Here is a 72,089-nt window from a genome sequence, read left to right as displayed (position 1 = left end):
CCTACAAACCGGACTCAGTTACACCAGCTCCGTCAGGAGGAATGGGGAAGCTTGTGAAAGGCTCCCCGAAACTTTTGATCCAAGTTAAACAATTTAAAGGCAACGCTACAAAATACTAATTGAGTGCATGTAGACTTCTGACCCACTGGGAATGTGATGAAAGAAATTAAAGCTGAAATAAATCATTCTCTCTACTATTATTCTGACATTTCACATTCTTAAAATAAAGTGGTGATCCTAACTGACTTAAGGCAGGGAATTCTTTACTAGGATTAAATGTCAGGAATTGTGAAAAACTGAGTTTAAATATATTTGGCAAAGGTGTATGTAAACTTCCAAGTTCAACTGTACATGATGAGATTATTCTGGATAAAATGGAGATAATTTTTACTTGTCAAATGGTAGTCAAGCACCGATAATCATGTCACCAGACAAAGACAGTTGATATTTATTAGAAAATAGCATCAAGCTCATCACCGTGCACTTTAACCACCCCGTGAAGTTAATCATAATTTATTTAATCTGTAGCCGAATAAACTGCATGGTTTCCCAAGTCGTAATGGGAGGACCACACAGCATATCATCGCATAACTCCAAGTTGACTTCGATTTGATGGTTATTAAATCAATATTTTAACATGAAGGATTTTCAACTGCCCTTTCTTGCATTATTAATTTTACAGACACAAAAAGAACCCACCATGTCAAATTTACAAATTATCTTAAGGAATTAAAAAAATTGTACCGAAATATCCTGTTTCCATCACAGCTGTCATGATTTGTTTTATAAGGTCTGACTTTACTCGCATAAAAACTCTGGATGGAAACACGGAACTTCTTAGGGCTGCAATCGCGTTAATGGGATGATATGACAACAGTCAGTGAAAGTGCAGGGCACCAAATTCAAAACAACAGAAATCTCATAATTAACATTCCTCAAACATACAAGTATTTTACACCATTTTAACCTCTCTAGGGTATGTGGGACGCTAGCGTCCCGTCTGGCCAACATCCAGTGAGGTTGCAGAGCACCAAATTCAATTACAGAAATGTTCGTTATAAAAATTCAGAAAACAAAACATATTTTACATAGGTTTAAAGATTAACTTCTTGTTAATCAGTGTCACATTTATAAAATGCTTTTCGGCGAAAGCATACCTAGCCCAGAACATACCTAGCCCAGAACATAGCCCAGTTGACAAATTATTACAAACAGTAACCAGCCAAGCAGAAGCGTTATAAAACTCAGAAATAGAGATAAAATTAATCCCTTACCTTTGATTATGTTGATATGGTGGCAATCAGAAGACATTCATTTACTCAATAAATGTTCCTTTTGTTCGATGAAGTCTCTTTATATCCAAAAACCACCGTTTTGTTAGCACGTTTTCTTCAGTAATCCACAGGCTCAAACTCTTTAAGTACAATCAGACAAAAAAATCCAAATTGTAGCCGTAAAGTTCATAGAAACATGTCAAGCGATGTTTATATTCAATCCTCAGGTTTTTCTTTTAGCCTAAATGATCTATAATATTTAAACCGGACAATAACGTCGTCAATATAAAGGTAAACAAAAAATGCACATGCGCCTGAAAAAACTCTGCGACACATTAGGGTCCACTCGTTCAGACTGGTCTTACTCCCTCATTTATAAGAATGCAAGCCTGAAACGATTTCTAAAGACTGTTGACATCTAGTGGAAGGCATAGGAACTGCAAATGGAGTCCTCTGTCAATGGATACTGTAATGGCATTGAATAGAAAACTACAAAACAAAAACAAAAACTACTTCCTGAATGGATTTGTCTCAGGTTTTCACCTGCTAAATCAGTTATGTTATACTCACAGACACTATTTTAACAGTTTTGGAAACCTTAGTGTTTTCTATCCAAATCTACCAGTTATATGCATATCATATCTTCTGGGCCTGAGTAGCAGGCCGTTTAATTTGGGCATGCTTTTCATCCAAAATTCTGAATCCTGTCCCCTACCCTAGAGAGGTTAAAGATTAACTTGTTGTTAATCCCACCACAGTGTCCGATTTCAAAAAGGCTTTACGACGAAAGCACACCATCTGATTCTGTTAGGTCAGTACCTAGTTACAGAAAAACACAGCCATTTTTCCAGCCAAAGAGAGGAGTCACAAAAGCAGAAATATAGATAAAATTAATCACTAACCTTTGATGACCGTCATCAGATGAAACTCATAGGACTTCATGTTACACAATACATGTATGTTTTGTTTGATAAAGTTCATATTTATATATAAGAATTTGAGTTTATATTAGCGCGTTATGTTCACTAGTTCCAGAAAAATCTGGTGATTTTGCAGAGAGCCACATAATTTTACAGAAATACTCATCATAAATGTAGATAATAATTCAAGTTATACACATGGAATTATAGGTATACCTCTCCTTAATGCAACCGCTTTCAAATTATTATTATTATTTTTTTACTTTATGGAAAAAGCAAACCATGCAATAATCTGAGACGGCGCTCAGAAAATAAATAAAATTATCCGCCATGTTGGAGTCAACAGAAACCAGAAATCACATTATAAATATTCCCTTACCTTTGACGATCTTCATCAGAATGCACTCCCAGGAATCGTAGTTCCACAATAAATGCTTGATTTATTCGATAATGTCCATTATTTATGTCCAAGTAGCTACTGTTGTTAGGGCTTAGGTATACAAATCCAAACGCTCGTGCAGGTCCATCCGAACGTCGGATGAAAACTTCAAAAAGTTATGTTACAGGTCGAAGAAACTTGTCAAAATAAGAAAAGAAACAATCTTTAGGGTGTTGTTATCATAAACCTTCAATAAAGTTCCAACTTGAGAATTCCTTTGTGTGTAGAAAAGCCATGGAACACAGGTCGCTATCATGTGAATTGTGCATGACCAGGACCTGGCTCTCTGCCAGTAACCTGACTTATTCAGCTCTTATTCAGCCACACAACACAGTATAAGCCTCATTCAAGTTTCTAAAGTCAGTTGACATCTAGTTGAAGCCCTAAGAAGTGCAACTTCATCCATATCCCACTGTGAATTCAATAGGGTCTGAGTTGAGAATCGACCAACCTCAGATTTCTCACTTCCTGATTGGATTTCTTCTCAGGTTTTTGCCTGCCATATGAGTTCTGTTCTACTCACAGACATCATTCAAACAGTTTTAGAAACTTCAGAGTGTTTTCTATCCAATACTAATAATATGGTATATATTAGCAACTGGGACTGAGGAGCAGGCCGTTTACTCTGGGCACCTTTCATCCAAGATACTCAATACTACCCCTGCAGCCATAAGAAGTTAATGACAATGTCCAAACATTTTGCATCGCTCTAACTTGTAGCCAAGATAGATTAACGTTCATGTTGCTTCTGCATCAAAAGCATACTGAATGTTTTTTTTTAATCCTTCAGAAGTCCAGCATATGGTGTATGTCTGGGAAACCAAATAGAGCGTAATCGTTACGTCCAGAAGACATACATCAAAACCACCAGACTCCATGCAAATGACTGGAGACAGGTATAATATACTGCAAACATTGTTGAGAGGCTACTTAGTACCGCTCTACACAGCTGGCTAAAAATATTACCAGTCTGTTGAATGGCGTTGATCAACTTGATGGGATCATTGTCACATTAGTTTTTGATTGATTGAAATGCAGTGTCATGCAGCGAGAAACAGAACAGTGCAACACAATGGTGCCCCTTAAGTTTTTCTGGTTTTGTTCTTGTACAGATGAACTCATAGATACTATTTGTATGCAGTTTGAAAGAGGTTGAAGGTTTTTGGGAGCGATTGTTCGCATGCTATCTGATCCCATAGACTTCCAGTCATTGCACCAACGCTAGTTAGCAATTGCGCTAATGCTAGTTAGCAACTTCCTTCATGTATCCATGAGTTCATCTGACTGTGTAAGTAGCAAAATAGTTACAAGTAGCAAAATAGTCACATTTGACATAAACTACAGAAATATTGTCATTGTTTATATAGTATATATTCTACTGGGGCATCGTAACCAAGTTCTTCAGACACCACTTAACCACAGATTTGTATTATAATTTTATTGCTCAGGGCCATTAATTAAAGGCAATGACTCATGCCCCAAAATATCTTCAACCGCAAATACAGTACCTACAGCGTATTTCCCCAATAACATCTTTAGGTATTTTATGAATGTGTGAAGTTACAGTAGGGAAGGCCTCCACCTCCACACAGTCAAGCATTATTCATCCTGATACAGGAGTGAGTGCTTAAGGTGAAAATGGAAGGGGAAGTTTGGCGCCGTGTCGCGGGGTGGTAAATGAGATTGCCGCAACAGCCAGGATATCACGGAGCCTGTTAAGTGAGTGAGCTGCAGCATAAATAAATGTAAATGTTGGCAGAGAGCCCAGTGAGGGAGTTAACCCCACACAGCCAGCTAGAGCTGCCTACCTACCCATGAGTCTGCGTCCCTGACGCTCCTCTTCCAATCATGGATCGGGAAATCATCAAACGAGTCATGCTGACTTGCAGATTTAGCAAGGGCACCTCTTCTGGCTTCATCACAAACACAGTGGTGGGTGGGTATGTCATACCATCCTGATCTCTCACTGTGCTCTTTCTTCCTCTCACTCAGCACCGTTGGGGGGAAGGTCTTTGTTTACATACAGATGGCTTCACTTAAAATTAGGTCCGTAATTGAATGGATTACAATGCTGCGGTGCTAAACAAGAGACATTCTCATAGATCAGGCCAACACATCAAGCAACACATTAAAAGGGGGAGCTCAATTGAGGTAGACAACCATATCGGCCTGGTGGGTAAACAGATCACACTGTGTTACACTACATGCCTCTCCCTGATTCCTGCCCTTTGCATTTACTGAGAAGCATTAACAGGAGTGTGTGGAAAATCAGAGGTTTCCCCCCCAGACAGATTATCCCAGCCAGGAACCAGTCCCACACCACACTCATCAGCACTTCTCATTCGTATCAGTCATTTGGAGCAGTCAAGGAGGCTACACCATTTCCTGTAGTCTGTCTATAGTCTGGAATGAGCAGGCCAGGACGAAAGTGGTTTGTACTTAATGCATTAATTTATAAAAGGGCATACTGCATTGGTGTTAACATCTGGACTCAAAGAGGATCAATGAATTGGGGCAATTGATGACATTGTGTTCCTGTAGTCTTAATAAGACAACACCTGTGGGAATTTACGTGAATGACTGATAAAAGTAGAAAAGAACAGTCAGATTCCAGAAACATTCCAGTCCTCCTTCAGAATTCAGACAGTCAGGAAAGGGGATTTATCTAGAAAGAGAAAGCCTGCCTGCCCTACCGCAGCATCATGACCTCCTGGAACCCTTCCGTCTGATTACTCTTTACAAAGGTTGGTTATTTACTTTGTGCCTGTCCCATGTGCAGTAAAGTGTGGAGACAAGGAGCTGTTAAGAGCTTAGCCCGCCTCTCCCCACTCCCCAGTCTCACAGCTCCGCTCAGAGGGTCGGCTGAGGGGGTGGTACAGACAACGTGTCCAGGACTCTCTGCCCGACAGGACCGGGGCAGAGGGGACCCAAAGTCCACACTTGTCAGACTGGAGCCTGGGCATCAATCGCTAGTAGGACATCTGCTATGAAAGGTGCTCTGCCCAATATTTGTCTGTTTTCTCATAGTGGCCGGTGTTAGGGGATGGTGCCCACTGTCCAGACAGTTACTAATGACCTCTGTCTGCCACCCCCTTTGTCCAGGGGAACTAAAGAATGGACGGAAGGGTCGGATGGGTTGGCTGGCCAGAGAAGGGAGAAAAACAGAAGAAGCTGCCATCCCAGCTAGCATCAATCATCAAGTAAATGTTAGAATTAGATTGATACAGTATGTTATGTCTGGTATGGTTATATAAGACAAGATTACTTAAGGCAAAAACTAAAGACATAGTGGAACAACCACTTTACAATAGTGCAGTTGGTTTTCAGGTGGATAGTAGATGTTCCACCATAAAGTAGATGTATAAAGATGTATAAAGCAAATGTCTAGCAACCCAAAGTCTGCGTGTTCGAATCTCATCAAGGATAACATTAGCATTATAGCTAATTAGCATCTTTGCAACTACTGACAACTGACTAACCCTAACCATAACTACTTTGCAACTACTTAGCATGTTACCTACCCCTAACCCACTGCCTAACCTTAACCCTTTAACCTGAATCCTAATCCTAACCTTAACCCCTAAACCTAAACCCTAGCCTAGCTAACTTTAGCCACCTAGCTAAACTTAGCTTTAGCCACCTAACTAAATTTACCCACAACAAATTGGAATCCGCTCATTTGTATCATAGTGTATTCGTCCTTGATTTACATGGACTATTTTACCTCTACCACTAATTCCAGGTTGAGCATCTTGTGTCTTTCACTGAAGAGAAATCTGGTAACTGACAACCTGTCTTGCTCTGTTTGTCTGCCTCTGAATTATTAATGGGCACACGATTTCCCCGGAGCCATGGCACAGACATGTTCGGCTATTTTAATGGTCCATCTCCTTCACTGAGCATTAGAGGCAGAGGAAAATCAGAAGAAACTCACATCACAGGACAAATCTGTGGAATGAATTGTTGATATCTGGGGCTTGGTTTCCTCTTGGCTCCCCAATGCTGGCCATGTGTTTGTGTCCAAAGCCCATTAGAGGGGACTTATAGGAGGAGAGAATTCCTATTACCCCCAAAAATGGGATCAGCATTTTCTGTTATGCCACTAATTCGCTGGGAATTCGCTGGCATCCGGTTGTCACACATTACTCTGACTGAAGCATCATCCACCAGAGTGTGGCTACCGCCAGAACATTTGACTGTCAATTATCTGCTGATCGAGAGAGAGAACAAGGGATAGAGAGAGAGAGAATGAGGGATAGAGTGAGATAACCATTGATAGAGGGAGAGGATCAGTGATAGAGGGAGAGAATCAGTGACAGAGGGAGAGAATCAGTGAGCCATCATGAACTCAACTACAGAGGACCAAGTCTGCTCAGACCTGATGGTACAGCATGTCTGCTGAAAATAAATATCTCTGTGTTCGGTGTTCTGATTTGTCAGCGATGAAGAGAGTCAGAAATCTTATGACATCATCTAATATAATAATTTATCAGATACTTTTATCCAGAGCGACTTACAGTCATGCTTGCATCAATGCTTACATATGGCTAGTCCCAGGAATCAAACCCACAACTCTAGCAGTACAAGCACCATGCTCTACCAACTGAGCCATAAAGGACCAGTCATCTCTTAGACGAGATCTACTCCTTTGTTCTGGAAGACGGAAGAATGGTCTGCAATACATAATGTCCTCTGTAACCCTCATCATCTAAAATCCACCCAGGGGAATGTAATCCACCCAGGCATTTACAATGTATAGTACTACTGTGCCCCTGTCACCTGGGCCTAATGAAAAGGGCATATGACATATTTGGAAAATAAATTACTCCCTGTTCAGTAGGTGGGGCTATGAGTTAAAAAAAAATATTTTAGTTATTTTACCGTTATTTTACCAGGTAAGTTGACTGAGAACACATTCTCATTTATAGCAACAACCTGGGGAATAGTCACAGGGGAGAGGAGTGGGATGAATGAACCAATTGTAAGCTGGGGATGATTAGGTGACCGTGATGGTATGAGGGACAGATTGGGAATTTAGCCAGGACCCTGGGGTTAACACCCCTACTCTTACGATAAGTGCCATGGTATCTTTAAATAATGACCACAGAGAGTGAGGACACCCGTTTAACGTTCCATCCTACACAGGGCAGTGTCCCCAATCACTGCACTGGGGCAATGGGATATTAATGACTTTGCTGTGGGTGGTGCTGTTTGTAAATTTATATCATATCTTTATCAAAGAGAGAATCAGTCCAGAAGAGACCTAGGACACATTTAGGGTTTCACTAAGCATACGTCTAAGGTTATTTCACTGTGGTTATTAGTAAAAAAAGCAAGAGTAACCAGCAGCCATCTTTTATGTAACTTTAATATTGTGATTCACAGCGTGAGTGAAGTAACTGATGATACATGAGATGGGATGTCACTCACTCTCTCATGCCATGTTGATAGAGCCTCAAAATAGACTCAACAGTACTCTCTTCATTGTAGTTCTGATGATCAGCAAAATGGTAATAGACCAAAACTGTTTTCTCCCACGCTCTCTTTGGTGTCTTTGCATGTAAAATCAGTTCCCCTTAATATGTCTCTTATCCAATGATATAAATCCTACATTTGAAAATGATTTGATTTATCTTTCTACTTGCACTGGCCCTCTTTGCAGCCTCACCATTTCCCCCCATTGCATCAATCATGCTTACGTCCCATAATCCAATCAAAACCCTAATGGTGGACACGGCCCAGAGGCACAATGCTGATGCCAGACATTTTTATTACTGGCATTAAAGTACATGTAAATAAGTGTCTTAGTTAGTGTATAATCAGAATGTAGGGACAGCGCTTTGGGAAAGATGTTGCCTATACCTCAGCTTCTAATTGATCACATTTGCAGTAGCAGGACACACAGGCCTGCTGGTTGGTTTGACAGCTGTCCTTGTCTACCTGTTTCTTTTCCCCCTTCGTTGTTGTTGCCCAGACGTGAAGGCCGGACCCCAGAGAGACGTGGCATTGTGGTAGGTGTGGAGAGTGGTTCTGTGCACCTTTGCCAACACACTGTTTTAGTTACCTGCAGACATACACACACATATGCATGCAGACACACACCTGCCCTCACACACACTCCAGTAACCGAAAGGTTGCTGGATCGAATCCCAGAACTGACAAGGTAAAAATCTGTCGTTCTACCCCTGAGAAAGGCAGTTACCCCACTGTTCCGAAGATGTGGATGTCAATTAAGGCAACCCGCCGCTCTGATTCAAAGGGGTTGGGTTAAATGCGGAAGACACCTTTCAGTTGAATGCATTCAGTTGTACTGTCACGCCCTGATCTGTTTCACCTGTCCTTGTGCTTGTCTCCACCCCCCTCCAGGTGTCGCTTATTATCCCCGGTGTATTTATCCCTGTGTTTCCTGTCTCTCTGTGCCAGTTCATCTTGTTTTTGAACCAAAGGTTCAAGGCTACAATGGAGCAAATCCGTGAATTAGCTCATAGGCAGCACACCACATCTGAGACCTCCCAACCACCCAGTAAACTTTCTACTACTAGTGGATTTGTTCAACCTACCCCGGCTTCCGGAGAACCCCGCTTACCTCCTCTGGAGCGTTATGCAGGCAATCCTGGTACCTGCTGGGCATTCCTTTCCCAGTGCTCCCTCATTTTTGAACTCGAGCCCTCTTCGTTCCCTTCGTAACGATCAAAGATAGCATATTTAATCACGCTAATGTCCGGAAGGGCGCTTTCCTGTGCAACGGCTGGGTGGGAGGAGGGAGGCGGCTCGAAAACTACTGCAGGTACATCAGAACTCCCGTAGTGTGGCAGACTATGCAGTAGATTTTTGCACATTGGCCGTCGAGAGTTCCTGGAACCCGGATTCTCTGTTTGACACCTTCCTCCATGGACTGTCGGAGGGGATGAAGGACGAGCTCGCAGCTCGGGAAATGGCTGATGGGCTGCTGAAAGTTTTATGGATGCTACAACGGTTTCTAAATTAGGTATTCCCATTCAACTTCTCTTTGTCCCTATGGATGCAAGGGCACTGGCCGGCCACTCTATTGGAAAAGTCACCCATAGCACAGTGCCCGGGTATCAGGAAACCAGTGCGACCATACAGTTCCTCCTCATCGATTTCCCCCCATGTTCCTGTGGGTTTGGGATTTTCTTGACTCTAGAAACACAATCGTGTAATTGACTGGACCACGAGCTCCATCCTGGGTTGGAGCCCGTTTTGTCATTCTCATTGCCTTAAAGCGGCACAGCCGTCCTTGAGACATCCCCTTCATCCTGTCTCAGCAATCTGCCCAGGACCAAAAGTTCCATCCCTGTGCCTTCCTTTCCCATCGCCTCAATCCTGCAGAGAGACAACCGAGAACTCCTGGCGGTCAAGATGGCGCTGGAAGAGTGGAGGCACTGCAAGGAAGGAGCAGAACAGTCATTCTTAGTTTGGATGGACCATAAAAATGTGGAATATCTCCGTACCGCCAAGCACCCTAACTCCAGGAAAGCCCGGTGGGCTTTATTGTTTACAGGATTCAACTTCACCATTTCCTACCACCAGGGTCCAAAAATGTGAAGCCTGATGACCTCTCCCGCCTATACAGTTCCTCTGCCACACCTTCGGTCTCTGAAACCATTGTAACGGCAGATTTCCTCCACCCCAAATCACGCCCTGACCATACTAAATAAAGACAAAACAAAGGAAATAAAGGTCAGAACGTAACAGTACCCCCCCCCAAAAGGTGCGGACTCCAGCCGCAAAACCTGAACCTATAGGGGAGGGTGTGGTTGGGCGTCTGTCCGCGGTGGCGGTTCTGCCGCGGGAAGTGGACCCCACTTCACCAAAGTTCTGGTGCGCCTCTTCGCCCGCCTCCGTGGCTTCTATAAAGCAGCGACCCTTGCCACCAACCTTGGACTGGGAACCCTAGACATGGGTCCCGAATGGACGGGGGATTCAGACAGGATGGGCGCCATACAGGCGGGAGACTCCGGCAGCGCTGGAGTGAAGGACGCCTCCGGCAGCGCAGAAAGGCGGGAGACTCCGGCAGCTCCGGAGTGAAGGGGGATTCTGGCATCACCTGGCTGACTGACGGCTCTGGCAGATCCTGGCTGACTGACGGCTCTGGCAGCTCCTGGCTGGCTGGCGGTTCTGGCAGCTCATGGCTTGCTGGCGGCTCTGGCAGCTCCTGGCTGGCTGGCGGCTCTGTCAGCTCCTGGCTGGCGGCTCTGGCAGGTCCTGGCTGACTGACGGCTCTGGCAGCTCCTGGCTGACTGACGGCTCTGGCAGCTCCTGGCAGACTGACGGCTCAGGACAGACTGGCGGCTCTAGCAGCTCAGGACAGACTGGCGGCTCTAGCAGCTCAGGTCAGACGGGAGACTCTAGCAGCTCTGGTCAGGCGGGAGACCCTGTAGGCAGAAGATGGAGAGACAGCCTAGTGCGGGGGGCTGCCACCAGAGGGCTGGTGCGTGGAGGTGGCACTGGATAGACCGGACCGTGCAGGCGCACTGGAGCTCTTGAGCACTGAGCCTGCCCAACCTTACCCGTGGCCCGACCAGTGCGGCGAGGCCGGCCCAAGGAGACGCACTGGAGACCAGATGCGTAGAGTCGGCTTCATGGCACCTGGCTCGATGCCCACTCTAGCCCGGCCGATACGAGGAGCTGGAATGTACCACACTGGGCTATGCACCCGCACCGGGGACACCGTGCGCCCCACAGCATAACACGGTGCCTGCGCGGTCTCTCTCGCTCTCTGCTAAGCACAGGAAGTTGGCGCAGGTCTCCTACCTTGCTTCACCACACTCCCTGTGTGCACCCCCCCAATACATTTTTGGGGCTGATTCTCGGGCTTCCAACCGCGCCGCCGTGATGCCTCCTCATACCAGCGCCTCTCTGCCTTCGCTGCCTCCAGCTCTGCTTTGGGGCGGCGATATTCCCTGGCTGTGCCCAGGGTCCTCTCCACCTAGGATTTCCTCCGAAGTCCATGAGTCCTGTGTCTTCGGCCGCTGTTGCTGCTGCCCATTACCACGCCGCTTGGTCCTCTGTTGGTGGGTGTTTCTGTAACGACAGATTTCCTCCTCTTCATCTGAAGAGGAGGTGTAGCAGGGATCGGACCAAAACGCAGTGTGGTAAGTGTCCATATCGTTTATTATAAGACATAAACTGAACACTAAGAACTACAAAACAATAAATGTGAACATGAACGAAAACCAAACCGAAACAGTCCCGTGTGGTGACAAACACAGACACGGAAACAAACACCCACAAACCAACAGTGAAACCCAGGCTACCTAAGTATGATTATCAATCAGAGACAACTAACGACACCTGCCTCTGATTGAGAACCATACTAGGCCGAAACAGAAACCAAACATAGAAACACAAAACATAGACTGTCCACCCCAACTCACGCCCTGACCATACTAAATAAAGACAAAACAAAGGAAATAAAGGTCAGAACGTGACAACCATTCTCCCTACCCCATGCCTCGCGGCTTCAGTGGGTTGGGGTATTGAAACCTTGGTCCGCAAGGCACAATGTCCCCAGCCTGAACCCGATGGGGGCCCAGCTAACCGGTTGTTTGCCCCTACCTCAAGCTTGCCTATCGCCTGGTACTGTTTGGACTCTGACCTCGTTATGAACTCTCGCCTGTCCCCGACCTGTCTTTTGCCTACCCCTTTTGTTATAATAAATAGCAGAGCTCAACCATCTGCTACCTGTGGCTGCATTTGGGTCTCGCCTTGTGCCCTTATACAGTGGGGCAAAAAAGTATTTAGTCAGCCACCAATTGTGCAAGTTCTCCCACTTAAAAATATGAGAGAGGCCTGTAATTTTCATCATAGGTACACTTCAACTATGACAGACAAAATGAGAAAAAAAATCCAGAAAATCACATTGTAGAATTTTTTTATTTTTAATTTGCAAATTATGGTGGAAAATAAGTATTTGGTCACCTACAAACAAGCAAGATGTCTGGCTCTCACAGACCTGTAACTTCTTCTTTAAGATGCTCCTCTGTCCTCCACTCGTTACCTGTATTAATGGCACCTGTTTGAACTTGTTATCAGTATAAAAGACACCTGTCCACAACCTCAAACAGTCACACTCCAAACTCCACTATGGCCAAGACCAAAGAGCTGTCAAAGGACACCAGAAACAAAATTGTAGACCTGCACCAGGCTGGGAAGACTGAATCTGCAATAGGTACGCAGCTTGGTTTGAAGTAATCAACTGTGGGAGCAATTATTAGGAAATGGAAGACATACAAGACCACTGATAATCTCCCTCGATCTGGGGCTCCACGCAAGATCTCACAGCGTGGGGTCAAAATGATTACAAAAACAGTGAGGAAAAATCCCAGAACTACACGGGGGGACCTAGTGAATGACCTGCAGAGAGCTGGGACCAAAGTAACAAAGCCTACCATCAGTAACACACTACGCCGCCAGGGACTCAAATCCTGCCGTGACAGACGTGTCCCCCTGCTTAAGCCAGTACATGTCCAGGCCCATCTGTAGTTTGCTAGAGAGCATTTGGATGATCCAGAAGAAGATTGGGAGAATGTCATATGGTCATATGAAACCAAAATATTACTTTTTGTGGTAAAAACTCAACTCGTCGTGTTTGGAGGACAAACATTTACATTACATTTAAGTCATTTAGCAGACGCTCTTATCCAGAGCGACTTACAAATTGGTGCATTCACCTTATGACATCCAGTGGAACAGCCACTTTACAATAGTGCATCTAAATATTTTAAGGGGGGGGGGGGGGTGAGAAGGATTACTTTATCCTATCCTAGGTATTCCTTAAAGAGGTGGGGTTTCAGGTGTCTCCGGAAGGTGGTGATTGACTCCGCTGTCCTGGCGTCGTGAGGGAGTTTGTTCCACCATTGGGGAGCCAGAGCAGCGAACAGTTTTGACTGGGCTGAGCGGGAACTGTACTTCCTCAGTGGTAGTGGTATTATTGATGAATATTGAATTGAATGACCTCTGAAGGTACATTTTAAAGGTATCCCAAACAATAAGGGGATTTGCTGAACCTAATATTATACAGGAAAAATTCAGTTATGAATTCTTTTAAGTTTATTTTTATTTTTACAGGGACAGTGCACAGTAATCAACGTTTCAGTAAAAGTGCCGGTTGTAGGCAACCGGCTAATTTTCAACCACAGTCCCTGGGCAGATTATTTTGTCTTAGTTTACTGGAGGACAACTTATTTTTAACTTTGACTCAATTTTCAATATCCCCGTCCACGTGGAAAATCTATAAGAGTTATGTGAATGCCAATTAGATGATGATCCGATCGCATTCTGTCTCCTATTAAATTTTTTTAACCTTTGATGCAAGAGACAAAGTAGTCAAGATGACTAGCTTAAGCCTCCATGTATATCTCACTATGTCAGGACTTTTTAGTCTCCAAATATCCCCTATTTCTAATGTGTCCGTAATATTTGTGATTTCCTTAAGGGCACGGGATGATAGTTTGTGGAGTGATTACCTTTACGGTCCATTGAGGTACTTAACACTGTTATAGTCTCCTACCATAATGATTAGACCATTTGTTCCCTGTAAATTCAATAAATTGGTATAGATTAATGAGCCAAATCTCATTTTTGTCAACTTTCATATTCTAAAGGAACCACGTTCCTTGAGAATCAATCCTGACTATTTGCACATTCAGATAACTTTTGGTGTTGTTGTTAAGAATGCTGAGTTGCATCCAAAGAACACCATACCTACTGTGAAGCATGGGGGTGGAAACATCATGCTTTGGGGCTGTTTTTCTGCAAAGGGACCAGGACGACTGATCCGTGTAAAGGAAAGAATGAATAGGGCCATGTATCGTAAGATTTTGAGTGAAAACCTCCTTCCATCAGCAAGGGCATTGAAGATGAAACGTGGCTGGGTCTTTCAGCATGACAATGATCCCAAACACACCACCCGGGCAACGAAGGAGTGGCTTCGTAAGAAGCATTTCAAGGTCCTGGAGTGGCCTAGCCAGTCTCCAGATCTGAACCCCATAGAAAATCTTTGGAGGGAGTTGAAAGTCCGTGTTGCCCAGCAACAGCCCCAAAACATCACTGCTCTAGAGGAGATCTGCATGGAGGAATGAGCCAAAACACCAGCAACAGTGTGTGAAAATCTTGTGAAGACTTACAGAAAATGCTTGATCTCTGTCATTGCCAACAAAGGGTATATAAAGTATTGAGATAAACTTTTGTTATTGACCAAATATTTATTTTCCACCATAATTGGCAAATAAATTCATAAAAAATCCTACAATGTGATTTTCTGGATTTATTTTCTCATTATGTCTGTCATAGTTGAAGTGTACCTATGATGAAAATTACAGGCCTCTCTCATCTTTTTAAGTGGGAGAACTTGCACAATTGGTGGCTGACTAAATACTTTTTTGCCCCACTGTATGTACAACTGACTTGGTATCTTCCCTTTCCTTTCTTGACAGCTCTGAAAAGAGCAGCAGGGCTGTTGTGAGTGAGTGAGACTCCTAGAGGAATAGGTGGGAAGCTGTGGCTCTGTGGTATGGGAGCTAGACTAGAGGAAGAGGTCATTACCATGCACACCACAAGGCTCTTTATTATGGGCAAACACTACAATGATGCAACTCTCTCTAGCTTGAAATTGAAGAACTGTCATAGTATGTTTTCATCAAAAATGTTTATTTGTCAGCTTTGCAGAGTTCAATAACAAGTTTGAGTCACTCAGGGAAGGGTTGTCTTGTTTCTGAAAAATTATTTGAAGACCTATTCACAATCTACTATATTATTTTATTAAGGAGGGTGTGCTGCCCTATGTTGGAAAGAAAGAGAGAGACCTTCCTCTGACAATAAACGATTTCTTGGAAACAGAGAGATGAAGAAGTTTGGGAAAAAGTGCCAGCAAAAATAAATATCAAGAAGAGACAAAACAGCCTGACAGCTTGAAAATTCTCCATAGGGACACTCCATGACAATCTTAAATAAATCACTCTTTATCATCAGAGCAATGGAGAGGTTCCAACCAACTCAATGCACCAAGTACACATGTCGATCAGGAGCTCCAATGGGGCAGTCCCGTTAGTTATCGTATATACCTACTGCTTACACAGAAAGTAATATTTGCATGATTTAGCTTATTCATTATTCATAATTAATTCATCATTAACGTTTGCGTCATTCATGTGACCAACCAATACTGGGTCATGCATGTGACAGACCAATACCTCACGAGACGTCTTCTGTCTATGCTGAGACCTTGAAACTGAGATATCGTTCTCAAAAAGGGTCTGGGCGTATTGCCAAATTGCATATACTGATAGTGAGATTTCGTTCAATCAGTCACTTGCATGAACACAGAAATTGGTCATTAGAAAAGCACAAACAGGAACATTTCCATCACAAGCTCACCACATTCCTGCAATTATTCCAGCCAACTTTCCAAACACCTTTCAACGTCACTTTATTGGTGGAATAATGCTTGCACATGAATCTACAGGGGAACAGATCAGATGCAAATATCAAGACAATGCTAACCATGTCCCATATGCTCAATGTTTTTATGTCTACCTTACAGAAGCTTACTCAATCCATCTTCCATCTGCCTGGTGGATTTACCTTTGAAAAGGCAAGGAAACTATCCATGCATTGAATGTTAAACAAACGTGTGTGTCAGAGCAATTGTAATGGTATGTAATTCACTTGAGTTTGGCATGAGCCTTTTGAGGTGGAATTCAAGTACTGAAGATAGACTATTTATAGAGTAATTACGGTGTTATTAAACAGGTATAAGAGCATCTTATGTGAAGTGTTACCTGGCGGTCATGACATTTTGTCCAACGGTTATTGTCATTCAAAAGACTGCCAGTCTCACGGTAATTTACTGTTAATTAACATAAACACGTTTCGCATCTCCAGGACTCCACTCATACAAGCTGCTGATGCGAGCCTTTGGAACATCTACATTTAAAAAATATAATAAATCAATTGAATATACATCATCACAATAAATCAATTATTTAGGTCTAAAGAAAGATTATGATATGAGGTAAATGTATTTCAGAAGAACAGAATGTGAGTTGGCCTACTGTAGGTTTTATAGCGGAGAATGGACTTAAATATGAGCAGCTGGAAATATAAGGAAATATAAGAAAACTTATTTCACTCCATGCATCAGCCACTGTTTGAGGGGCATGCTCTCGCTTCCCTACGGGTGATGTTCCACCCAAACTCTGTATGCCATGTAGTCTTCAACCTTGTTACTGCAGCTACCTGGAGTTTATTTATTTTGGGACACCAAGTGAAATCTGTTTGGGAACATCGACAGCAACATGTTTCACAATGAAATACATTTCACTAAACTGTTGACAGTCTGTCTGCGCGCTCAAGAAAGGAAAAGAACAGAGGGAAGAGGAAATGGAAACGCATGGTGTATAGCTAAATGTAATGTGTCACCCAATTAATTATAAAATATAAAAAAGTATTACTAAGCTATTCATTCAAAACCAAATACAAATTCACTAAATTCAGTACATTCAATGAACCAACAGCATCGCTTAGGGCTATACGTTCTCTCCCAGACTCACAGATAGAACTGTTGGAGTGTAGCATAAGGTAACCAGTCCATCCAGTGTGCATAATAATACAGTTCACACTCAAAGGCAATTACTAAAAAAAATGTTAGAGTATAGGCTAGACTAATTATGTACCAAAGACATCTTAAGTCAGTTTTGTTTTATGTTTTTCTGCCATGCGTAATATGCGGTTGGCTATGAATTGTATAAGGGCACAACCATAATTTTAATTCCGTTTTTTGGGGGGGGCTTGAGCTCATAAGCCTATGCATAAGCGCTAATATGCTTATGGGATGTTTTGAATTAATCATCACCTTAGAAAGTGCTTTCCATTTGGTTGTGTTAGGTTTTGAAACAACATCCACAACAACCATGTTTTACAGTGTTTCAACCTGTTGTTGAACATCTTTCGTCAAATTCATCATCACAGTGAGGTGAGTTTTAAAAGTATGATAGGCCTGCTGTGATGTGTTTTTCTATTTCATTTGCATTGATGTTAGAGTGGTTAGAGGGACAATAGAGCCCTGAGTACCAGGCCATTAGAGATCTGATTGTAGTTAGCAAGTTGGGTACTACCAAAGCATGTCCAGAGTGCATAAAAGGAGATTGCCATGTGGTCATGACTCATGACGGCCGGTGTGGTGTTAATATGGTCAACACAATAGCCCTAGCATTACCATACTTTCTTTTGGAGAGTTAGGGCTCATCTCTGCTGCGGGGAGATATTCACCAGAGAAACTTTAGCACAGATGCACAGTCAGGTGTTATTGATTGTTTAGCCTCCAGCAGTAAGGCACGTTGTTAGATGTCTCTCTCTGTCTGCTATTGTCCCACTGTGTTGTCTCGTAGTCAACGTTGCCAGTTGCTCAGTAGCACACTCTTAGGAGCTTTTAAGACTTTCCTCTCATCACTTTTTCCCCCTTCCCTTCCTTCACTTTGTCATCTCCCATTAGGCCGTCTTCCCTGAGTTTCACACAGAACAACAGGTTAGACCAGCTCTCTTTCCTCTTCCCAGTTGGTTCATTCTTATGTAGCTTGGCCTATGTTTCTACTTCCATTAAATACCATCCTCCAAGGTTGTTAGATGAGACTTGTTGTGATGCTCTTGTTGTTTCATATCCCATTTTCTTTCATGACTTACCTCTCTGTAACAAATAGAGGCAGTTGTATTTCAATATCAAATCTGGTGATCCCTTATGATTTGAGTGAAGGAACTGGTTCATAACTCACTTTACAATAGTTTGTGTTCGATGATATCCTTGGATGGCTTCTACTATACATCTTTGAATAGATGACAAGTTCCAAGGAAATGGTAACGTGTGTCTGCTCAACTTGATTATTTTCCTATCCAAAGATGGAATGGCTGAGGACGAGAGTGACACGCTGAATATCCATGGAGAGAGACACAGGGGTTGAGATGGAATCAGCCGTCCACAAAGCACAGAGGGAGGCTGACAATGAGAGGCAACGGGTAACAATGCATGTCCGTGGAGCTAGGTCTGGGTGAGCGTATGAAATATGAAAGGCCGTTGTTATCATTGACTGTCTGTGCACGAGATATGCGATGTGACAGTTGAGCAGAGCTAGGAGGGCAGAGATGAATTCGCAAATGGTAGCCCCAGGGACAGCGGGTTGGGGTGTGGGGGTGAGAATGTGTGGTTGGTAGGAAGGGAGAGCGCAAGAGAGGGCTCAGGAAGGCAAACTGTTCAGCCTGCTGGATGTTTTCTCTCTCTCTCAATTCAATTCAAGGGGCTTTATTGGCAATGGAAACATATGTTTACAAGCAAATGAAAATAGATAATAAACAAAAGTGAAATAAACACAAAAAAAGTTTCATGTACATGGATTGTATAATGTTGTATGCTCTCTCTCTCTCTCCACATTTTGTTGTATTAGGGTCTGAATTTAAAATAGATTAAATTGAGATGCTGTGTCACTGATCTACACACAATACCCCATAATATCACAGTGGAATTATGTTTTGAGAAATATTTACACATTCATTAAGTATTAAACACTTTTGTTATGGCAAGTCTAAATACACTGAGTATACAAAACATTAAGAACACCCGCTCTTTCCATGACATAGAGTAACCAGGTGAATCCAGGTGAAAGCTGTGATCTCTTATTGATGTCACTTGTTAAATCCACTTCAATCGGTGTAAATGAGGAAGAGGATTTTTAAGCCTCGAGACAATTCAGACATGGACTGTCTCCAACCCCCTTATTCATTCATTGTGTCTCATTCAGAGGGTGAATGGGTAAGACAAAAGATTTACGTGCCTTTGAATGAGGTACAGTACTAGGTTCCAGGCACGCTAGTTTGCGCCAAGAACTGCAACGCTGATAGGTTTTTCAACACTCAACAGATTCCCATGCATGACAAGAATGGTCCACCACTCAAAGGACATCCAGCCAACTTGACACAACTTTGAGCCATTATCCCTGTTTAATGCTTTTGACACCTTTTAAAGTCAATGCCCCAACAAATTGAGGCTGTTCTATGGGCAAAAGAGGGGGTTGCAACTCAATATTAGGAAGATATTCCTAATGTTTGATACACTCAGTGTAAGTTCAGGAGTAAAAATGTCCTTAGCAAATCACATAATAAGTTGCCTGGACTCACTCTGTGTGCAATAATAGTGTTTATCATGATTTTTGAGTGACTACTCTATCTCTGTACCCCACACATACAATTATCTCTAAGGTCCATTAGTCGAGTAGTGAATTTCAAACACAGATTCAACCACAAAGACCAGGGAGGTTTTCCAATGGTTCGTAAAGAAGACACCTATTGGTAGATAGGTAAACAAAATAAAAAAACAGACATTGAATATCCCTTTGAACATGGCACAGTTATTGTTTACTCTTTGGATTGTGTCACTATACCCAGTCACTACAAAGATAAAGGCACCCGTCCTAACTCTGTTGCCAGAGAGGAAGGAAGCCGCTCAGGGATTTCACCATTTACATTTACATTTAAGTCATTTAGCAGAGGCTCTTATCCAGAGCGAGGCCAATGGTGATTTTAGAACAGTTACAGAGTGTAATGGCTGTGACAGGATATAACAGAGGATTGTTCAACCACATTGTACTTACCCCACCCTACTAAAATAAAAGAGAGTGAAAAGAAGGAAGCTTGCGTAGAATAAAAATCCAACACAACGCATCACTGAGTACCACTCTCCACATTTTCAAGCATGGAGGTGGCTGCATCATGTAATGGGTATCCTTGTCATTGGCAAGGACTAGGGAGTAAAAATACATGGAATAAAGCTAAGCACAGGCAAAATCATAGAGGAAAATTTGGATGAGTTTGCTTTCCAGCAGAGACTGCGAAACAAATTCACCTTTCAGCCGGACAATTACCTAAAACAAAAGGCCATATACACTACCGTTCAAAAGTCTGTGGTCACGTAGAAATGTCCTTGTTTTTTAAAGAAAATACATTTTTTTGTCCATTAAAATAACATCAAATTGATCAGAAATACAGTGTAGACTTTTTAATGGAATATTTAAATAGGCGTACATAGGCCCATTATCAGCAACCATCACTCCTGTGTTCCAATGGCACGTTGGGTTAGCAAATCCAAGTTAATCATTTTAAAAGGCTAATTGTTCTTTAGAAAACCCTTTTGCCATTATGTTAACACAGCTGAAACTGTTGTGCTGATTAAAGAAGCAATAAATGTAACGGTGTTCGTCTGTTGAAGAAAGAGAGTCGGACCGAAATGCAGCATGTTGGTTACTCATGACTTTAATGAAAGAAAACGCGGTACATGAAATAACTGATACTAAATACAAAAACAACAGAACGGAACGTGAAACTAATTACAGCCTATCTGGTGACTACAACACAGAGACAGGAGCAATCACCCACGAAATACAAAGCGAAACTAAGGCTGCCTAAATACGGTTCCCAATCCAAGACAACGAGAATCACCTGACTCTGATTAGGAATCGCCTCAGGCAGCCAAGCCTATACAAAACCCCTAATCAGCCGCGATCCCAAATAATACAAACCCCAATACGAAAACAACATATAAACCCATGTCACACCCTGGCCTACCCAAACATATAACAAAAACACAAAATACAATGACCAAGGCGTGACAATAAAACTGTCCTTCTTTATACTAGTTGACAGCGTAAACTGTCTCTAACCAGAATAGAAAGAGGAGTGGGAGGCCCCCCTTCGGTCCACAACTGAGCAAGAGTACAAGTATATTAGAGTGTCTAATTTGAGAAACAGACGCCTCACAAGTCCTCAAATGGCAGCTTTATGAAATAGTACCTGCAAAACACCAGTCTCAATGTCAACAGTGAAGAGGTGACTCTGGGATGCTGGCCTTCTAGGCAGAGTTGTAAAGAAAAGCCATATCTCAGACTGGCCAATAAAAATACCATTTTAAGATAGGCAAAAGAACACAGACACTGGACAGAGGAACTTTGCCAAGAATGCCAGCATCCCGGAGTCGCCTCTTCACTGTTGTCATTGAGACTGGTGTTTTGCAGGTACTATTTCATAAAGCTGCCAGCACCACCAAAAAGTGTACTTTGAAAACTAGTAGGGCAAAGGGGCATATGCTCTGCACAGGTAGAGCCCTATTTGTGCATGTGCAGGCACTCCCTGGTGATGTGCCAGGGCCTCCACCCAGCTGGGGTTGTGCCAGGGCCTCTTATGCAGCCTGACAACAGCTTAAATCTGACTTTACATAGTAACAGTACTTGTCACTTTATTCTGAGAGGGGGTCAAATACTTATTTCCCTCATTAAAATGCAAATCAATTTATATGTAACGTTTGTTGGAAGGAGAGGACCAAGGTGCAGCGTGGTATGTGTCCATATTTATTTCATGAACACTGAAATCACAAAAATAACAACGCAAACGACGCAAACGACCGAAACAGTTCTGGCTGGTGCAGACACAAAACAGAAAAGAACTACCCACAACTCAAGGGTGAAACCAGGCTGCCTAAGTATGGTTCTCAATCAGAGACAACGATTGACAGCTGCCTCTGATTGGGAACCATACCAGGTCAAACACATAGAAATACAAACATAGAACAAAACATAGAATGCCCACCCCAACTCACGCCCTGACCAACCTAAAACAGAGACATACAAAAGGAACTAAGGTCAGGACGTGACATTATAACATTTTTGACATGCAATTTTCTGGATTTTTTTGTTCGCTGTGAGTATGAAGGTACTATTTTGAGCGTTTTAACGGATCTCCCCTCATGAAAATACTACTGAATCACTACTTATCACTTCTACATAAGATTTACACAAAGCCTACTGGTTTTACTACTTGATTGCTACTGAGATGTCTTGTAAACCAGTATGGATTTATGTTATAATTTAAGTGGTAATGGGTGATAAATTGGGAAGTTTCACTACTGCTAAACACTACATATTTCCTACACATACCTACACAATTCCTATATGTTCACTATTGAATTACAGTATGCGTAGACATTAGAGTTGTATGCCCACTCAATCCCGATTGAATTACTACTGCCATTTGTGTGTATTGTGGTGTCACTACTGATCACTACTGAATTGCTCCTGCTCCTTTTTCATTTCCTACGTAAACCCCCATTTTGAATTACTATTGAAAACTGACACATTTACTTGTTTCACTACTGTGTCACTACTAGACTAGTGCACATGTAATTTTTGCAAGTTTCTAACTGCAGTTATTTCATCAAACAATAAATAATATATGCAACAAGTATATTAGAGTGTCTAATTTGAGAAACAGACGCCTCACAAGTATACAAACTTAATTTCATTTTTTTAAGACATTAAATTACATATTTACAATTTTTTGTTCATCTCTTTGAGGCCTTGTCTTCATTCATCTTTGACTTAACTATCTTCAGATTCTCTTTTTTTGTTGCAGCCACATTCTCCGCCAAGTAACCTTTTAGAAAATAAAGACAAGCACAAGAGACAACCAATTATACAGTGAGCCATTATCAACCATCTGCTAACAGAGGACACTTAAGGTGTTTTCACCTTAAAATAAACTATATCAGAATGTTTAAAGTGAACTCTGTGTAAAAAAAAGCTAAATAACTCAGTTGTCTTTTGTATTCAAACTGCCCTCGCCTTTGAATGACGACTCAACTCCTTTGCCAGTTCACTTCATCTATGTTGTGGTCTGAGTCCTCTTTGCATTCACATTGCTATGTTTAGAAAGGAACCAAGATCTTTTCCCAACCTTCACTCAATGCACCATGGGTTTTTTCAATGTTCAGTACAAGCCATTCCATAAAAATGTGTTATCGGAACAGCTAGATCCAGTTGAAGTCAGAAGTTTACATACACCTTAGCCAAATACAAATACATTTTACTGTGACGTTTAATCACAGTAAAAATTCCCTGTCTTAGGTCAGTTAGGATTACCACTTTATTTTAAGAATGTGAAATGATATATTTCAGCTTTTATTTCTTTCATCACATGGGTCAGAAGTTTACATACACTCAATTAGTATTGGTAGCATTGACTTTAAATTGTTTAACTTGGGTCAAACATTTTGGGTAGCTTTCCACAAGCTTCCCACAATAAGTTGGGTGAATTTTGACCCATTCGTTCTGACAGAGCTGGTGTAACTGAGTCAGGTTTGTAAGGCCTACTTGCTCGCACATGCTTTTTCAGTTCTGCCCACAACTTTTTATAGGATTGACGTCAGGGCTTTGTGATGGCCACTCCAATACCTTGACTTGGAGTGCTGTCCTTAAGCCATTTTGCCACAACTTTGGAAGTATGCTTGGGATCATTGTTCATTTGGAAGACCCATTTGTGGCCAAGCTTTAACTTCCTGACTGATATCTTGAAATGGTGCTTCAATATATCCACGTAATTTTCCTCCCTCATGATGTCATCTATTTTGTGAAGTGCACCAGTCCCTCCTGCAGCAAAGCACCCCCACAACATGATGCTGCCATACCCGTGCTTCAAGGTTGGGATGGTGTTCTTCAGCTTGCAAGCATCCCCCCTTTTTCCTCCAAAAATAGCAATGTTAGGAAAAGTTATATTTTTGTTTCATCAGACCAGAAGACATTTCACCAAAAAGTAAGATCTTTGTCCCCATGTGCAGTTGCAAACCGTAGTCTGGGTTTTTCATGGCGGTTTTGGAGCAGTGGTTTCTTCCGTGCTGAGCGGCCTTTCAGGTTACATCGTTTTACTGTGGATATAGATACTTTTGTACCTGTTTCCTCCTTTGCTATTGTTCTGGAATTGATTTGCAGTTTTCGCACCAAAGTATATTCATCTCTAGGAGACAGAATGTGTCTCCTTCCTTAGCATTTTGATGGCTATGTGGTCCCATGGTGTTTATACCTCCGTATACGGCTCACCTCTCACAGTTCTGGGCGACTTTAACCTCCCCACGTCTACCTTTGACTCTTTCCTCTCTGCCTCCTTCTTTCCACTCCTCTCCTCTTTTGACCTCACCCTCTCACCTTCCCCCTACTCACAAGGCAGGCAATACGCTGACCTCATCTTTACTAGATGCTGTTCTTCCACTAACCTCACTGCAACTCCCCTCCAAGTCTCCGACCACTGCCTTGTATCCTTTTCCACTCTCGCTCTCATCCAACACCTCCCACACTGCCCCTACTGCGGATGGTATCGCGCCGTCCCAACCTTTTCGCTTAAATCTCTCCCCCGCTACTCTCTCCTCTTCCATCCTATCATCTCTTCCCTCCGCTCAAACCTTCTCCCACCTATCTCCTGATTCTGCCTCCTCAACCCTCCTCTCCTCCCTCTCTGCATCCCTTGACTCTCTATGTCCCCTATCCTCCAGGCCGGCTCGGTCCTCCCTCCCGCTCCGTGGCTCGATGACTCATTGCGAGCTCACAGAACAGGTTCCGGGCAGCCGAGCGGAAATGGAGGAAAACTTATCTCCCTGCGGACCTGGCATCCTTTCACTGTCCTCTCTACATTTTCCTCCTCTGTCTCTGCTGCTAAAGCCACTTTCTACCACGCTAAATTCCAAGCATCTGCCTCTAACCCTAGGAAGCTCTTTGCCACCTTCTCCTCCCTCCTGAATCCTCCGCCCCTCCCAGCCCTCCTCCCTCTCTGCAGATGACTTCGTCAACCATTTTGAAAAGAAGGTTGACGACATCCGATCCTCGTTTGCTAATGTCAAACGACACCGCTGGTTCTGCTCACACTGCCCTACCCTGTGCTCTGACCTCTTTCTCCCCTCTCTCTCCAGATGAAATCTCAGGAACGGTCTTGTGACGGCCGGCCGCCCAACAACCTGCCCGCTTGACCCTATCCCCTCCTGGAGTCTTCTCCAGACCATTTCCGGAGACCTTCTCCCTTACCTCACCTCGCTCATCAACTCATCCCTGACCGTTGGCTACGTCCCTTCCGTCTTCAAGAGGAGCGAGAGATTGCACCCCTTCTGAAAAAACCTGTGACACTGACAGATCCAGGACGATGTCAACAATTACAGACCAGTATCCCTTCTTTCTTTTCTCTCCAAAACTCTTGAACGCGCCGTCCTTGGCCAGCTCTCCCGCTAGATCCCAACTCTGAATGACCTTCTTGATCCAAATCAGTCAGGTTTCAAGACTAGTCATTCAACTGAGACTGCTCTCCTCTGTATCACGGAGGCGCTCCGCACTGCTAGTCTAACTCTCTCTCCTCTGCTCTCATCCTTCTAGATCTATCGGCTGCCTTCGATTTGTGAACCATCAGATCCTCCTCTCCACCCTCTCCGAGTTGGGCATCTCCGAAGACGCGGCCCACGCTTGGATTGTTGTCCTACCTGACAGGTCGCTCCTACCAGGTGGCGTGGCGAGAATCTGTCTCCTCACCACGTGCTCTCACCACTGGTGTCCCCCAGGGCTCTGTTCTTGGCCCTCTCCTTTCTCGCTAACACCAAGTCACTTGGCTCTGTCATAACCTCACATGGTCTCTCTTATCATTGCTATGCAGAAGTTTACGACACACAATTAATCTTTTTTCCTTTCCCCCTTCTGATGACCAGGTGGCGACCACTTTATTTTGCATGTCTGGCAGACATATCAGTGTGGATGACACATGATCACCACCTCAAGCTGAACCTCGGCAAGACGGAGCTGCTCAGTTCCTCCCTGGAAGGACTGCCCTGTCCATGATCTCCTGCCATCACGGTCGACAACTCCATTGTGTCCTCCTCCCAGAGCCCAAGAACCATGGCGTGATCCTGGACAACACCCTTCGTTCTCTACTAACATCAAGGCGGTGGCCCATTCCTGTAGGTTCATGCTCTACAACATCCTGCATTATTCAACCATGAGTTTGACATCCCTGCCTCACAGAAGAGGACTGGAAGCGGCGCAGGTCCTAATCCAGGCACTTGTCATCTCCCGTCTGGATTACTGCATTGTTTGCTGTTGGCTGGGCTCCCTTCCTGTGCCATTAAACCCTTCAACTCATCCAGAAATTTGATTTGAGCCCGTCTGGTGTTCAATACCTTCCCAAGTTTAACTCTCAAACATTTTGGGTAGCTTTCCCGCTCCTCCGTGAATCTCTCCACTGGCTTCCAGTTGAACTGCATCCGCTTGTAAGACCATGGTGCTTGCTGCCCACGGAGCTGTGAGGGGAACGGCACCTCAGTACCTCCAGGCTCTGATCAGGCCCTACACCCAAACAAGGGCACTGGGATCATTGTTCATCCACCCATTTGGCCTGCTCGCCTCCCTACCACTGAAAAGTTCACAGCTCCCATAATTTTCCCAGTCAAAACTGTTTGCTGCCCTGGCCCCCTGCAATGGTGGAACAAACTCCTCACGACCCGCCAGGTTGGGACAGTGTTCGGAGTCAATCACCACCTTTTTCCGGAGACACCTGAAACCCCACCTCTTTAAGGAATACCTAGGATAGGTTAAGTAATCCCTCTCACCCCACCCCCTAAGTTTTAGATGCACTATTGTTAAGTGACTGTCCCACTGGATGTTCATAAGGTTTGAATTTTCGCACCAATTTGTATATTCATCTATGGATAAGAATGCGTCTGCTAAATGACTTAAATGTAAATGTAAATGTACTATTGTTGGTACAGATGAACGTAGTACCTTCAGGTGTTTGGAAATTGCTCCCAAGGATGAACCATACATGTGGAGGTCTACAATTCTTTTTCTGAGGTCTTGGCTGATTTCTTTTGATTTTCCAATGATGTTAAGCAAAGAGGCACTGAGTTTGAAGGTAGGTTTTGAAATGTATCCACAGGCACACCTCCAATTGACTCAAATGATGTCAATTAGCTGATCAGAAGCTTCTAAAGCTATGACATCATTTTCTGGAATTTTCCAAGCTGTTTAACTTCTTTGAGATAGGGGGCGCTCTTTTAATTTTTGGATAAAAAACGTTCCCATTTTAAACAAGATATTTTGTCACGAAAAGATGCTCGACTATGCATGTAATTGACAGCTTTGGAATGAAAAAACTCTGACGTTTCCAAAACTGCAAATATATTATCTGTGAGTGCCCCAGAACTAATGCTACAGGCGAAACAAAGATGAAGTTTCATACAGGAAATGCCCCAGATTCTGAAGGCGCTGTGTTCCAATGTCTCCTTATATGGCTGTGAATGCGCCAGGAATGAGCCTGCCCTTTCTGTCGTTTTCCCAAGGTGTCTGCAGCATTGTGACGTATTTGTAGGCATATCATTGGAAGATTGACCATAAGAGACTACATTTACCAGGTGTCCGCCCGGTGTCCTGCGTCGAAATTATTGCATAATCTCTTGGTCCATGCGCGTTCCATTTCTTCAGAGGAGAAAGTCAACTGCCACGAAGGATTTATCATTGATAGATATGTGAAAAACACCTTGAGGATTGATTCTAAACAACGTTTGCCATGTTTCTGTCGATATTATGGAGTTAATTTGGAAAACAGTTAGCGTTTTAATGACTTAATTTTCGTTTTTTTTCTTACCCAAACGTGAAAGAAAACGGAGCGATTTGTCTACACAAATAATCTTTTTGTAAAAACTGAACATTTGCTATCTAACTGAGAGTCTCCTCATTGAAAACATCTGAGATGACAGTGTTGTTAACAAAAGGCTAAGCTTGAGAAAAAATTGATTTATTTAATTTAATTTGCGATTTTCATGAATAGTTAACGTTGCATTATGCTAATGAGCTTGCCTAGAGAATTTACACTCCTGGATACAGGTTTTTTCGTAGCCAAACAAAACGGAGCGATTTGTCCTACACAAATAATATTTTTGTAAAAACTGAACATTTGCTATCTAACTGAGAGTCTCCTCATTGAAAACATCTGAAGTTCTTCAAAGGTAAATGATTTTATTTGAATGCTTTTCTGGTTTTTGTGAAAATGTTGCATACTGAATGCTAGGCTAAATGCTATGCTAGGCTATCAATACTCTTACACAAATGCTTATTTAGATATGGTTCAAAAGCATATTTTGAAAATCTGAGATGACAGTGTTGTTAACAAAAGGCTAAGCTTGAGAGCCAATATATTTATTTAATTTAATTTGGGATTTTCATGAATAGTTAACATTGCGTTATGGTAATGAGCTTGAGGCTGTATTCACGATCCCGGATCCGGAATGGCTAGAATCAAGAGGTTAAAGGCACAGTCAACTTACTGTATGTAAACTTCTGACAAACTGGAATTGTGATACAGTGAACTATAAGTGAAATAATCCGTCTGTTGGAAAAATTACTTGTGTCATGCACAAAGTACATGTCCTAACGGACTTGCCAAAACTACAGATTGTTAACAGGAAATTTGTGGAGTGGTTGAAAAACGAGTTGTATTGACTCAAACCTAAGTGTATGTAAACTTCTGACTTCAACTGTATAACTACCTACATTTTGAAGCTAGTAGATTTAGTTAAAAGATGAGACATAATTGTAATCATTGTCACGCCCTGGTCGAAGTATTTTGTATTTATCTTCATGTATTGGTTCAGGCCAGGGTGTGGCATGGGGTTTTTGTATTGTGGTGTGTTTGTCTTGGGGTTTTGGTGGTGGTATTGGGATTGTAGCTTAGTGGGGTATCTAGCAAAGTCTATGGCTGTCTGGAGTGGTTCTCAATCAGAGGAAGGTGTTTATCGTTGTCTCTGATTGGGAACCATATTTAGGCAGCCATATTCGTTGAGTTTGGTGTGGGTGATTGTCTTTAGTGTCTTTGTTCCTGTCGCTGTGTTAGTTGACAAGTATAGGCTGTTTCGGTTTTTGTTACGTTTATTGTTTTGTAGTGTTTGTGTTTATTCGTGTTTACGTTTGTTTCATTAAACATGGATCGCAATCTACACGCTGCATTTTGGTCCGACTCTCCTTCACCACACCTAGAAAACCGTTACAATCATACTATTAACAGAATACATAGCAGAAGAATAACTGCAGATTAAATAATGATGCAATTGAAAATTCTACACCCAATGTAGGCTACTGCCCCTTTAAGAGCTATAATTGATTTTGTACCCTATGATGTGATACTCACCAAATATTTTGTCTGACACACTATTCAAACCCTACAATCAAATGGAAAGTGTCTGCAGCTCTCTTAGCCTTTAGATCACATATTGCAAACAAATAATCTGAACTAAAATCTCTGTGAATCCTTGACAATCGCTAATCAATAGGCATATCCAAAAACAGTACACCTTTATCCGGGAACCTGCTAATCATCAACTTCTTTCTTTTGTAACACCAATGTGAGAGGGTTTATGACAGGGGAATCGGTGTTGCAGTAGTCTAGAGTGTGGTCTGACAAGCAAACATGGGGAGTTGTGTGTTCACATTGCCCTAAAAAAGGGAACCGGACCCCGGAATAAAAGTGAACCAAACTCAGACCACCTCTCGAGGCTCTTTTGTTGTGTCTGAATTTCTTTTGGAGTGGTCACACTATTGTCCGAAAGGGACCAAGTGTGACAACACAACAGTCTTCTTATGTTGAGGGCCTCCTTGGCAACAGGTCAAAACAGGTATGTAGAATGGGTCATTATAGCAATGTGAACATACTGTACATCTGCATACAAACACACACAGTTATTAGCTAGCATGATGAAAACAGAGGGCACATAGCTACATTTCAATGTGTCCAGCGAACAGCTAGTCTAATCACAATACCACTTTGGCTAGCAATCCTTTTGATGTGGTAAAAAGTGATATAAATGGCTAAACAACGACATGAAAGTGTTCATAAAACATAAAGGAAAGTTAAACATACATATGGTGCCAGCATAAGGGCTATGAAAAACAAGATGGCAAAGGATGGAAGATGATTACATTTGTGATTGTCAGAAAGAGTAGCTTTCTTCTGCGGTTGCGAAAAGCCTGTGTAGTAAAGCTATAGTGTTTTGAACACTTATAAAATTAAGTATTAAAATCTCTACATGATTACTACTGGAAACACTACTATTTTCCCACTGAACACTACAAAACTCTACTTGTGCCTAAACTACACATTCACTACAAAATCCCTGGACGTCTCTACATAGTCACTACTGCACAAATAGGGTTTGTGTAGTAAATAAGTAGTATTTTGTCATGTGGGTCTGCTCATGACATTGGTCTATGAGTCAACTCAATTTGCTGTCATGTATGGGACCAGTTTGAAACGTTTGTAATTAGCCTTGTACATGTTTTGCTACAAAGATTAAGACATTGAGTTACCTGGGAAAAGTTGCAATATTCATCACTGTAAATGTGATTTTAACCTTCTGTACAGGTTGGGCAAAACTTTGAAGGCTCTAGTTGCAACATCATTGCTTTTCAAACATCGATGGCCACAACTTCTTTGGGAAAACTGAGGAACCTGTGATCTTTGGACATATTGTGCAATGGTCTGTAGAAAGCATTCAGAAGTCCCTGAAATGATTCAGTCCAAGTACAGCATCATATCAAAACAGAATGCAAATCATCTTTGGACATGCCATCCCCACCTCCCCTCCCTCCTTATAAGTGGAAAACAGTACAAATGGTTACATACAAAATAACTAAGAGCAATTGTTAGATGTGTATAGATGGCCAAGAGGGCAAAAAACAATAGAAAGCAATGTTATTCATCTGAAGAAATGAACTGCCATCATTAGGACAACGGTTGTTCAGAGTAAAAGTTAACCAAAATGTAAAATAATTAACATACAAATATGTGGATTAATAATACTTAATGTTCTTGGTGGAACTTGAATAAGCAGTTGATAATAGTATCAAATCAATAGGTAAATAAAAAGTTAGTGAGACAAATTAAACTGTCTATAGTTGTACATGCAGTTTATTCTGTGTGACCACAAAATATTCAAAATATTCAGAATGCTCTATTCAATATTTGGTCCAGTGTAGTCACATTTTCAATTTTCCTATGCTTTATGTATATTTCCACACTATGAGATTGGAATAATACTGTGAAGTTGTGAAAATGGTGATAATGCTCTTTTAGTGTAAGAGTTGTTTGAACATGCAAAGCTTCTTGTTCTTCTTGAACATGCAAAGCTTCAAGCTTCCCAGTGTATGTCCTCCTAAAGGTAGAATCTCCACCCCTACCACCACCTATTATGAAAATCATACTGCTGTCAAACATACCTCATAGTAGACCCAAAGTGTATGCGGGTCAGCTTCCTGGTATCAAATACGGCACAGTTGAATGTAGCAGTTGTGTTCTTGTCCTCAATTTCATCTGGATCATTAAACTGCTCTTCCTCAAAGGCTTCTTTGAAGTGATCTTCATGATCCTTCAAGACCTTGACGAAAATAGTATCCTGACCGTACACCAATGGCTCCATATTGTTGTACTCTTTGATTTTCTTCTCAACTTTGGCTTCCTGATTCAGATGGATTTTGTCAGTCTTAGTCTGAGGAATTGTGTTGTGTGACTGACAGTTAACTACATGAATAACTCAAATAACAATATATCATTGATTTTCCATTTTAACTTCACAACCATAATCTACGATGTAAAATATATAACTTCATATTTACTCAACAAAGTAAGGCATCTGAGCTGAGGATAGCTTTTAAACAAGGTTCCCACACATCTCGAACTCTGCTCACACTATACCTTTAAAAAATTCAAATAAAATGTCAACATACAGATTTGAAGACTGGTTGATACTGGTTGATATTTAACATTAGGACTATACTTTGCTCTTTTAATTTTAATTCAATTTTAAGGGGAGGCAGGCAGCTCATTAGAATATTTTGGGGCATGGTTTGCACACAGCTGTTTTTATGCAACTGTGTGGGAGAGTGTCATTCCAGTTTAGCTCATGTGTTATATCATTGCATATTTTATATTACTATGGCAATTGATTACGCTTGTAATCGCTTCAAATAGTCTGCTTAGACCCCAACCAAGGATCATCAAAAGCCATGCTATAAGTTCTCGGACAAACCAAAGATTCCTAGATGCCCTTCCAGACTCCACCTACTCAAGGACATCACAGTACAAAAATCGGTTAACCACCTAACTGAGGAACTCAATTTAACCTTGTGTAACACCCAAGATGCAGTCGAACCCCTAAAAACAAAAATACATTTGTCATAAGAAACTAGCTCCCTGGTATAAAGAAAATACCTGAGCCCTGAAGCAAGCTTCCAGAAAATTGGAATGGAAATGGCGCTACACAAAACAGTCTTCTGACTGGCTTAGAAAAACAGTACCATGCCGTATCGAAGAGCCCTCACTGCTGCTCGATCATCCTATTTTTCCAACTTATTTGAGGAGAATAAGAACAATCCAACATTTATTTTTGATACTGTCACAAAGCTAACTAAAAAGCAGCATTCCCCAAGAGAGGATGACTTTCACTTCAGCAGTGATAAATTCATGAACTTATTTTACAAAAAGATTATGATCATTAGAAAGCTAATTACAGACTCTGCACAACACTGTCAGTACCTAGGATCAAGGGAGACACTCAAGGTTTTTAATACTATATCCCTTGACACATTGACGAAAATAGTCTTGGCCTCTAAACCTTCAATCTGCATACTGGACCCTATTCCAACTAAACTACTGAAAGAGCTGCTTTCTGTGATTGGTCCTCCTATGTTGAACATAATAAATGGCTACCTATCCACCGGATGTGTACCAAACTCACTAAAAGTGGCAGTAATAAAGCCTCTCTTGAAAAAGCCAAACCTTGACCCAGAAAATAAATAAAAAACTGTTGACTTATATCGAATCTCCCATTACTCTCAAAAATGAAAAAGCTGTTGCGCAGCACCTCACTGCCTTCCTGAATACAAACAATGTATACAAAACACTTCAGTCTGGTTTTAGACCCCATGATAGCACTGAGACTGCACTCATGAAGGTGACCTTTTAATGGTGTCAGACCGAGGCTCTGCATCTGTCCTCGTGCTCCTAGACCTTAGTGCTTCTTTCGATACCATTGATCTCCACATTCTTTTGGAGGGATTGGAGACCCAAATTGATCTACACGGACAAATTCTGGCCTGGTTTAGATCTTATCTGTTTGGAAAGATATCAGTTTGTCTCTGTGGATGGTTTGTCCTGTGACAAATTTTGGTGATCCACAAGGTTCCGTTTTAGGACCATTATTGTTTTCACTAAATATAAATATTTTAATATTTTAATATTCTAATACACGGCACCTAGAATAATTACTAGAACCAACCAATTTGATCATATTACTCCAGTGCTAGCCTCTCTACACCGGCTTCCTGTTGAGGCTAGAGCTGATTTCAGGTTTTACTGCTAACCTATAAACCTACATGGGCTTGCTCCTACCTAGCTTTCCAATTTGGTCCTGCTGTACATACCTACACGTACGCTACGGTCACAAGACACAGGCCTCCTTACTGTCCCTAGAATTTCTAAGCAAACAGCTGGAGGCATGACTTTCTCCTATAAAGCTCAATTTTTATGGAATGGTCCGCCTATCCATGTGAGAGACGCAGACTCGGTCTCGACCTTTAAGTCTTTGTTGAAGATTCATCTCTTCAGTAGGTCCTAAGATTGAGTGTAGTCTGGCCCAGGGGTGTGAAGGTGAACGGAAAGACACTGGAGCGACGAAACGCCCTTGTCTCTGCCTGGCCATTTTCCCTCTCTCCACTGGGATTCACTGCCTCTAACCCTATTACGGGGGCTTAGTCACTGGCTTACTGGTGCTCTTCCATGCCGTAACTAGGAGGGGTGCATCATTTGCGTGGGTTGAGTCACTGGTGTGATCTTCTTGTCCGGGTTGGTGCCTCCATCGGATTCGTGCCGTGGGGGAGATCTTCGTGACCTATACTCGGCCTTGTCTCAGGATAGTAAGTTGGTGGTTGAAGATATTCCTCTAGTGGTGTGGGGCCTTTGCTTTGGCAAAGTGGGAGGGGTTATATCCTGCCTGTTTGGCCCTGTCCGGGGGTATCGTCGGAAGGTAGTGTGTGTGTGTGGCCCCATAGTGACACCATGCAATATCAATGCAAATTTCATCCTTCAGCATTGGAATTTCACAATCTATTGTCTAATAATAATTTCCAATGATTAAACCACAATTTAAATCAGAATAAGATACTATTTGCATTAGATAAGATTATCTCAGAAATATATGTCACAAATACTACACTCTGCTATTTAAAACCTTAAAGGGCTATTTGGCTGTTCCCATAGGAGAACCCTTTCAAGAACTCTTTTTGGTTGCAGGTAGAACCCTTTTGGCTTCCATGTAGATCCCTTTTGGGTTCCATTTAAAAACCCTTTCTAAATGTAACCCAAAAAGGTTCTACCAGGAACGAAAAAGGGTTCTCTTTTTTCTGAAAGTGTACATTCTAGATTAAGGTTGTGAGTCAAAGGTTAGTAGAAAACCTGGTATTTGGCTGAAATGAGCCCTTAAAGGGCAGCCCCCGAAGTGACTCTTCTAATCAACTGTATGCAAGAATTTCCTCTGCATTGATCTTACCAACCTCCATTGTTTCACCTCTGAGAAGCAGAGTATATCCTTCCTGTTTGGCCCTGTCCGGGTGTATCATCGGATGGGGCCACAGTGTCTCCTGACCCCTCCTGTCTCAGCCTCCAGTATTTATGCTACAGTAGTTTATGTGTCGGGGGCAAGGGTCAGTTTGTTATATCTGGAGTAGTTCTCCTGTCCTATCCGGTGTCCTGTGTGAATTTAAGTATGCTCTCTCTAATTCTCTCTTTCTCTCTCTCGGAGGACCTGAGCCCTAGGACCATGCCTCAGGACTACCTGGCATGATGACTCCTTGCTGTCCCCAGTCCACCTTGTCATGTTTGTCATTTATTATCATGTCTTGTCCCTGTGCTCCCCATTCTGTTCGTTTCCCTCTGCTGGTCTTATTGGGTTCTTTCCCTCTTTCTATCCCTCTCTCTCCCCCTCCCCCTCTCACTCTCTCGCTCTCTCTTCTCTCTATCGTTCCGTTCCTGCTCCCAGCTGTTCCTATTCCCCTAATCATCATTTAGTCTTCCCACACCTGTTCCCGATCCTTTCCCCTGATTAGAGTCCCTATTTATTCCTTTGTGTTCCGTTCCTGTCCCGTCGGTTCCTTGTTTAGTATTCACCGTGCTGTGATTGTGTTTCGCCCTGTCCTGTCGTGTTTTTTGCCTTCATCAGATGCTGCGTGTGAGCAGGTGTCTCTGTCAACTACGGCCTGCGCCTACCCGGCGACCTGCAGTCTGTGGCCGCTTCTCTTGTTATTCCCCTCTACAGACTAGAGGATTTCTGTTATTCCCTGTTTGGACTTGAATAAACTCTGTTTCTGTTAAGTCGCTTTTGGGTCCTCTATCACCTGCATGACAGAAGGAACCGACCAAGGAATGGACCCAGCGACTTCAGACGCTCGTTACACTGCCGTCAAGATCCAAGGAGCCATGCTCGGCAGACACGAGCAGGAATTGTCTGCTGCTCGCCATGCCGTGGAGAACCTGGCCGCTCAGGTTTCCGACCTCTCTGGACAGTTCCAGAGTCTACGTCTCGTGCCACCTGTTACTTCCTGGCCTGCCGAGCCTCCAGAACCTAGGGTTAATAACCCACCTTGCTACTCCGGGCAGCCCACTGAGTGCCGCTCCTTTCTCACGCAGTGTGAGATTGTGTTCTCTCTCCAACCCAACACATACTCTAGAGAGAGAGCTCGGGTTGCTTACGTCATTTCACTCCTTACTGGCCGGGCTCGAGAATGGGGCACAGCTATCTGGGAGGCAAGGGCTGATTGCTCTAACAAGTTCCAGAACTTTAAAGAGGAGATGATTCGGGTTTTTGACCGTTCAGTTTTTGGTAGGAGGCTTCTAGGGCCCTGGCTTCCTTATGCCAAGGTGAACGGTCCATAACGGATTATTCTATTGAGTTTCGCACTCTTGCTGCCTCTAGTGAGTGGAACGAGCCGGCGCTGCTCGCTCGTTTTCTGGAGGGGCTCCACGCAGTGGTTAAGGATGAGATTCTCTCCCGGGAGGTTCCTTCAGATGTGGACTCTTTGATTGCTCTCGCCATCCGCATAGAACGACGGGTAGATCTTCGTCACCGGGCTCGTGGAAGAGAGCTCGCATCAACGGTGTTTCCCTGCTCCGCATCGCAACCATCTCCCTCCTCTGGCTTTGAGACTGAGCCCATGCAGCTGGGAGGGATTCGCATCTCGACTAAGGAGAGGGAACGGAGGATCACCAACCGCCTGTGCCTCTATTGCGGAGTTGCTGGACATTTTGTTAATTCATGTCCAGTAAGAGGCCAGAGCCCATCAGTAAGCGGAGGGCTACTGGTGAGCGCTACTACTCAGGTCTCTTCATCTAGATCTTGTACTACTATGTCGGTCCATCTACGCTGGACCGGTTCGGGTGCTACATGCAGTGCCTTGATTGACTCTGGGGCTGAGGGTTGTTTCATGGACGAAGCATGGGTTCGGAAACATAACATTCCTTTCAGACCGTTAGACAAGCCTATGCCCATGTTTGCCTTAGATGGTAGTCATCTTCCCAGTATCAAATTTGAGACACTACCTTTAACTCTCACAGTATCTGGTAACCACAGTGAGACTATTTCTTTTTTGATTTTCCGTTCACCGTTTACACCTGTTGTTTTGGGTCATCCCTGGCTAGTATGTCATAATCCTTCTATTAATTGGTCTAGTAATTCTATCCTATCCTGGAACGTTTCTTGTCATGTGAAGTGTTTAATGTCTGCCATCCCTCCCGTCTCTTCTGTTCCTACTTCTCAGGAGGAACCTGGCGATTTGACAGGAGTGCCGGAGGAATATCATGATCTGCGCACGGTCTTCAGTCGGTCCCGAGCCAACTCCCTTCCTCCTCACCGGTCGTATGATTGTAGTATTGATCTCCTTCCGGGGACCACTCCTCCTCGAGGTAGACTATACTCTCTGTCGGCTCCCGAACGTAAGGCTCTCGAGGATTATTTGTCTGTGTCTCTTGACGCCGGTACCATAGTGCCTTCTTCTTCTCCGGCCGGGGCGGGGTTCTTTTTTGTTAAGAAGAAGGACGGTACTCTGCGCCCCTGCGTGGATTATCGAGGGCTGAATGACATAACGGTTAAGAATCGTTATCCGCTCCCCTTATGTCATCAGCCTTCGAGATTCTGCAGGGAGCCAGGTGCTTTACTAAGTTGGACCTTCGTAACGCTTACCATCTCGTGCGCATCAGAGAGGGGGACGAGTGGAAAACGGCGTTTAACACTCCGTTAGGGCATTTTGAGTACCGGGTTCTGCCGTTCGGTCTCGCCAATGCGCCAGCTGTTTTTCAGGCATTAGTTAATGATGTTCTGAGAGACATGCTGAACATCTTTGTTTTTGTCTATCTTGACGATATCCTGATTTTTTCTCCGTCACTCGAGATTCATGTTCAGCACGTTCGACGTGTTCTACAGCGCCTTTTAGAGAATTGTCTCTACGTAAAGGCTGAGAAGTGCTCTTTTCATGTCTCCTCCGTTACTTTTCTCGGTTCCGTTATTTCCGCTGAAGGCATTCAGATGGATTCCGCTAAGGTCCAAGCTGTCAGTGATTGGCCCGTTCCAAGGTCACGTGTCGAGTTGCAGCGCTTTTTAGGTTTCGCTAATTTCTATCGGCGTTTCATTCGTAATTTCGGTCAAGTTGCTGCCCCTCTCACAGCTCTTACTTCTGTCAAGACGTGTTTTAAGTGGTCCGGTTCCGCCCAGGAGCTTTTGATCTTCTAAAAGAACGTTTTACGTCCGCTCCTATCCTCGTTACTCCTGACGTCACTAGACAATTCATTGTCGAGGTTGACGCTTTCAGAGGTAGGCGTGGGAGCCATTCTATCCCAGCGCTTCCAGTCTGACGATAAGGTTCATCCTTGCGCTTATTTTTCTCATCGCCTGTCGCCATCTGAGCGCAACTATGATGTGGGTAACCGTGAACTGCTCGCCATCCGCTTAGCCCTAGGCGAATGGCGACAGTGGTTGGAGGGGGCGACCGTTCCTTTTGTCGTTTGGACAGACCATAAGAACCTTGAGTACATCCGTTCTGCCAAACGACTTAATGCCCGTCAAGCTCGTTGGGCGTTGTTTTTCGCTCGTTTCGAGTTTGTGATTTCTTACCGTCCGGGTAGCAGGAACACCAAGCCTGATGCCTTATCCCGTCTGTTTAGTTCTTCTGTGGCTTCTACTGATCCCGAGGGGATTCTTCCTTATGGGCGTGTTGTCGGGTTAACAGTCTGGGGAATTGAAGGACAGGTTAAGCAAGCACTCACGCACACTGCGTCGCCGCGCGCTTGTCCTAGTAACCTCCTTTTCGTTCCTGTTTCCACTCGTCTGGCTGTTCTTCAGTGGGCTCACTCTGCCAAGTTAGCTGGTCATCCCGGTGTTCGAGGCACTCTTGCGTCTATTCGCCAGCGCTTTGGTGGCCGACTCAGGAGCGTGACACGCGCCGTTTCGTGGCTGCTTGTTCGGACTGCGCGCAGACTAAGTCGGGTAACTCTCCTCCTGCCGGTCGTCTCAGACCGCTCCCCATTCCTTCTCAACCATGGTCTCACATCGCCTTAGACTTCATTACCGGTCTGCCTTTGTCTGCGGGGAAGACTGTGAGAGCCGCCAATAAACGCAGGATTAAGAGTCCAAGGTATTGTTGCGGCCAGAGAGTGTGGCTTTCCACTCGCAACCTTCCTCTTACGACAGCTTCTCGTAAGTTGACTCCGCGGTTCATTGGTCCGTTCCGTGTCTCCCAGGTCGTCAATCCTGTCGCTGTGCGACTGCTTCTTCCGCGACATCTTCGTCGCGTCCATCCTGTCTTCCATGTCTCCTGTGTTAAGCCCTTTCTTCGCACCCCGTTCGTCTTCCCTCCCCCTCCCGTCCTTGTCGAGAGCGCACCTATTTACAAGGTACATAAGATCATGGACATGCGTTCTCGGGGACAGGGTCACCAATACTTAGTGGATTGGGAGGGTTACGGTCCTGAGGAGAGGAGTTGGGTTCCGTCTCGGGACGTGCTGGACCGTTCACTCATCGATGATTTCCTCCGTTGCCGCCAGGATTCCTCCTCGAGTGCGCCAGGAGGCGCCGGTGAGTGGGGGTACTGTCATGTTTGTCATTTATTATCATGTCTTGTCCCTGTGCTCCCCATTCTGTTCGTTTCCCTCTGCTGGTCTTATTGGGTTCTTTCCCTCTTTCTATCCCTCTCTCTCCCCTCCCCTCTCACTCTCTCGCTCTCTCTTCTCTCTATCGTTCCGTTCCTGCTCCCAGCTGTTCCTATTCCCCTAATCATCATTTAGTCTTCCCACACCTGTTCCCGATCCTTTCCCCTGATTAGAGTCCCTATTTATTCCTTTGTGTTCCGTTCCTGTCCCGTCGGTTCCTTGTTTAGTATTCACCGTGCTGTGATTGTGTTTCGCCCTGTCCTGTCGTGTTTTTTGCCTTCATCAGATGCTGCGTGTGAGCAGGTGTCTCTGTCAACTACGGCCTGCGCCTACCCGAAGCGACCTGCAGTCTGTGGCCGCTTCTCTTGTTATTCCCCTCTACAGACTAGAGGATTTCTGTTATTCCCTGTTTGGACTTGAATAAACTCTGTTTCTGTTAAGTCGCTTTTGGGTCCTCTATCACCTGCATGACACACCTGGCCGTGTTGCTGCTCCAGTTTCAACTGTTCTGCCTGTGATTTTTATTATTTGACCATGCTGGTCATTTATGAACATTTGAACATCTTGGCCATGTTCTGTTATAATCTCCACCCGGCACAGCCAGAAGAGGACTGGCCACCCCACATAGCCTGGTTCCTCTCTAGCTTTCTTCCTAGGTTTTGGCCTTTCTAGGGAGGTTTTCCTAGCCACCGTGCTTCTACACCTGCATTGCTTGCTGTTTGGGGTTTTAAGCTGGGTTTCTGTACAGCACTTTGAGATATCAGCTGATGTACGAAGGGCTATATAAATACATTTGATTTGATTTGAGTTTAGGTCTGCTATCTGATTGGACGTTAACTTTACTGTAATACTATTGATCATCAACTCAGTTTTGGAATCTAGACAGATGCTTATAAAAGGGTATTGGATTCATTGTTCTTTATCTTATGTTCCTGACCTGCTGTGGTGAGATACTCTCTCATTTCAATTTCAATTTTAATTTATGGGCTTTATTGGCATGGGAAACATATCAAGTGAAGTTGATAACAAACAAAAGTGCAATAAACAATAAAAATGAACAGTAAACATTACACAGAAGTAAAGACATTTCAAATGTCAAATTATGTCTATATACAGTGTTGTAACAATGTGCAAATAGTACAAAATGGAAAATAAATCAACATAAATATGGGTTGTATATATAATGGTGTTTGTTCTTCACTGGTTGCCCTTTTCTTGTGGCAACAGGTCACACATCTTGCTGCTAAGATGGTGGTATTTCACCCAGTAGATATCGGAGTTTATCAAAATTGGGTTTGTTTTCTAATTCTTTGTCGATCTGTGTAATCTGAGGGAAATATATGTCTCTAATATGGTCATACATTTGGCAGACGTTTAGGAAGTGCAGCTTAGTTTCCACCTCATTTTGTGGGCAGTGTGCACATTGCCTGTCTGCGGCTGCCTTTCTCAATAGCAAGGCAACGCTCACTGTGTCTGTACAGTGTCAAAGCTTTCCTTAACCTGTCAGTGCTAGGGCTGTTTACTGCCCCTACTGGAGGAATTTGGTGCCCTTATTAAACAGGAATTTTTTTTTGTCAAAAGTTGCTAATATATGGAAATAAAAAATATTATTGAATAGAAAACACTCTAAAGCTTATAAAACCGTTTCAATTTTGTCTCTATGTAAAGCAAAACTGTCAGGGCATGCATTCTCCCAAACTATCTCTTGTCATGATAAAAGTTGGCCCAACTTTGACGTCATCGCAAACACCCTTCCCAAACAGTTACAGCTCTGGGAACAGTTCCTACGTGTTCAGCGCGATCCCTGCTTTCAATGGGGCTTCTCATTGTGAGAATCGCGCACTCACGGGAGTTTGAGCGTGCCGAAAGCTCTCGGTCACGCGAAAAAACAGGTCACTTTTATGCGCGCTCTGGTCAAGTCCTGTCTTTTTTCCAAGATCGATTGAACGATGCCTGTGTTTCTGTTCGTCCTCACAATTGCTGTACACCTTTATAACATGTTAAAGCTTGATTATGAAGTTAGTTTGACACGTTTACTCGACATATAATATGTAAGTTCGACGATTTGGTGCGCATCCACTTGACTTTTGGCTACATTTTGACCGAAATGTGTAGTTTTTGAGAACCGAAAGACGCAGACTTGAAAACTAAACGCTGTTTTGGTAAGTATAATCCCTTCCAGGTCTTTTGATGGAAGAACAGCAAAGGTAAGGGAATATTTATGTAGTAAATTTGGGTTTCTGTGGACTCCAAGATAGAGGAGCCAGAATGCTACTTTTGGAGCGCCGACTCCTAGTATAGCCTAGTGAACGCAACCTGTAACGTTAAAAATAAATGTAACACAGCGATTGCATTTAGAAGAAGTGTATCTTCCTATACATATGTAGAACATGCATATTTAGTCGAAGTTTATGATGTGTATTCCTTGTTAGCTGATGTTATCTGCCGGAGCTATCGTCATTTCTCCTGACATTTTAGTAGCATTTTTTGAACGATGCGTCATTGTAAACAGAGATTTATGGATATATATTGCAGATTATTGAAAAAAAATGAATGTACTGTGTAACATGTTATATTACTGTCATCTGATGAAGATTTCAAAAGGTTAGTGAAATGATTTTTCTTTTAATCCTGCGTTTGTTGATTGCATATTTTTTCCTACTTGGCTATGCAAATGAGCTATGTCTGCGGTGGTGGTTTGACATAAATATGTGCTATGTTTTCGCCGTAAAACATTTTAGAAATCTGACTTGCTGGGTAGATAAACAACTTGTTTATCTTTCATTTGAGCTATTGGACTTGTTAATGTGTGGAGGTTAAATATTTTTAGGAATATTTTTGCATTCCATGCGCCACATTCCAGCTGAGGGTGTGGGGGGGGAGGTCCCAGCTGGGAACGGGTGTCCCCAACAAGTATGGGTCAGTCACAGTGGTCAGATATTCTGCCACTGTGTACTCTGTTTAGGGCCAAATATCATTCTAGTTTTCTCAGTTTAAAAAAATATTTCCAATGTCTCAAGTAATTATCTTTTTGTTTTGTCATGATTTGATGGGGTCAAATTTTATTGCTGTCCTGGTGCTCTGTGGGGTATGTTTTTGTTTGTGAACAGAGCCTCTGGACCAGCTTGCTTTGGGGGTGCTTCTCCAGGTTAATTTCTCTGTAGGTGATGTCTTTATGGAAGGTTTGGGAATCACTTCCTTTTAGGTGGTTGTAGAATTTAACGGCTCTTTTCTGGATTTTGATAATTAGCGGGTATCGGCCTAATTCTGCTCTGCATGCATTATTTGGTGTTTTACATTGTACACAGAGGATATTTTTGCAGAATTCTGCATGCAGAGTCTTAATTTGGTGTTTGTCCTATTTTGTGAATTCTTGGTTTGTGTGCGGACCCCAGAATTCACAACCATAAAGGGCAATGGCTTCTATAACTGATTCAAGTATTTTTAGCCCCATCCTAATTGGTACGTAGAATTTTATGTTCCCTTTAATGGCATAGAAGGCCCTTCTCGCTCTTTCTTTCTTTCTTTCTCTTTCCCTCTCCCATGACCTATGGACCATGGCACAAGCCATGATTTATTTTGACCATGCTTGGAATAATGCCTTGTAACGTTTGTTAATGTTTGTAACTTAAGCTTCATGCCTTGTATGTCAATCGATTCATTTTACAAAGTAATTAAATACACTTGTACACATACTGAAACAGACACACACTTGCACAATATATGCTATGTATCTTATGGAGTCAGATAATTCATTTAACCTTTTGCGATGAGCAATCCCGTATCCGGGATCTTAAGTATAGCCTCAAGCTCATTAGCATAACGCAACGTTAACTATTCATGAAAATCGCAAATGAAATGAAATAAATATATTGGCTCTCAAGCTTAGCCTTTTTTTTAACAACACTGTCTTCTCAGATTTTCAAAATATGTTTTTCAACCATAGCAAAACAAGCATTTGTGTAAGAGTATTGATAGCTAGCATAGCATTAAGCCTAGCATTCAGCAGGCAACATTTTCACAAAAACAAGAAAAGCATTCAAATAAAATAATTTACCTTTGTAGAACTTTGGATGTTTTCAATGAGGAGACTCTCAGTTAGATAGCAAATGTTCAGTTTTTCCAAAAAGATTATTTGTGTAGGAGAAATTGATCTGTTTTTTTCATCACGTTTGGCTGAGAAAAGAAAACGAAAATTCAGTCATTAAAACGCAAACTCTTTTCCAAATTAACTCCATAATATCGACAGAAACATGGCAAACGTTGTTTAGAATCAATCCTCAAGGTGTTTTACACATATCTATTCGATGATAAGTCACTCGTGGCAGTTTAGTTTCTCCTCTCTTCAAAATGGAAACATGCACTCACCTGGAGATTACGCAATAGTTTCGACAGAGGACACCGAGCGGACACCTGGTAAATGTAGTCTCTTATGGTCAATCTTACAATGATATGCATACAAATACGTCACAATGCTGCAGACAGTGTAGGCCCATTCCTTGTGCATTCAGCCATATAAGGAGACATTGGAACAAAGCGCCTCCAAAATCTGGGGCATTTCCTGTTTGAAATTTCATCTTGGTTTCGCCTGTAGCATCAGTTCTGTGGCACTCACAGATAATATCTTTGCAGATTTGGAAACGTCAGAGTGTTTTCTTTCCAAAGCTGTCAATTATATGCATAGTCAAGCATCTTGTCATGACAAAATATCTTGTTTAAAACAGGAACGTTTTTCATCCAAAAAGTTTCATAGCGCCCCCTAATGCATAACTGGTTAATGGGCTAATTGCTTTGTCATATTATGAGTCGCATGTAAAGTATGTACAGTTGAATTCGTAAGTTTACATACACCTTTAGCAGCCAAATACATTTAAAAACTCAGTTTTTCACAACTCCTGATGTTTAATCCATGTAAATATTCCCTGTCTTAGATCAGTTAGGATCACCACTTTATTTTAAGAATGTGAAATGTCAGGATAACAGTAGAAAGAATTACTTATTTCAGCGTTTATTTCTTTCATCACATTCCTAGCGAGTCAGAAGTTAACATACACTCAATTAGTATATGGTAGCATTTAAATGGTTTAACTTGGGTGAAACATTTTGGGTAGCCTTTCACAAGCTTCCCACAATAAGTTGGGTGACTTTTGGCCCATTCCTCCTGACAGAGTTGGTGTAACTGAGTCAATATATTTGTGGAGTGGTTGAAAAACAAGATTTAATGACTCCAACGTAAGTGTATGTAAGCTTCTGACTTCAATTGTATATAATATACTGTATGTATACATAAAATATTACTGCCTACAGACTAAGCTTTGTACTTTTACTATACCATGTATCAAGGCACAAGGTGAGACCCAGATGCAGACACAGGAGGCAGATGGTTGGTGTCTTACAATGTTGATTAATCCAAAAATGGGTAGTCAAGAGAATGGTTGTGTACAGGCAAAAGTCCAAAACCAGTTCAGAGTTCAATAGGTACCGAAGGGCAGGAAAATTCAAGGTCAGAGCAGGCAGGATGATCAGGCAGGCGGGAAAGTAGTCCAGAGTCAAAACCGGGAAGACTATCAAAAGAGAATAGAAAATGAGTACGGGGAAAAACACGCTGGGTGACTTGACTAAACATACAAGATAAACTGGCACAGAGAGACAGGAAACACAGAGATAAATACACTGGGGAAAATAAGCGACACCTGGAGGGGGTGGAGACAATCACAGGGACAGGTGAAACAGATCAGTGCGTGACACCATGAGGAGTGGGACGAATTCCGACATACAAACACTGTGCCTTTTGTGATCATGTCATATCACAGAATGTCAGTTTAAATAATACCTGGAATGAGTTTCAGGACCTCCAAGGCCGGCTCTTGAAGTCCAAAGATGTGCTTTTGAACAGCATGTTCATATATACAACAGGCACTGAACGTTCCCCCCCACAATGTTCTTTATCGCAGTTCTTCATCATGGTCGCCACCTTGTTGTGGACTGAAATGATACCTAGAACCAAGACAGAACAAACAACTCTGAGTGGAATACAATTTTGTTATGATATAAAGTTGCAAGCAGCCTTAAATCCTGTTAACTGCAAAGCATGAACTATGGTTAGTACAGCAGCAACATTAAATCTAATGAATACAGGACTTAGGTCTTACGTGATCCTTTGGTTTTACTGAGAAAACTATACCACTGTTGGAATACAGGATGTATGAATGTATTTACACCCTTCCCAGTTCTGCATAGTTCAGGAATCTTGTCAATGAAATCCTTTAGTCTCTAGAAATGTAGACACAACCACGTTGTCAAGTATTGAATAAGAATTTCAAGTGTACAGATCTTTCTGATACTGTTGTATTATTTCATTCTATATTTACTAGTTTCTCGTTTCCTGGATCGAGAGTCACTCGCTAGTTTCTCTGTCTATACATCCGGTACCAGAACCAAAATCAAGTACCTGACATGGTTCTGGGAGCTGAGATTAGTTACAACATGAACCTAATTTCAACAGTGGAATATAGATTTGAACACCTATATGAAAAGATTATTGTTCACATTATTTCTATGTACTCATCTCCTTCAGTTAGGGCCCCACCTTTGTACGTTTCAGTGGAGGACCTGTGCTATACTTCTTCAGTACTGTTTTAACAGTCTCAAGATGCTCTCTGATTTCGTCTGTCAAGTATGGCAGTGGTATCTGCTGGGAAACAATTCATTGAAGTTAAGTAGTGTTCTTAGCATTGAATGTAATAGTCAATGACTAGTTTACATTACAGTCAACTTAACTTGATATGATATACCATATCTTCTGGAAAGGCATTGTATTGTCACCTTGTTTTGCTCAAGAAGTGGACTGTAATTGAGATGCACAGAAAAGTTTTGGTTGACACGTGTATAAACAAGCCATAAACAATGTGAGAATAAGTTACCACATGCCCTTAGCACTAGTCCCGCCATGGCTGTTGTTGATGCATTGTGAGTCCTAATAACTCTGCCATTGTGAAAGTTATTTCCAAAAACACTTGGGGGCCCATTTGAAATCCCCTGTAGGTCTTAGCCCTTAGATCACAATATCTACTCAGCTAACATATGGCATTGTTTTAAGATAGTCGTAAAATTGATAATTTAGCCATTTGATTAAGATCTTTTAGGGTTTTTACGTAAGGTTGTGAGTAAGCATTTCACAGTAAGGTATATTCGGCGCATGTGACATTTTTTTATTTGAAATATATACAATATATTTGATCAAACATTGAATTGGCCTTTACTGTTTTAGCCCATTAGAAACACATTGAATAACACATTTGTACATGGCAACACATAGTCCCAAAATAAATCATATGGAATAAGGTTTTGAAGTGTGTGCCTTATATCTGAGAGATTTAAGAAGACACCCCTGAAGCTTGTATGTGTCATGGAGCAGAACAACTGACACCTTTGTGTTCGTGAGAGTCTCCGCTTTCGATATTGGTGACATATTAGTTTGTAGCTCCAACAGGTCGGTCTGGACAGTTGGTTTTTTGAGAAGACCTCTTTGAAATGAGGAAGTCTGCGACAGAGTTCAGACGACTGCCATAAATCTTATGAATATCTTACAGCAAAACAGCTCACACTGTCATATGCGTGAGTCTAGTCTTTCAATGGTGGTGACTTCAGTTTGTAGCTCAAATGGTTTGAGATTTACAGACGATTTCGTAGTGATTTTCTTGTCCGGATCCTTATCTGTAGAAAAAGGCCGCTTTCACAAGCCCAATGTTACACAATAGCTGCAAACTTTATATCAGCAGAAAGAGGGGGTTGAACTGCAGCCACTACAAGCAATGGTAAGTCTCTAACCTAAACACACAGGGAGCTAGCTATTCAATATTCAAAATCAGGACCCCCGTAAAACCTGTTCTAGTTGCATCTACCAAATGTTTGGTTTGGTAAGACGAACCAGGCTTATCACTTTTGTTTGACCATGGAATTTAGAGATAACTTCTTGTAAATGTTCAATTATCAAAACTAATGACAGTTGATAAAGGCAAGTTAGCAGATCTCAAATGTCTGGTAGTTCTGCAATTATAGAAGACCTTTGAGACCAGCTGGTATTTTTGATTAGATTTTTTATTTCACCTTTATTTAACCAGGTTGGCTAGTAGAGAACAAGTTCTCAACTAGAGATAAAGCAAAGCAGTGCGACACAAACAGCAACACAGAGTTACACATGGAATAAACAAGCGTACAGTCAATAACACAATAGAAACAAAAGAAAGTCTATAAAAACTGTGTGCAAATGACGTGAGGTGCTAAGGCAATAAACAGGCCACAGTAGCAGAGTAATTACAATTTAGCAATTAACACTGGAGTGAAAGATGAGCATATGATGATGTGCAAGTAGAAATACTGGTGTGCAAAAGAGCAGAAAAGTAAATAAAAACAATATGGGGATGAGGTAGGTAGATTGGGTGGGCTATTTACAGATGGGCTATGTACAGCTGCAGCGATCGGTAAGCTGCCTAGATAGCTGATGTTTAAAGTTAGCGAGGGAAATATAAGTCTCCAGCTTCAGCGATTTTTGCAATTAGTTCCAGTCATTGACAGCAGAGAACTGGAAGCAAAGGAGGCCAAAGGAGGTGTTGGCTTTGGGGATGACCAGTGAGATATACCTGCTGGAGCACGTGCTATGGGTGGATGTTGTTATCGTGACTAGTGAGCTGAGATGGTGCTTTACCTAGCAAAGACTTATGGATGACCTAGAGCCAGTGGGTTTTGTGATGAATATATAGCAATGGCCAGCCGACTAGAGCATACAGGTCGCAGTGGTGGATGGTATAAGGGGCTTTGGTAACAAAATGGATGGCACTGTGATAGACTGCATCCAGTTTGCTGAGTAGAGTATTGGAAGCTATTTTGTAAATGATATCCCCGAAGTTGAGGATCAGTAGGATAGTCATTTTGACTGACACACAGTATGACTGACACACAGTAACAATTAAACTGTCCAGACATTTAGTGACTTTTATAGCTGACTGATATGTTAAGGGCAGTAAAAGCAGCTGATTCAATGGCCTATTGGGATCAACATTGACCCCCTGGTATGAAGTGGTGCTACAAAAATAGTCTAAAGTGGTGTTTTTTTAAAGAATTCCATTTCCAGTCGAGTGGCGTCCACCAAAGAGATCTTCTGGTTGATATCACTCTGGCCTGGGCATTTTACGATGATATAGCCTTTGTTCAGGTGAACAACTTGGCCATTAACACTTTTTAAGATGTCTGGCTCTGCTCCTTTGCCAACCAAGTCTGGCTTGATCAGAATGTATTGTAAACACAGTACAAACTGTATATCCATATTTAAAATAAAACAAATTCATGAGAGAAAAGCGTGAGGAGTTCAAATAAACAATTGTGATAATATCCAGAGTCCTTGCACCTTTGGGATCCACTGAATGCGCCATTCTCAATGCTTCAGTTGTTGCTATGTCAACATTGCATGGCACTACGACCGGGTTAATGGTCTCGTTTTTTAAAATAAACTTCAAAATAAGACGTCTGATCTAAAGCGACATGAAAGACCAAAATTGATAAGAGTGTTGAAACAGACTGCTAACATCTGTCAGTGATACATAGTGAATCTGAGACAATGAGAAAATAACCATTCAGTTACTATCGGGAAAGACATGAGTTGTGTCACAGGCTTGACGCATTGATGGACAAAATACTAACCGTTAGACTACGTTAATCTCTTCACTGTCTAAATAAATGTGGAGAGCACTGTATATGATTCAGTGAAGTTAACAAGGTTACAAAATGCACATTAATAATAGTTACATCATCTACATAAAGTATCTACTTCCTCCTAACCCCATTCATTTTGTGACACTAACCTGATCACCAATATCCTCTGGTTGGTCTTTGACAGGTACAGTGGCAATCCCAGGTAGATCAATAAGTGTGAGGTCACATACATCAGGAGACGTGATTTCCAGCGTGATCAGGTCATCACAGATCCCAACACCATCTCCGGCTAGAGTATTCTGAGCTTTAAAAACAGGTAATTGGGTAACATTACTCACCCCTGTAATCGTACCTTTGTGAATTTGACTATCTATTGAAAACTATAAGCCAACATAAAATTACACTGTCAGTATGTATCTACTGTATATTGTGGGGAATATAAAGTGAAATGTAATGCTTTTACATTCAGTTGAAACTTGCACACCTGTTCTGACATGAATCTCAACCAATGAGGGGTCCTCAAAAGTCTCCACTATCCTTTGATAACTGATCTTTACCTTCCATTTGCCTCCAAAACTCTTCCTTCGTTTCAATTCCAATAGACACCTGGTGACAATACCTAAGAGGAAATAGATTTGTTTTAAATAAAAGTTGCACCAAATTAGTATTTGTTATGCAATATAAGAAATGCAGCCTTTAAAGTGTAAAGAGAACATTTACTGATCTAATGATGCAGTAGCAGATGCATGACAACATGTTTCTTCATGCAGCACTGACTCAAGGAAGACCCAGTTGGGTAAAAACATATTTCTCCATGCGTCTGCTACTCTCTACTCAAGATCGTTTTCAACTGATCCATCTCACCACTTCCTCTGGGTAGTGCCACCTCAGATTATTTTTTTATTTTTATTTTTTATTAAACCTTTATTTAACTAGGCAAGTCAGTTAAGAAGAAATTGTGCACCAACTTATGGGACTCCCAATGACGGCCGGTTGTGATACAGCCTGGAATCAAATCAGGGTCAGTAGTGACGCCTCTAGCACTGAGATGCAGTGCCTTAGACCGCTGCGCCACTCGGGACCCCAAGATAATGCATCAAGCACTGGTCTCATACCACAGCAATGGCTGGCAATGTCAGGTCTTTCTCGATTCCAGTCGATCTCTGAAAGTCAATGAGTTCGATGAATGGTCGCACTTGTCTATCCAAATGGCTGTAGAATAGAATACCCCACTTTCCATATAGCATTGCAGTGCTATATCTGCAGACAAATAAATATACAAAGCAAATGTAGGAAAACCGAGATATGTGTGATACAATTCAAAGGCAATCAGTTATGAATTAAGCTGGAAAGGATGTCTTTCATTTGAAAATGGGAAACAAACCTGGATCAATTGTTTGGATTTCAACTTATGTTTACTCATCCTCAGAACCTGCATCGGTCTGTACATTGCTCGATGAAACACAAATGCACCAAGAATACATGTAAGGCTAGATGTAATTTGTTCTTGGGTTATAACTTTCATTTTTCATAAAAATAAAGAAGACTTACTCAGTATTGCTCAAATGTGTTTGTCAAAAGAAAGTAGAAAGAGTAGTAGAAGTAGAAAGAGCACACTGCAGAGACCTATCAATATACCTTTGTACTGCAACAATGTGCAAAAAGGTTACAACCCCAGAATGGACACAGTCTGTAGCATCAAAACAATGTCCACGTACTGTAAAGGACTGGCATTATATGATCATCTGCTGATTTCAAAGAAATATAAACAGGGTGCTCCAGTTTATAATAAAGGATAAGGGTCATTCTATGCACTCATCTAAGGCCTGACTACTATTCAAGAGTAAAACGGGTAGCGAGCATTCAAACTGAGAATAGACAGCGGAAAATGATTTTGGGAGTACCATTAATGTTGAATCAAAGCAAACTTTATTTGTCACATGCGCCGAATACAACAAGTGTAGACCTTACGCCCTTAAGGATTGGACACTTTCTTTCAATTATCGCCTAAAATGACATTCCCAAATCTAGCAGCCTTTATCTCAGTATTGAAGCAAGGATATACTTGATACCATTTGAAAGGAAACACTGAAGTTTGTGTAAATGTGAAAAAATGTAGGAGAATTTAACATATTAGATCAGGCAGAAGACAATACAAAGAAAAAAACAATAGTTTAAAAAAACAATTGTACCATCATCTTTGAAATGCAAGAGAAAGGCCATAATGTATTATTCCAGCCCAGGCGAAATTTAGATTATGGGCACTAGATGGCAGCAGTGTATGTGCAAAGTTTTAGACTGATCCAATGACCATTGCATTTCTGATTTAAATAAAAAAACATTTAAAAATTCAAAAATATAAAAAACTGAAATCTGATGCTTGCATATTGACCCCCTTTGCTATGACGCCCCTAAATAAGATCTGGTGCAACCAATTACCTTCAGAAGTCACTTAATTAGTTAAATAAAGTCCACCTGTGTACAATCTAAGTGTCACATATATACACACCTGTTCTGAAAGGCCCCAGAATCTGCAACACCAGTAAGCAAGCCACACCATGAAGACCAAGGAGCTCTCCAAACAGGTCAGGGGCAAAGTTGTGAAGAAGTACAGATCAGGGTTGACTTGTAAAAAATATCAGAAACTTTGAACATCCCACGGAGCACCATTACATCCATTATAAAAAAAATGAAAGAATAATGGCACCACAACAAACCTGCCAAGAAAGGGCCGCCCACCAAAACTCACGGACCAGGCAAGGGGGGCATTAATCAGATAGGCAACAAAGAGACCAGAGATAACCCTGATGGAGCTGCAAAGCTCCATAGCTGAGACTGGAGTATCTGTCTATAGGACCACTTTAATAAGGCTCGGCGTCCGGCTAGCGGGACAACTTCCAGTGAAACTGGAGGGCGCTCGATTCAAATAAATCATAAATATTATGGATATGAAACATTTTATTTCAACATCGCGCAACATTTCAAAGTCCTGCTACTCATGCCAGTAATATAGTATATGCATATGATAAGTATGTGTGTATAGAAAACACTCTGACGTCTCTAAAACTGATTAAATCGTGTCTGTGGCTATAACAGAACGTGTTTAGGAGTAAAAATCCCTGGGAAAACTGTTCACCAAAAACACACAAAAAATATTAATCCGCCAGTCAATGTATTGTTTAAGGCGAGAGAAAATAGATGAGGATCCGATTGGAATCCCTACAGCTTCCACACGATGTCGCCAGTACTGGCATTTCATGGCTGGTTTATCCTTGGTGAGATGACGTATAGGCACTTCCTGTCTTGGGGCGCACCAGAGGATGTTATGAAAGTGAAAACATGGACGATGATTTCAAGACTTGCTGCTATCGAATACAGATCACCACATGATCAATTTGATAGATTATTAACGTTTATTTATACCTAAAGTTGGTTTACAAAAGTAGTTTGAAGTGATTTGTAAAGGTTTATAGGCAACTTTTGTCATTTTAAGCATGCCATGCGATTGTTTGAGGACGGCGCCCACATCAAAATATTTTTCCACCAGCACAGGTTTCATAAATTCACAAATAACTTTTTGAAAATCTTCCTCTGATTTGTCATCCAAAGGGTCCCAGCTACAAAGTATAGTGTCATTAAAATAAAATCCTTATTTATATTCCAAAAAGTCTGTTTACTTGGCACCATCGATTTGAGTAATCCACTCTTTCAATATGCAGAGAAAGGAATCCAAAAAGTTACGGCTAAACTTTGTTAAAACAAGAAGTCAAGTTTCTATTCAATCCTCAGATACCCTCAAATGTAATTAAACCATAATGTTTAATATGTAATTAAACTATAATATTTAATATGGAAAGAAGTATGTTCAATAGGAAAACGATATTAGCAGGTGTGTGTCCTCTTTGTCGTGCGCGTGTGTGTCCCTGTACTAAAACTCATTATTTTTCCTCGTTTTGGGAGAAACAAGCCTAAAACGTTGAATAAAGACTACTGACACCCAGTGGAAGCCATACGCATTGCATACTGGGAGATAGATTTAATGATTTCCCTATTATGTTCCATTGGAAGAGCATGGGCTCTCAAAATAAGAAAAAATCTGATTGTTTTTCTTTGGATTTTCTCCTCCCATATCCATTGTGTTATAGTCTCCTACATTATTTAAACATTTCTACAAACGTAGCCCGAAGAAGACAGAGCTGGGCTTTACGGAAGAGTGGCCAGAAAAAAGCAATTACTTAATTACCGTGAAATGCTTACTTACAAACTCTTAACCAACAGTGCAGTTCAAGAGTTAAGAAAATATTTACCAAATAAACGAAAGAAAAGTATAATAAAAAGTAACACAATAAAATAACAGTAGAGGCTATATGCATAGATAATAAACAGCGAGTAGCAGCAGTGTACAAAACAAATGGGGGGGGTTCAATATAAATAGTCCGGCTTGGGGTTAGAAGCTGTTAAGGAGCCTTTTGGTCCTAGACTTGGCACTCCGGTACCGCTTGCCGTGCGGTAGCAGAGAGAACAGTCTATGACTTGGGTGACTGGAGTCTCTGACAATTTTATGGGCTTTCCTCTGACACCCCCTATTATATAGGTCCTGGATGGCAGGAAGCTTGGCCTCAGTGATGTACTGGGCCATACGCACTATCCTCTGTAGCGTCTTGTGGTAAGATGCCTAGCAGTTGCCATACCAGGTGGTGATACAACTGGTCAGGATGCTCTCAATGGTGCAGCTGTAAAACATTTTCAGGATCTGGGGACCCATGCCAAATCTTTTCATTCTCTTGAGGGGGAAAAGGTTGTGTCGTGTCCTCTTCATGACTGTCTTGGTGTTTGGACCATTGGTGATGTGGACACTAAGGAACTTGAAACTCTCGACCTGCTCCACTTCAGCCCGTCCATGTTAATGGGGGCCTGTTCGGCCCGCCTTATCCTGTAGTCCACGATCAGCTCCTTTGTCTTGCTCACCTTGAGGGAGAGGTTGTTGTCCTGGCACCACTGTTGTCGGTGACCAGGCCTACCACTGTTGTGTCGTCAGCAAACTTAATCATGGTGTTGGAGTTGTGTTTGGCCATGCAGTCGTGGGTGAACAGGGAGTACAGGAGGGGACTAAGTACACACCCCTGAGTGGCCCCAGTGTTGAGGATTAGTGTGGCAGAAGTGTTGTTGCCTACCATTACCACCTTGGGGCGGCCCGTCAGGAAGTCCAGGATCCAGTTGCAGAGGGAGGTGTTTAGTCCCATGGTCCTTAGCTTAGTAATGAGCCTCGTGGGCACTATGGTGTTGAACGCTGAGCTGTAGTCAATGAATAGCATTCTCACATAGGTTTTCCTTTTGTCCAGGTGGGAAAGGGCAGTGTGGAGTGTGACTGAGATTGCATCATCTGTGGATCTGTTGGGGCGGTATTGCGAATTGGTTTGGGTCTGGGGTATCCGGGAGGATGCTGTTGATGTGAGCCATATCCACCCTTTCAAAGCACGTCACGGCTACTGACGTTTAGGCAGGTTAGCTTCGCTCCCTTCAGACTAGGCAGTATTTTACGAGAGCCCCTACTCACTTACAGTGGGGCAAAAAAGTATTTAGTCAGCCACCAATTGTGCAAGTTCTCCCACTTAAAAAGATGAGAGGCCTGTAATTTTCATTATACGTACACTTCAACTATGACAGACAAAATGAGAATAAAAGAAATCGAGAAAATTACATTGTAGGATTTTTTATGAATTTATTTGCAAATTATGGTGGAAAATAAGTATTTGGTCAATAACAAAAGTTTATTTCAATACTTTGTTATATAACCGTTCTTGGCAATGACAGAGGTTAAACATTTTCTGTAAGTCAACAGGTACAAATAATATTTTTTCCTTGAAAATGGAAATAATACCACCAGACTGGAATGGAAAGGGACATGAGCTCCGCAAAGTTTGAGCCCTATCTGTGCACGTGCCTGGGTGACATACAACAGACTGTCTGAGGGAGCTACAGCCATAAAGCTCTTAAAATATTCTGTGTTTTCCATAGTGGAAGGCGAACAAATTCCATATTTTTCGTATTAATAATGTTCCCTATCATCCATGTTGTATGTTCCTCTTATTTTTTTATATTTCAGGAATCATGGCCCTTTGATTTTAAACACTCTTGACTGATATTGATTTATAAAGGTTTGGCACAATGCTATGGTCCAAACAGAGGGATTCCTTCTCTATCATGTGTGTTGTTGAGGGATATTATGTTGTAGCACTGAATTACAAAATCAAAATGTAAAAATTGTATTTTTCTTATTAATAATGTTCCATGTTGTCCTTGTCGAGAAGAAGGCGCAACCCACAAAGTAAAAAATATTTGCCCTGATCCACTGCGGGGAAAAAGTCACCAGATGCTTGCTGAGTGTGGATTCAGTTGATGCCTGCCGTGCTCCAGCTCTATTTCTGCCCCATGCAGCCTCCTTCCTTCTCTCTTCTTCCTCTGCACAGTATCCCTGGACCTCTTTTAATCACCACCCTGACAGCAGATTGCAAATTACATTAGTTATCAATCTATCAACCCATCACTGCTCTGCTCCCCTACCCCCATTCCGAGAGGAACCGCCAACCCATGTGCTCAGCACCGGCAAAGTTAATCACAAACGCCACAAAGAGAGAGGGGGGGAGGGGAGAGAAATGAGACAGAAAATCAGAAAAAACATTTCGCATTTTAAATAGCTGCACCACTCCGAGTCAGCCGAGCCCCATTAATTAAAGGACACGGCCCGTTGCAGCTGAACTGAAAACTCACTCCTATTCACTGTAAGACAGTGTCAGGGAGAATTATATTTTTCTCCCTCACAGTAAACCACGTAATCTGGGCTACAGACTATCATAATTGGATGAGGATGATTTATGCTAGGCAGAGGGAGAGCAATGATAGGGAAACCCTCTGCGCTCACTCACTCAGTCAGTGAGGTGCAGTAAGTGTAACAGGTCTGGCCAGTTATTCACTCACACCCATCTCCATCCCTCACCCAGAGTTAGGATTTATATTTGATTGACATTTTCATTTTACAGGATGAATTATCGATGACTTATTCTGGCATGTTTGCGTAATTGAGGAGAGTTTAATATGCACACCATTTATCTAGTGGAGCTGAAGTTGGAACCCGTTGTTAAGGGGAATAGGATAGTCATGTGCTCGAAGGCTGATACAACAGCCAACAGAATACACAGTATCCTGCTCTAAAGTGTGAGGTGTGCTAGCCTCAAGCCTATCCTATATGGCCAGAATTTACATTCAGAAGTGATAAGAAGAACAGCACCAGTATGTGTGTGCGACCTGTAGTAATATGGCTGTTGCATGCTGGGATTCTGCTCCTGGCAATCTATTCCCAACCGTTCCCCAGCTACCTGCCCTCCATCCTCCCCCCAGCGACTTCTCCCCAGAGACGCCTTATTGTTTGAACAAAAATGTCCATGGTGTCTATCTGACTGTTCAGTTGAAATGGAGGTTTGGCTTGTACTGAGTGTGAGCAACAGAGAGAGCAATATTTTTTTTTAAACCTCCACAAATGGATTTTAACAGATCAACTGCTACATCAGCATTGTACCAATGGCCTCATCCCTCCACCTTTCTCGTACAAATTGTGACAGCACCTGTTTTTGTAGACAGCAGGGCGTAGTATTATTCATTTACACAGTTTTCTATGTTGAACCTTGTTAAGAAGGAATCACAGGACTAGGCGGAAGAATTATCATATCACAGATCTTGTAGCCCACAGTTGAAGTCGGAAGTTGACATAAACTTAGGTTGGAGTCGTAAACTCGTTTTTCAACCACTCCACAAATGTATTCTTAACAAACTATAGTTTTGGCAAGTCGATTAGGACATCTACTTTGTGCATGGCACAAGTCATTTTTCTAACAATTGTTTACAGACAGATTATTTCACTTAACTCACTGTATCACAATTCCAGTGGGTCATAAGTTTACATACACTAAGTTGACTGTGCCTTTAAACAGCTTGGAAAATTCCAGAAAATGATGTCATGGCTTTAGAGGCTAATTTACATCATTTGAGTCAATTGGAGGTATACCTGTGGATGTATTTCAAGGCCTACCTTTAAACTCAGTGCCTCATTGCTTGACATCATAGCCATCATACTGCTCAGAAAGGAGATGCGTTCTGTCTCCTAGAGATGAACATACTTTGGTGTGAAAAGTGCAAATTAATCCCAGAACAAGAGCAGCAAAGGACCTTGTGAAAATGCTGGAGGAAACAGGTACAAAAGTATCTATATCCACAGTAAAACGAGTCCTATATCGACATAACCTGAAAGGCCGCTCAGCAAGGAAGAAGCCACTGCTCCAAAACCGCCATAAAAAAGTCAGACTACGGTTTCCAACTGCACATGGGGACAAAGATCGTACTTTTTGGAGAAATGTCCTCTGGTCTGATGAAACAAAAATATAACTGTTTGGCCATAATAACTATCGTTATGTTTGGAGGAAAAAGGGGGAGGCTTGCAAGCCTAGGAATACCATCCCAACCGTGAAGCACGGGGTGGCAGCATCATGTTGTGGGGATGCTTTGCTGCAGGAGGGACTGGTGCACTTCACAAAATAGATGGCATCATGACGTAGGAAAATTATGTGGATATATTGAAGCATCATCTCAAGACATCAGTCAGGTAGTTAAAGCTTGGTCACAAATGGGTCTTCCAAATGAACAATGACCCCATGCATTCTTCCAAAGTTGTGGCAAAATGGCTTAAGGACAACAAGGTATTGGAGTAGCCATCCCAAAGCCCTGACCTCAATCCTATAGAAAATGTGTGGGCAGAACTAGGAAAACGTGACTCAGTTACACCAGCTCTGTCAGGAGGAATGGGCCAAAAGTCACCCAATTGTGGGACGCTTGTGGAAGGCTACCCGAAACGTTTGACCCAAGTTAAACGCAATGCTACCAAATACTAATTGAATGTATGTAAACTTGTGACCCGCTGGGAATGTGATGAAAGAAATAAAAGCTGAAATAAATCATTCTCTCTACTATTATTTGGACATTTCACATTCTTAAAATAAAGTGGTGATCCTAAATGACCTAAGACAGGGCATTTTTGCCAGGATAAAATGTCAGCAATTGTGAAAAACAGAGTTTAAATGTATTTGATTCATGTGTATGTAGACTTCCGACTTCAACTGTATATTAAAGCCAATGTATGAGAATTGTGAATACAAATCTACTTTTATTTTCTTAACCAATGAGGGGAAAATGTCAATGTCCCATACCTCGAGTCAATTTCTCCCTCCTTTCATATGTTGAGGCCTGATAGTGATAACGATGCTAAAATATTTCATACGCAGCTTGTTAAACCATCAAATCCGGAGGAAATATATAATAAAAAAATTAGCAAAGAGGCATTTCAAACATACTGTTTGGGGAGGATGCGTGGCTAATGAAATGGGCCACACAGGGGACATGCTGCTGATACAGGGGTAATTACAGAGCTACTGCTGCTGCTCCTCACCGCCCCCAGGCAAGACTTAGGCATAAATAGGAGCAGCCTACGGATGGGCCTCTCCATATCCACCATCCAACCTTGTGTCTAAAACCCACTAATAACATCCAAACAGTGGGTTGCCTTGCCTTCTCAAGTGCATCAGCCCTCCAGAAGAGGCACATTGTACGTTCCACTTGGAACTGTTTTAATCAGGGGAGGGCGTGGCACCACACTGCAGAGCCATACATCCTGCAGATTGTTCATAAATCAGACCATCCGGCGAGGAGCCAGGCAGCCGCACAGGCCTATCGTTCCAGCAGCAATTAGCATACCGGTACGCTAATAGGACTGTGTGTGGAACTCTTCAGAGTAATTACAGTGTCGACTCACAGAAGGGTTCTGAGGGTTGGATACAACAGCTCATCGATTACAGCGAAGAGGGGAACAAAATCAATTTGCAGCCGGAGTATAGTTGTGAAGTAAATGAGGCTATCAAATAAAGTGTTGCTGTTGAGTGAATCACTTCCATGAAAATAAACATTTTGAGAAGAGAAACAAGAGAAATATGACTGTCAGTCAATCGCTCAATGTCTTGGCTGTTCCAAGCCCTGCAAATGGCCCAAGTGAACAAAGATGATTTAACAACAGTGATTCCAACAATATGACTGGAATTTAAACACCGTAGAGATCCTCAAAGCTTATTTGGGACAAATCCTTTGAGTGAGACATTAACTCAATGCAAATGATATGAAGAAACTCAATTAACATTTAACCAAGTGGTAAAACCAAACAACACAAACAGCTGCACCTCTGGGCACATGAAAATAAGGCCTCATTAGGCAGATGGAAATTATTCAAATTAGTTAATATGAAGTTGTCCCTCAGTGCAAGGCTTCATGGGTGAAAAAAAGCAGAGTTTAGTATATTTGCTCATAGCCAAAAAAACATTAAAAAACAAGATTAAAATGGAGAGAGAAAATATAACTCTTCATGCAGAAAAATTATGAAAACCTCTAAGAGCATAAAGGTAGAATGCTTTGCTTTGTTTAACATGGGAGAAGAAATGCCAAAAGCTATAAAAGTCTCAACAAGTTCTAAAGGGACCACCTTGACCTGCTTAAAATCAAAACCAAATCCTGTCCCTAAAATCTAATGCTCATGCAATCTTTAAATAACATAAGACTTATTACATTCCACCAAATTACTACTGTATCCTGACCCTCTCAACTCAACACCCAAGCCTTTGGGTAGGCTAGATAGCTTCATTGATTCAATCCATTTGACCTAGACAACAGTTTATCTAATCCCGGAATCATTATAGAATTAAAAATATGTCAGGGATAAGAGGCTTGGAATGGATGGGGGAAATGTTCCTCTCTGGGAATACCTAGTCCTAATTTATTCTGTCCTTTATGATCTTTTAATAAAGTCATATTTTTCATTTTAACAGCTTTGGGTGTCTGACCACATGGCTGTTCCTGGGAACTCTATAGCCATCCCCAATCTCCTACTACACCCTTTGCCCTGGCAGTACCTTGACCTCTCTAAGGAAAGTAAATTGATATGGCAAGAGCTACCCTTCATCATAATAATATCTGAGATCCATTTCCTGTCATTTCCAGGATAAATACAGTGACTCCATTCTTTGATTTGTTCCTGGTCCTGCTTGCATGCATGATATTGATTTAGAGTTTTTGCCATGCAGCTTATGGCTTTGTCCGCTCATCTTGTAAAACACAATAGCGAAAAGCAGTAAATCTCCAATGTACACTTCCTCCTGCACAATAATGTGATTTGTCGTGGAATTATCAGAATTTGTTGGTAACATTTGTAAGATGTTTAATATTCATCAAATGTGTGTAAGTTACTTCTCATAAGAATGTATTTTGTTTTACTATAGTGGTGGCCATTGGCAGTTATCTGTTCTATGTCAGGACTAAGTTGCATGGGCCGCTGAGAGGGGAGAGGTCAAAGTGTCATCATGTGTAAACATATCTTTTACTCCCTACCTTTCCCATTCTGGGGAAAGAAGGGTTGCCGTGTCTGGAATCATTCTATGCTCCCTCTTATGTTGTTTCTATCTTAACCTATAGACTCACCTCCTCTCCGTGAGTTTGTCCAGGAGTTTGTATTTAGAGTGGTTGTATCTAAATGACAATTTGATAATATGCCTGTTGATATGGAGGATTTCGTTTATGGTTCTGGGGTTTGGGAAAGGAGACAAAGCTGAACGATGAGTTATGTCTATTCTGTCTGACTATGTGTGTCTTTGCTATTAAAAGGAACTCAGTTGCATTGTAAGGGGGCTCTCGGAGGATTCACTGGGAGACACTGAATTTATCTGGTAGTCACAGGATTGTGATAAGAGCTCATATAATTAAATGTGTAATTAAAGATGGACTTTTATAACTAACTCTGACGTGTGTGTGTGGTTTGCTCCCATGATTTGGTAAATAGAGGAAATTTCCACGACAGCTTGCATCATCTCCATTGTACAGGTTGCAGGCCTTGAGTGTGCTGCCATAAAAGCACAGATAGCCCATGTGATACTATTAGATACACATGCTGGGCCGTGTAATAAACATGTGATTTATGGAACGCTCCCATCATCCCTCCATTCCAGATCCATATCCAGTGCTATAATTGTACGTACGGCATTTTTATTGCACTTGCTGTGCAGATTGATGTTCAGAATTTATTTACTTTCAGATTTAAAAAAAATTAGAAGCACCAAACCACGGCATATCCTTGGCACATCTTGCAAGTCCAGTTGAGTCGCTGTCACTTTGAAAAAAAAGAGTGGGGATATGCAAATCTGAGGCCTTTCTATAAACCATGGCAAAGGTTTATAGATGACTAGGCTGACTAGGTTGATGACAAACAAAAGAGGAAGTCACCATCATCGAGTAGGCTACTCCTATGAATATGACCATTATAAGCCTTTCCATTATGATGCTTTTTATATGCAAGTTTATGGGCCTTATATATAGAGGTGGACATGGAAAGGACACATAAACAGAGGAGAGAGCAATCAAACTGGAATTAAGGAAGAGCCCTAATGTCATCATCACTGCTGATGTATGATTTCAACACCCAGGAAAGGTAGTCAGGAGAGAGCAGCACTTTTACTCAGTTTACTATGGGACTTCCACATAACTGTTCCCAGTCCACTACATGTGGTGTTTACAGCATGGGTAGTAGGGACCAGCAGACCGCCCAACATTAATAGGCTTACATGTCCTACTGTTCTACTTCCCATAGCCATTATGGGTTAATGTATGAAATGGTTGCCAGAGGGAAGAGTTTTGTCCCCCACATCTAGGAATACAAGCCAGATAACATAAAATTAATATTTCATAGTGCTGCATCGCCTGTCAGACAAATTTGTGTGGACATCCCGTCAATAAATGGCTGAAAGATTGATGAAATTTGATGTCCCCAGGCCGACCATGAACCAGCTTGTGGGGGTGTTGATACAGAGGCTATTTTTGGAGGATTCCTAGTTCTCTCCTCAGAGCTTCTAGCGGCCTGGCCAACTGACTGATGCATCGGTGCTGGCATCACAGTGGTCTGGTAAATGAAAAGCAATGTCACAATAACTTCCCATCTTTGTGCCGGTCCAAATACAATCACTGGCTCCTCATTGCTATGTAATTGACATGGAGTACTCAGTGAATAAACCATAGTATCTCGCAATTCAATTTAGAACTCTTATTTGTGAAGGAAATCACCAATGCATGCATTGACTAGGAAACATTTTTCCTCATTGTGTTAACCTAACTTCCACTTAGGTTAACACAATGAAGTCAATGTTCTGTACATTCAATTTCCATAATGATAGATTTCACAAAGCAAGTCAATATATTTCACTCTTGAAAATACAATATTATAAATGTGGTGTAAGAAGAATTAGCTTTGATTATCAAGGAAATTGTGTGTGCCACTGTGCCTCAATTATGCCTGGCTGTTTTTTGTTTATCTATGACAGATTGAAGGATTAAAGAGATATTATTGCATCTGCCTCAAAGCAACAGTTCCTCTGTTGTACCTCAAAACAAATTCTGGACGAGTACTAAATGATTAAAAGCTAATTAATATCTCCCATCATGTTTCATTCCACCCTTCATTTGGCATGTATTCCCTTGTTTAAATTGTTTCCAATTCTTAGCATGAATGCATAAAACACCAATTATTGTGACTACATTAGGCACTGCAGTGAACAATGAAGGTGGAAAGAAAACAGACAAACCAAAAATAGCGGAAACAATCATCATGTTGGTTTTGACAATGATAGATCCAGCAGTATGTCACAGATTTGACATGGTCCCATCATGCCGAGTCTTTCAAAATGGCTCTTGAACTTTCTCTCTAGAGTTTAAAACACACAGCCCAAAGGAGCTCCTACTCCTGCATGGGTTTGAAGTAATGTGGTTTATCCCGACAGTGAAGATTAAGAGGTAGATCTTGGGGTGAGGAGAATAAAAACTAGAGAGGTCTCCTGAGAGCTCACTGAGTTTCTGAAGGTTAGCTCTGCAATTTTAGGCCGATAAGGCCGGTAGTCAATTCAATTATTCCATAAAGCCTCCACCAGCAATACATTCACCAACAAGATTGAGAGTTATTTGACCTTCTTTCGCACTCCATAAATGACCTGGCTATACAAATAGCTTCTCGATTAAATTACATGTCTAAATGCAGTCTTATTTCACTCCTGAAATTCCATCACTGACCTTTTGGAGGTGGCAATTTGGCAACCAAGGCTGAACCAGGGTTTTTAAGCATGCTGTAATGTATGTGCATCACATACGGTAGACATGGTCCATCGTTGTCTTTACCATGTATGTTATATATGCCATTTAGTTTTATCCAAAGTCAGTCATTATACATTCTACATATGGGTGGTCCCGGGGATGTTCACCGCCATGCTCTACCAACTGAGCTACAGAAGGACCCTTCACCCTTTGGATAGATATTTGATATTGTCAACCAGTCGAATCTATCAGGTTTGTAACATGGAAAAAATATTTTTTATTCACGGCACGTGCCAGTTGGCTGTACACTCCAAAGGTTACTCTAGTGGTTTGATGGGAATTCCTCAGTGGCGTTGTTTAAACATCTGACATTTGATTGTAATTTGTACCAACTAATTTAATCTCTAGGTGGTCATCAGAGAAATTACATTGTGGGCTTGGTTACCAATAAACAAATCAGCCGATTTCAGTCCAACAGATCCACTGGCAGAACAAATATCTGCATTACAAGTCAGTGTTAGCAAACCGTACCCCTGATCAACTCATTATCATATTGATAATGCCTTCAAAGGAAAACTGGTTGATGTTAATGGGGATTTATATATTTAAATGAATGATTAGAATATTCCACCCTGAAACCTTATGATTGCATGAAATTGATTAGAATCATGAGATTATTCTTATGATGCGTGTAGTTTTAGTCAGTAGAATTATATATCCGTGAGTGTAGTTTTTAGGCAGAATTAGGGTATAACAATATATCTGTACAATATGTCTATTATAGTATCTTAAAAACAGACTGTCTATAGCAAGAGTCGGTGCCGACCTTGGCTGGGGGCCACAGAGTACTTCCCAGGGTCTCCCTATCTTGAGGGAGGATGGGGAGTGATTCTCACGGCCTTCCCTAATCTTTGTCGGCTGGGTAGCAGGACAGTATGAGCGTAGGATACCTACTGTTTGTGTGGAAGTATGTACTAAAACCACACGCATCATAAGAATAATCTCATGATTCTAATCAATTTCATGCAATCATATGGTCAGAGCTATTGATTGTTAGTTATCATTGGGATTGAACATTCTCGTGACAGGGATTTGACATTTTCTGTATTTTTTTATACTCGGAGGACATTCAGATCTGAAGAACTCACTTTCTGAATGCAACGTTGTCTTAGCTATGATATTGACTGGTTATGAGGCAATCTTTTGCTTAGCTGCTGAAATGTGGGACACCACACTGTTGATTATGCGAGGAAAAAAGCATTTAGAAAATGTACATATATTTTGACAGAGCTCATTATCTTCTCCAAAGGTGTTGAGGCTTCAAAAGCAGCAGGAGTGGAGGAGAGGGATCTTCAGAGCCGCTGTGAGATGTGAGATGAGATGCGCTTGATACTCTGCATATCCATCTCTTATGATTTATTCCTTCAAGAACGTCGTTATCGCCTCCATCTTCCGTCTATAATGTACTCTCCATATGGCCCCTTTGGCAGAGGGTATTATTTTGTGTCTCAACAGGTGGTCTTGGTGAGAGAGGGTGAGGATTTGCAGAGCTTGACAAATGTGCTTACGCTTCAATTTCTTAAAACCGTGAAGAGAAAGAGGGAAGCTACGTAAAAAAATGAACTGCTGCCCCCTTGATACATTTTATTATGACCTGCGCTCCTTCCCATGCTCTTAATTATTTATGTTCATTTAAGTAATCAAACTCCTCCTGGGACCAAAGGGGGGTCCTCAGACGTAAGAGATGTGGGGCTGGAGCGCTTGTCGCCTATAGCCGCAGTTGGTGGCATGGTGCTGATGCCAAGCTCTTCTACTCAGCACTGCAGTAGCCTAGTACTATGGCTAAGTCAGAGTCACAGTCTGGAAACAGTCACAGCATATCAGGGTGGCAGCATGTAGTAGTAAAATTTAGATAACAAACATGGTGCAATATTTAAAAAATAATGTGCTTCGAGGCCTGCCTCAGCTGTGTGTGTGTGTATGGTGGATTTGTGTGTGTGTCCTGTTCACTCAATCAAATAGGTAAGAAACGCAGTACCCTACTGGTGGACGAAGTACCCAATTATCATTAAAAGTAAAGATACCTTCAAAGAAAACGACTGATGTAAAAGTCACCCAGTAAAATACTACTTGAGTAAAAGTCTAAAAGTATTTGGTTTTAAATATGCTTAAGTGCCAAAAGGTACAGTTGAAGTCTGAAGTTTACATATACCTTAGCCAAATACATTTAAACTCAGTTTTTCACAATTTCTCACATTTCATCCAAGTAAAGATTCCCTGTCTTAGGTCAGTTAAGATCCCCACTTTATTTTAAGAATGTGAAATGTCAGACTAATAGTAGAGAGAATTATTTATTTCAGCTTTTATTTCTTTCATCACATTCCCAGTGGGTTATACATTTTTACATACACTCAATTAGTATTTGGTAGCATTGCCTTCAAATTGTTTAACTTGGGTCAAACATTTCATGTAGCCTTCCACAAGCTTCCAACAAAAAGTTGGGTCCATTTTGTCCCATTCCTCCTGACAGAGCAGGTGAAACTGAGTCAGGTTTGTAGGCCTCCTTGCTCGCACACGCCTTTTCAGATCTGCCCACAAATGTTCTATTGGATTGAGGTCAGAGCTTTATGATGGCCACTCCAATACCTGGACTTTGTTGCCCTTAAGCCATTTTGCCACAACTTTGGAATTATGCTTGGGGTCATTGTCCATTTGGAAAACCCATTTTTCGACTAAGCTTTAACTTCCTGACTGATGTCTTGAGATGTTGCTTCAATATATCCACGTAATTTTCCTGCCATCTATTTTATGAAGTGCACCAGTCCCTCCTGTAGCAAAGTACCCCCACAACATGATGTTGCCACCCCCGTGCTTCACGGTTGGGAAGGTGTTCTTCGGATTGCAAGGTTCTCCCTTTTCCTACAAACATAACGATAGTCATTATAGCCAAACAGTTCTATTATTGTTTCATCAGACCAGAGGACATTTCTCCAAAAAGTACGATCTTTGTCCCCATGTGCATTTGCAAACCGTAGTCTGGCTTTTTTATGGCGGTTTTGGAGCAGAGCAGTGGCTTCATCCATGCTCGAGCAGCCTTTCAGGTTATGTCAATATAGGACTCATTTTACTGTGGATATAGATACTTTTGTACCCGTTTCCTCCAGCATTTTCACAAGGTCCTTTGCTGTTGTTCTGGGGTTGATTTGCACTTTTCGCACCAAAGTATGTTCATCTCTAGGAGACAGAACGCATCTCCTTCCTGAGCAGTATGATGGGTGCGTGGTCCCATGGTTTGTACAGATGAACGTGGTTCTTTCAGGCATTTTGAAATTGCTCCCAATGATGAACCATACTTGTGGAGGTCTACAACTTTTGGTCTGAGGTCTTGGTTGATTTCTTTTGATTTTCCCATGATGTCAAGCAAAGAGGCACTGCGTTTGAAGGTAGGCCTTGAAATAAATCCACAGGTACACCTCCAATTGACTCAAATTATGTCAATTAGCATATCAGAAGCTTCTAAAGTTATGACATCATTTTCTGGACTTTTCAAGCTGTTTAAAGGCACAGTCAACCTAGTGTATGTAAACTTCTAACCCACTGGAATTGTGATGCATTGAGTTAGTTATAAGTGAAATAATCGGTCTGTAAACAATTGTTGGGAAAATGAACTTGAGTCATGCACAAAGTAGATGTCCTAACCGACTTGCAAAAACTATAGTTTGTTAACAAGAAATTTGTGGAGTGGTTGAAAAAACGAGTTTTAGTGACTCCAACCTAAGTGTATGCAAACTTCCGACTTCACCTGTGAATGTAAAAGTATAAACGATTTCACATTCCTTATATTAAGCTATTCAGACAGGAAGTTCTAGCCAGGGCCACACTCCAACACTCAGACATAATTTACAAACGAAGCAAGTGTGGTTAGTGAGCCCGCCAGATCAGTGGCAATAGGGATTACCGGGGATGTTCTCTTGATAAGTGCATAAATTGACCATCTTCTTGTCTTGCTAAGAATTCAAAATATGAAGAAGACTTTTGGGTGTCAGGGAAAATGTTTGTAGTGAAAAGTACATTATTTTCTTTCCGAATGTAGTGAAGTAAAAGTAAAAGTTGCCAAAAATATTAAAAGCAAAGTAAAATACAGATTCCCAAAACCTGCTTAAGTAGTATTTTCAAGTATTTTTACACCACTGCAGTACACACAACACTTATATCCATATGTACACAAAATCACCCTCCGTAAATACAGTCTATTACTGAATCATTTCTGACATTTGACTGAAGTGTACCAAAAGTGCAAGGCTCTGCCACTGTATTGAATTAAGTATGATTGATCCACACCCTCTCAGTGCCATCTAAAACCATTCAAAACCATCTCAGACTAGACTGGCCAGTCAGAGTGCAGGAGATGTCAAATAAAGCAGTGAAAGGGGGAGCTGAGCGCATTGAACGGGAAGCCTCTTGATGATGTCATGCTCCACCTGAGGGATGGCTTAATTAAAGTGTCATCTGACAAATTCTCATGTTCATTTAATTGTCTCAAATCACTTCATTCCACATGAAATATGAATATTAATGAATGAAAGGATGGATAAATTGAGCCAGAGGCGAGGGCCAAGGCATGAGACCAGCCACCAGTGTGGGGGGACTAATGTGGAGGGACAAAACCCATACGTGATTTCACCACAGGCTAGTCGCCTAGTTCTTGGGCTGGCCTTGTCGTTGCATCTCACTTTTTGAATGCTCATTCACTCCCATCTTGCCCCGGACCGATATTCCCCGTTGGTCAAGTTATTCACTTCAATCAAAAATAATGCAAGCTCCAAGATATGGGGGCAGAGACAGAAACCAAAGTGGCCAGTGTTAATCATGCTAAGTGTGTAACATTTTGACATTTCAGTTCTCTTACAATAAATGCAATGCCAACATTCCAATCTTTCAATACACTTAAGTGTCTCCTTAATTATTAAAAAGTGCTTGTTATATGCTGTGTTTACTAGATTAAGATGAGAGAGATACAGCTAGGGTCAACATGTAAATGTATCATACCATAGCGAGACAGGAGATGAGGCATATACTGTAACTGTGGGTGTTTACTAAGTGAATGCATCTTGCATGCAACAAGTATTTATATTTACATAGTTAAATATGCCATGATGTCATTCTGAGAATAATTAGCTTAACAGTTTCCAATTTCCGAAGCTACTTGCATGACACAATGTAGCATCCTTTTTCAACATTGACACAATGTTGCTGTTCCAATATATTCAATCCCTATCTGCACTGCATTATTGGTCAGTTCCACTATCTATCGCTGTGTTTTGTACGAATGAGATCATCTACGAAATAGAATAGAATCCAGGTACACTCAGGCCAGACTCAAAAGTGCATATTTCTCTTTCCACTAAGATTGTTTTTTTCATTCTATTTTTTGCTTTTACAAAAGCTCAACAGTAGGATATGTCCTTGTTACATACAGCAAGCAAATCAAACCAGTGTGTTCTACATAGGGATGCAGTCGATCATCAGAACAACACTGCCATCTGCTGCCACTCTGGAGAGAAATCAATGGGTTATCTCCCTCCTGTTACAAAATAATACTATTCCACTTGAATAGAGAGCAATCCCAATTGGTGTTTCATATTATGAATCTGAAATATGACAAGATTTAGGTTTCATCCAAAATACCATGGAGAAAGTCTACTAAGCAGATGTATTCGTGGAATAAAAAAGGCTCAGCGCAAACTTTGTTTTCTTTCAGCATCTCTTCGTTTTTTTTCTTACTCAAAGCGACTCTTTCTGCTCGGTCTCCGTCACTAGCTCAGCCTGTTCTCTTGTTGTTCCCGACTTTACTCCATTTCATGCTTATTTTCATCTGTTTCTGCTTTAAGTCCAATAGTTCTGTGGAACTGCTGTTCCTTAGTGCGCTCCTGAATTCCATCCAACGCTATAAAAAGGGAAAAGGCATCAGGGAGCTATATGGGTTAATAACTATTCTGGGTCAAAAAATAGATTCATGTGCCTTAGTCATCAGAGTGCATTGCTGCACAGGTGTGGTTTTATGGTATAGATTTATTGTTGTCAGCTGTCAAAAATGTGCTGCATTTGAAATCATAAATATTTAATGTGAAAGTGCCGATACATCAAGTGTTAACTACCCTATACTGTACACGACACGTGATGCCCATAACAAACTGGGCTGTAAAAAGAATTGATGATTTTAGTATTAAACTATAGATTTTATTGCCACATTATGAATGATAGCCATAAATCCTGTGAAAATGACATAAATAAATCATACAGATTACATGACATGTTTATTTGATTCACTAATTCCTATAACATAGAACATTTACTGTACAGCACATTTCACGAACACTCTCTGCCTAGTTAAATAGACCTAATAGTGGGTATCCTGTAAATAATTCTGCCCCATGGACCATGAAAGCAGGAAAAACAACAGCCTTCAAAAGAGTCCCTCTTATCTTTACAGTGTGGTCCTCATGCACAGCCTCAATCACAATCTCTATGGGATTTCTCCAAGCATGGGGGAAATCATTAGACTTTTAATCAATCTAATTAATATAGCAGCCACACACAGTTCAAGTGCCATCTGATTAGAGTGGAAGTCAAGCTTTTCACACGACCCATTTGACCTCAACGCTATAATGATGTTGTCATCACCACAAGGCCAGGGGCATACCTCACAGGGTGCTTGAGTCAGTGATCCGATCGCATGCACCGGACTGTGGCATGTACTTGTACAGGAAATTCTTATCAGCATGCACATCGACTTCCAGGGGGATGAGGAGACCTATACACACAGTTGGAGGAGGGCACACTATTACAGCTTGTCTGAATCATCACCTTCTCTACTCTATAGAGCTGTTAGTAAGGATAGGCTACTTGCTGCAGGAAATGTCAGAGAACCCCAGAAGAAGTTATGCAATGTGGTCTCATGGCAAGTCGTAATATACTATATGTAAACCTTTAATTCTTCATTGAGTATTTTATTTATTTAACCTTTATTTAACCTGGCAAGTCAGTTAAAACCTCTCTAGAGTATGTGGGACGCTAGTGTCCCACCTGGCCAACATCTAGTGAAATTGCAGAGCACCAAATTCAAAAACAGAAATACTCAAAATAAAGATTCATAAAACATACAAGTGTTACACATCGGTTTAAAGATTAACTTCTTGTTAATCCAACCGCTGTGTCAGATTTCAAAAAGGCTTTACGGCGAAAGCATACCATGCGATTATCTGAGGACAGCACCCAGCACACAAATCATTACAAACTGTTACCAGCCAAGTAGAGAAGTTACAAAAGTCAGAAATAGCGATAAAATAAATCACTTACCTTTGATGATATTCATATGGTTGCACTCACAAGACTCCCGGTTACACAATAAATGTTAGTTTTGTTCGATAAAGTCCCTCTTTATATCCAAAAATCTACGTTTTGTTGGCGTATTTTGTTCAATAATCCGCCCGTCACAACAGGCAGACGAAAAATCCCAAAAGTATCAGTAAAGTTCATAGAACCATGTCAAACGATGTTTATAATCAATCCTCAGGTTGTTTTTAGTCATAGTATTAATAATAATATTTCTACCGGACAATAGCTTTGTCAATATAAAATAAAAACAAGAAAGGCGCGCTCTAGGTCGCGCGCACCAAACAGGTCTGGGGACTTTCAACTATCCACTCAAGAGTGGTCTTACTCCCTCATTTTTTCAGAATACAAGCCTGAAACTATTTCTAAAGACTGTTGACATCTAGTGGAAGCCATGGGAAGTGCAATCTAAGTCCTAAGTCATTGGATACTGTATCTTACTCCCTCATTTTTTCAGAATACAAGCCTGAAACTATTTCTAAAGACTGTTGACATCTAGTGGAAGTCATAGGAAGTGGAAGCCACAAAAAGTCCTAAGTCATTGGATACTGTATAAGCAGTCAATGGAAAACTACAAACAGGTTTTCGCCTGTTATACTCACAGACATTATTTTAACAGTTTTGGAAACTTTAGAGTGTTTTCTATCCAAATCTACCAATTATATGCATATCCAACTTCTGGGCCTGAGTAACAGGCAGTTTACTTTGGGCACGCTTTTCATCGGGAGGTGAAAATATTGCCCCCTACCATAGAGAGGTTTTAAGAACAAATTCTTATTTTAAATGACAGCCTACCCCGACCAAACCCTAACAGCGCTGGGTCAATTGTGCACCGCCTTATGGGACTCCCAATCACGGCCAGTTGTGATATAGCCTGGAATCAAACCAGGGTCTGTAGTGTCACCTCATACACTGAGATGCAGTGACTAAGACTGCTGCGCCACTCGGGAGCCAAAAATGATGATGATAAGTGTGATATGTTAATAGAATATCGGTCTCACAATGTCATATAAATTAGAGGACATATATTAT

At 41.8% G+C, this 72,089-nt stretch overlaps 1 protein-coding gene across 1 annotated transcript; it reads right to left on the bottom strand.

Moving 5' to 3' along the window:
- Nucleotides 1-23,031: 23,031 nt before the first annotated feature.
- LOC123992269 (interferon-induced GTP-binding protein Mx-like) lies at nt 23,032-50,689 on the bottom strand. The gene is made up of 9 exons (XM_046293439.1): nt 50,558-50,689; nt 50,307-50,328; nt 49,927-50,061; nt 49,592-49,746; nt 49,109-49,261; nt 48,842-49,011; nt 47,129-47,143; nt 46,526-46,578; nt 23,032-23,123 (listed from the first exon to the last, which is right to left on the bottom strand). The coding sequence occupies exons 1-9, from the start codon at nt 50,687-50,689 to the stop codon at nt 23,032-23,034; spliced, it is 927 nt and encodes a 308-aa protein (XP_046149395.1).
- Between the last annotated feature and the right edge of the window lie 21,400 nt (nt 50,690-72,089).

This window comes from Oncorhynchus gorbuscha, linkage group LG13 (genome assembly GCF_021184085.1).
Source record: "Oncorhynchus gorbuscha isolate QuinsamMale2020 ecotype Even-year linkage group LG13, OgorEven_v1.0, whole genome shotgun sequence".
Lineage (NCBI taxonomy): Eukaryota > Metazoa > Chordata > Actinopteri > Salmoniformes > Salmonidae > Oncorhynchus > Oncorhynchus gorbuscha.
Note: the sequence above shows the minus strand (reverse complement) of the source record. Positions and strands in the feature narration are given on the sequence as shown.

Bases quoted from the DNA above. Each gene is read 5' to 3' on its own strand.
- LOC123992269 (XM_046293439.1), bottom strand. From the start codon at position 50,689: ATGCTATATGGAAAGTGGGGTATTCTATTCTACAGCCATTTGGATAGA. The intron at 50,062-50,306 runs GTGAGATGGATC...ATTTCCTCTTAG, and splicing joins GGCACTACCCAGAGGAAGTG to GTATTGTCACCAGGTGTCTA. The intron at 49,262-49,591 runs GTTAGTGTCACA...ATGTCGCTTTAG, and splicing joins CAGAGGATATTGGTGATCAG to ATCAGACGTCTTATTTTGAA.